This window comes from Falco peregrinus, chromosome 9, assembly GCF_023634155.1.
Source record: "Falco peregrinus isolate bFalPer1 chromosome 9, bFalPer1.pri, whole genome shotgun sequence".
Taxonomy (NCBI): domain Eukaryota; kingdom Metazoa; phylum Chordata; class Aves; order Falconiformes; family Falconidae; genus Falco; species Falco peregrinus.
In genome coordinates, this window is record NC_073729.1 from 1,147,676 (window position 1) to 1,201,968 (window position 54,293).

The 54,293-nt window shown below is 46.2% G+C and overlaps 2 protein-coding genes across 2 annotated transcripts; one reads left to right on the forward strand and one right to left on the reverse strand.

Annotated features, from left to right (window-relative positions):
* Positions 1–268: 268 nt before the first annotated feature.
* TMEM86A (transmembrane protein 86A) lies at positions 269–28,779 on the forward strand. The gene is made up of 3 exons (XM_055813619.1): positions 269–500; positions 17,400–17,664; positions 21,851–28,779. Exons 1-3 carry the CDS (start codon positions 480–482, stop codon positions 22,276–22,278), a joined length of 714 nt encoding a protein of 237 aa, XP_055669594.1. The 5' UTR covers positions 269–479; the 3' UTR covers positions 22,279–28,779.
* A 141-nt stretch (positions 28,780–28,920) lies between these two features.
* IGSF22 (immunoglobulin superfamily member 22) lies at positions 28,921–53,987 on the reverse strand. Its single transcript, XM_055814166.1, is given in 29 exon segments — positions 28,921–30,617; positions 33,502–33,636; positions 33,638–33,687; positions 33,690–33,948; positions 34,794–34,810; positions 35,456–35,646; positions 35,648–35,739; positions 36,584–36,868; positions 38,607–38,659; positions 38,662–38,850; positions 41,991–42,013; positions 42,015–42,225; positions 42,430–42,533; positions 43,181–43,379; positions 44,345–44,394; positions 44,396–44,499; positions 44,502–44,545; positions 44,548–44,593; positions 44,595–44,650; positions 44,966–45,142; positions 46,418–46,533; positions 47,149–47,167; positions 47,170–47,305; positions 49,064–49,108; positions 49,110–49,473; positions 49,673–49,943; positions 51,477–51,740; positions 53,389–53,536; positions 53,919–53,987. Coding segments are annotated over 29 exon segments (3,786 nt in total). The 3' UTR covers positions 28,921–30,548.
* Positions 53,988–54,293: the final 306 nt, after the last annotated feature.

Below are 54,293 nucleotides of genomic sequence, written 5' to 3' on the forward strand. Positions count from 1 at the left end.
CGCCGGAGGAAGCCCCCGCGCCACCCCCGGGCCCAGCAGTGCGCTGCAGCAGCGGCTCGCAAGGACCGGCGCGGCCCCGCGCTTCCCCCCGGACCCCGCAGACCGTAGCGCCGCTGCGGCCGCCCCCGCCGGGAGGCGGACAGTGCCGCCAGGGCCCGAGCGGGCCACGTCTCCGCCTGACTGACTGACTGACTGACTGACTGACTGACCGACCGACCGACCGGCCGGCCGGCAGGCCTGCCCGCCCGCCCGCCCGCCCCCCCGGGGCGGGGCCGTCCCCCTCACTCCCCGCAGTGCATTTGCCGCGGGGGCCCCCTCGCCGGTGACGTCACTGCTGCCTAAAAAAGCGCCCCGGCAGGCAGGCCGGCCGGTAGGGCAGCGGCACGGCGGCACGGCTCAGCAGCAGCCGCCAACAACAACAACAACAACAACAACAACAACAGCAGCTGCCGCCGCCGCCAACAACAGCCGCCGCCGTCATGGTGTCCCCTGTCACCGTGGTAAGTCTCGCCGCACGGCGGGCAGGGGGAGCGGGACCCGCGCCCCCTCCCACGGCCGCCGGCAGCGGCGCTCTCCCAGACGGTGCCTTCCCCCCCCGACGCGCCGCTGCCCCCTACCCGGTCCCCGGGGCCGGTGGCTGCTCAGCCGCCGCCTCTCGCCGCTGCCCGCGCGCGCCCGGGGCGCGAAGCAGCGACCGTGGACCGGGACCCTCCGCCCCGCGTGCCCGTGTGCGCCCCCGGCGCCGCAGCCCCTGCCCGTGCCCCTCGGCTGCGCGCAGCTGCGCCGGCCCCGCGCGCCCCCAGCCCCCGCCGGGGGCGGCTTCACCGCCCGGGCAGCGGCGTTGGCTGCGGCTTGCGTCGCCCGCCCGGCCGGGCAGACCTTGCCGCGCCGGGCGACCCCCGCCGGCCCCTCAGCGGCTGGCTCGGCGCTCCCGGCGCCGGGGGCCGCGTCCCCTGCCTGCCGCGGCGGCGGTCATGGGCCCCCGGGCAGTCGTGCGGTCCCCGCCGCCCGGCCGGGGTGTCGGGGAGCGTGCGGCACTGCCGGGCCGCTGGGGCTCCCGGCGGCGGTACCTGGCCCGGCCCTGCAGGGAGACGGGGCTGCGCTTCAGCGTCGACAGAAGCCAGAGCGCCCGCCGGGCAGAGCGGCGGCGGCGCTGCGCCTTAGGCGTGCTGCCGGGGTGCTGCCGGGGTGTACCCCGCCGGAGCCAGGGGCCTCTCCGGTGCCCCAGCAGGCACGCGCGTCGCGGGAGCGGCTCGCGGTGGTGCCCCGGGTGCTCCGCTGCAGCCCCTGGGGAGTGCTGGCACCCTGCTTCCCGGGGGTCCGTCCCCGTCCCCTTTTGAAATATTTTGGTTAATAGCCAGTGCGCTGCATCCCCTCCTGCACGTATAAACCTGGTGACTTCCCCGTTATTAACTCACAAATCCAGCATGAGTATGTGTTGGGAGGGGTGTACATAGTTCAGGACAGAAGGCTTTACCTACATGGGAAATTACACTTTAGGAAGGGAACTTGGGAAGGAAAATGACACACACACTTCCCTTCCCCCCGCCCCCCCCCCCCCCCCAAAAAAAAACAAAACACCCTGCCTTCTTCGCTTGCCCTTTTGACACATAACAAAGCACTGCTCTGGCTTCCTCCCTGATGTACTGACTCTTTGCTTCTCCAAAGGCAAGTTAACACAGGTGTGAAGCTGCAGAGAGCTGGAGGGATGAGGTGACCAAGAGCTGTGACCAGCGCTGCAGCTGTTTACCACAGCTGTAGAGGTGGGAGGAGAGGGCGTCTGGTCCTCCAAAGAGCTCATAAAAAAAAACCTGCAAGCCTTCAGCCTGTTAAGGAGGAGGTCTTTGCACATCGCCTTCAGTGGGTTTTCACATTGCTGTTCCTCCAGAGGAGTGCACTGTACTGCTCCGGCAGCAGCTGTGCTGCAGGCTGTGCAGGGCAGTGGGAAGGGTGTCATACAGCAGCGTGCCCTGCCCGGAAGGGGAACACCGTGTGGCCCTTGCACAGGTGCCAGCTGGGGCAGGGGGCAAGAAGCAGGCTGGTTGTATGGCCGGGGGGCTCCCTCTGGCAAGTCACTTGCTGAAGGGAACAGCAGTGGGCAATTGATCTGGCCCCAGCTAGGTGCTACCCATGGGGCCCAGCCCTTATCTCTTACCACACTGCCTTTTGCTGCATAGACAAGCCAGATGTTCAGAGCCAGCATGGCTATTGCTGCTGTGACACATGATGGGGGCACTCTCCATGGAGGCAGCATCTGAGGCATCATCAAATTAGCCAGAGGAATTTGTCTGCAGTATATGTCCTCTGTTGGTACACTGCCACATCCGCCTCAGTGGGGAAGACCCTGGAAGAGCACAGCTGAGAGCGACATGATTTTGCTTCCCATTTTCAAAGCAACGGCCTTTGTACACAACTGCAGCAGATAGTCCCAACTACTTATACAGGAAAGCAGGTTGTGTGCCTCCTCCTCTACTTCAAGACAGTTTTGTAAGAAAGAGTCAGAAACCCTGAGCTCCAGGTCTGCTGTACAACTGATAGCTGGAAGAAACCACGCAAGAAGGTGTGGACTGTGGAGAGGAAGCTAGGGAGAGACTGCAGCTATAGGACTGCTTGTTTGTGCTGGCTGCCAGTTGTGGATTGTGGCCTGGGGGGGCTGGCATGTCTGCCCCATGTGCAAGGAGAACCCGCAGCACTGTGCAGAGCTAGCCAACCTGTTGTCTCTGGTGCCGCACAATTCAGATGTGCTGAGGGGGCAGCATGCCCACAAATAAACAAGTCTGGGGCCAAAATACCTTTTAACGTATTACACCAGGTCCTCAGCTGGGATGAGGCTCTGGGGTCCTGCTGATGCCAGAGTCTAGACTTGCGTGGTGCTGGGCTGTGGCAGAGAAGATGAGGTTGTCTGCCGAACCTGTTCCAGCTGGTGGGCAATGCTCACTGTGGTTGGAAGTCACCTTGAAGGGAAGCTTTCACTGCTTACTCTGCTAGGCAAGCAGGAGCATCCTTCTTAAAAACTGTTATTCTTGATACTGCTCTGATCAAGAGCTGTTTTTTTCTGCACAAAGCAGTGTGGGCTGAGAGCCTGCGGTTGGACAGCCGTATTAATAAACGGTGCATTTACTTCAGGGTATGTGAGGTTTAATTCCCTTCTTGTTCAGCCATCACTGGTCCCATCTTAATACAAGTCCTTTCTGAGACAGCCTCGTTAGTGATTTTTGTTCTGTTTTGTCATCGTCCACCCTCCCCTTGTCATCCCCGTCCCATCCCCCTCCATTGGTTAAGCAGTTTTTAGTGTGAGCTTGTGGGAGACAGTCCTTGCCCTAAGAACCTTTCTGCACAGGAGGCAGCATGATTGCAAGGGCCACAAGCGTGCAGGACATGAGCCTGGAGATGCACAGTCATTCTGGCGTTTGCATAATGCTCCTTGCTCAAAAGGACCTTTTTTCCCCCCTAAAGATAGGGCTAAACTTAGTATAGGGCTTCACAGCACCTTGAGGAAAGCAGAGCATGGGAAATACAAATACGTTAATTAGCTGAGAATAGGTCTCTTTTGGGGGGCAGTTGTAGATGATATTGGTGTGTCTTTTTTTCAGCGAGATGAACTATGGGCTCTCATCCCTACAGCATCCCCTCCATACCTAACTTCTACTGGGTCTAGCGCAGTCCTGTGTGTGGGAGGGAGGTGAAACTCCCTGTTTGGGACAGATTTTTGCCCCGAAACCATCCCTTAATCCCCCTCCCTTCCCTTTTGTCCTCTGATGTATATGCATCTTTAAACAGAGACAGCAGTGTTGGGGAAGAATATGTTGTCTGGCTGCATTAAGGAAGTGGAGCCCTTGGCCCTGTCCCCCCTAGGTGGGAAGCAGCCAGCAACCCTTCAGAGAACAGCCCTTGTTGACCCCCTGGGTAGATGCAGGATGTCACTATGAGGAAGTATGAAGGTCACTTACAAAAACTGGGCAAAAACCTTGAAAGATATGATCTGGAAGCGTACTCACCAGTGACAAACATTGAATAGGGCTGGAGAATTGGGTGAGTATCATTTGAGTTTCTGAAGAGGGGCCAAGCCACACTGATTGAGGCAAGTATAGAAACCTGATGTAAATCACATTGCTTAGAGACTGTGCTATGGGCAACTGTAGCAGTAGTAGGTCTAAGCATAGTTTTAAAGGTTTATTATAAAACGTGTACCCCACAATTGTCACACTGCTGTTCAAAACCAGAAGGCCAGATCACACTTTGAAGTATTTCAGCCTTTTCTTCTTAAATACAGGATGTATTATTTCTGCATTAATCATTAGTGTTAGCAACCATCTAAATAAGAAGTAACTCTTACAGTATAGAGAGGTTAATTTTACTTGTCTTTGTTTATAAGTAACATTGTTGCTTTCATTGTAATTTTGCCCATTACTTAAATACATCACAAACTGGGATTTTACTACGCAGGAGGCTTGTGGACACGAGGCACATTTATATACCACGTAGATGATTATGGAAAAAATTGATTTGTATAAACCCCAAATAAATTTCAATAAATTATAGAAAAGATTTCTAAGCATCTGAACTTGATGAAATAAGGGAGGGAATCGTTATCTTAGGTAAGCTTAGCTGAATCTTAGTAATGTTTGTCAGTCACGCCTTTTGGGAGAAACCTAAAAGCTTTGGTCCTGCTGAGCAAAAGGCTGTGCTGATTTATGCCAGCTAGAGCCCAGGCATAGTGTTACATGCCACAATTTATTTTTTCAGACTGAACTTGCATATTCTTGCTATGACATCAACATTCTTTGCTGTAGCTGTTGCTGTGTGAGGATGGGCTTAGATATGGGTAGTTGAAATTGAACTGAAATTGGAGAGTAGAAAGTGTGGGCTTCTCTCACGCTCCTCCCAGTCCCAGTGTGGTTGCATTAAGCAGTTTGTGCCGACTCCTGCTGCAGGCAGTGCTGTAGATTAAAAGCTTCATTAACTCAAGTATATCACTCAAGTCACATGCGTCCGTTGTTTAAAGTGTGCTTTCTGCATTAAGATTATGGGTCCAGTTCAGAAGCCTGTACTTAACACAATTCCTCTGAATGGACAGACGCATTTCTTCTGTTCTCTTTTCCTGTTCAAGCATCTATTTCCAAAATAAACTGAGTGTGACAGAAAAGCCAAAGTTATCTTTCTCTGTGGGTAACTACATAATACTGAGGAAATAATAACTCCAGTGAAATTAGACTCTTAGAAAAAGATGGCATCTGGAACCCGTCTTCTGCTAGCATGTGGAAAAACTCTTGAACAGAAAAAAGATCAGTTATGTAACTCCATTCCTTCCCAGAGGCCTAAGTGGCTATTATATTAGCACTTATTTTTTCTGCTGCCCTTATGTCACCTGACGCCCATTAGATTCATCATTACAATGGAGATGTAGGTTTTGCTTACTGCAGCATGCCCAAATGAAGGTTATTACTTCTTCTAGCCCGCTTGTGCCCTTCCTATATCCATTCTTAAACTGCCATAATCCAAACAGCCTTTAAGCTAATGACAGGTTTCTGTATGACAAGTGTGTCAGTCTAGAGCAGCCCTCCTTGTACTGCTGAAGGTGAACAAGTATCCAGGTGACACGGAGCAGAAAATCGTGTCTAGGAGATGACATGCCACCAGAGCTGAAAGGTGACAGATGGACTAGGTGAGAGCTTTCCTGGATGACTTGAAGTGTGCTAGGGTGGGAAGGATTTCAGATACCTGCAGAGTGTCCAGGGGTTCGCACCACAGCCTCTGACCCAGAACTGCACAAAAACGTGTTTTTTCTCTAACTAAGTGTAGCTTGTGTCCCTTGTGTTAATTTGATGTTGCAGGCAGACTCTTGTGTTGCAAATCTGCTAGCTCATGAGGATGGTGGCTGTTTTGATTCACCTTGCTGTGAGCTTATGGAAATGTCTTTTTGTCTACCAGCAGGCTACACTTTCTCCCAAAAAACGAATTCCTGTAGATTACTGCTAAACATGCCAAGTACTTTCCAAGACTGAGGGGAGATGAGACTAGCCATGTTACTGAATTGGCCTTGGGACAACAAACATTGAAGTTTGCATGGTGAGGTTTCTTTTTTTGCTCCTCACCAGACACCAGCTTTGGAGACAGATGCTGCCAGTTGGCATCAGGCATTACATTTCCCATTATGTATCAATATAAGTGCATTTCTACTAGCTGCAAGTAGCCTCTGATTGAATCATTGCTTGAGACTGAGGGTAAGTTTAATGTTAAGCCAGCTTCACATTTTTCAGCACATACTAGACACACCAGGCAGATCCTCAGCCTTACGTGAGCCATTTTGTCTCCCATGGCTTCAGCAGAAGTAGGCTTGTGCTGGCTGAGACAATAGCTTGGCTACTATATCCCTCTTTGCTTGTGTCCTTCAGTTTTTGTTACGGCATAAATCGATAGCAGTGCTGACTTGTGCTCCATTGCAAGAGAAACTAAGGAAGTTTCATGGCTTTTGCCTGGAACCCTGGTATAAAAGTGTGATGACAAGTTTATCACTTTAATTGTGAAGTTTCCACTGGGCTAATCTCCCATGGATCTGTGGACTTGCACCCTCAATATAAAGGGCATAACACTGGTAAGCAGCTGCGTGCTCATTCGTGAGCATGGTCCGCATTTGTATACGCAGCCTGATTAGAGCAGGGGTTTTGCAAATAAAACCCTTGATATCTTAGCATGAATCCTGGGAGCATGTGGGGTAGTGTTTGCGCAGGGTAGTGTTTGCACTTGCCCGCTCCACCAGTGTTGAGATTGCGTGGGAAAGTCCAATTTATCGTCATGTGATTTGTGTCTCATACTGACCTGCCCAGGTCAGAACATCTTGGCACAAGAATAGATAATGGAAATAAAATCTGTTGACTCCACTGTCATACTTTGACCTTATATACACCTGTCTCATAAAGCATATTGGTCCCATAATGTGAGGAGAGCTGCTGCTTTTCAGTAAGGTACCAGAATGGCCCCTCTCTAAATACACATTTTTATTGGGGTACATTGCTATTTTTCCTCCTAATTCTCATAGTGCTTCACAAACTTAGCATTTCAAAGCTTTCAGCCTGCAGGACATGATATGCAGATAGAACTTCTCATTCAGCTTTCCTTTAGGCACAAGAGAAGCTGAGCTGTCCCTCCTGGGTTTCCCAGCACAGCCCTGCTAGTTTTTTCCAGATTTTGCTGATCGTATTGCAGTTCCTTGTGAGGATTCATATTGTGAAAGTCTGTTATGTAAAGCTGCCAGCTTTCCCAGCCACTGGCAGCCACCTCTCTCAGTTCTGCCTTCCTGCTGCTTTTGCAAAAACCTTACCTGCCAGGTGTGCACAATCTGTTGGGTGAGCCAGAAAGGTGAGCTGCAAAAGTGCCTTTTGGGTGCCGGAGGTGGTTTCACCCTCGGCATGTCTTTAGGAATGGCTGGTAGGGCTGGTACAGCCTGTCATGCCGCCTGCTTTTTCTGCTACCCGATGGCTCCTTAGCTGTTATCATAAAGGGCTGTGACAGCACCGGTGCCTGCAATGCTCTTCATTTAGTCCTGCATTATTCCCCATAGCTGGTCGGTAGGATGAGGTCTTGAAGTTGCTTCTGGACGGAAGGGCTTGCCTTGCCTCCCAAATAACCAGTCCCTATCAGCAAAACAGCATGTGGCAGGGCAGAGCTTTGCCAAGTGCCTGTTTTCCCTCAGCATCCATTCTCCCATAGATCCCCCTGCTGCAGCCAAACGACAGGGTGGCTGAGGCCCTCCAACGAGTACATAAATGTTGCAGTGGGTTGTGGGCTGCAGATAAGGCTGGAGATGGGAGAGTGAAGGCAAAAGGTTGATTTCAGCCCTGGGGACAGAACACTCTAAATGCAGATCCCTCACTGCTACTACCTAGATAATGCTTTGAGCAACGTAAAACCTAACACTTCTTCCTGGGTAACAGAAATCTGCATTCTCTTTCACAGAAGAGTGTGATTATAAATAATGACAAGTCTCCTGAGTGTGTGTGTTTATAGCCTGGAAACCGTTCCCAGGATGGGTTGTGGAGACGTTTCCATAAGCAGCAGAAATTTTTAATCTGGATTTTACTGTGAGAAGCCAGGTAACTGCCCCTTCCCATCCTGAGAGAAATTGCCTGGGACAGCTACTGACTGTGCATTTAGGGTGCTGGCTAGCTGGCTGGCTGGCTCCTGAAGTTCCCTGTGGCTTCACAGCACCTCCTGACACCCCAGGCAGCAGCAGGGGATGCAGCCTCCCCTGACTGCTCACTGAGCAAGGGTACGTGCCCTTGCAGTGGCAGCACTGCAGCTCCGAGGAGCAAAATGACAAGACAGACCTGTTGTGGCTCAGGTTTTTAAACATCTGCAAGGGTTTCTTTTGTGAGTGTTAAAGCAAAGGAAATGTTCAGAAAGGGTTGCTTTCCGCTATGCGGAAAGGAAGATCTGGAAGCCCAGGAGGGAAAAGTGATCTTTGCTCTGAGATAAGATGCTGGCAGGCAAATGCTGTGTTTTTGCTTTCATTTCTGAGAGCCAGTGGACTACTCTGAAAGCATTAGTCTGTGACAACAGCTCCTACAGCCTTGCAGGGACTGTATTTGAATTCTTGGTTTAACATTGTTGGTCACTGACAATGGTACATTGCTGACCGTACTCAGAAGGCGGCTATAGGATTGCTACGGATATAGTCAATCGTTACTACCGCAGATTAAGAAAAGGTTTTTCAAATAGCCTTGCTCGTGGTCCTATGCCAGTCCAGTAGACAGGACAGATGATGCTTGGTAATGGAAGAAAGTAAAACCAATCCCAACAAAACAAGCCCTAGCAAAAACCACATACATCCAAGCTGAGTCTTTAGTTCAGGGTGAAATGTGTTTGTAAGTTGATTTTTATGAGTTAACAGCTGCTAAAGAAAGGCTTCGCCATCTTGAAGGCTTCCCTGCAGTCCCAGAAAGCCAAAAGCAGACACCGCAGTGACTTTGCAAGGTATTGGCTGGTGTGGCAGTATCTCGCTGCCTGCCCTGACAGCAGTAGGTCCTGCACAGCAGAGGAAGGTCCCAGAGACACTGCTGCATAGCTCGTTGACCGCAGTTAGTCACGCTAACATGATTTCTTCAGTACAGGAGATACCTTCACGGATGCTCTAGCTTCCTTAACCGCTGGAGGGAACTTCATGGCCCAGCGTCTCAAGATAGCTTTGGGCAATGTCATGGTTTAAAAGGCAAGAAGCAGGAGTTGGGTCCTGGTCCACCATGTGGTGCAGGCAGTGCTCTGATGTGGTGGGGCTTATTTCCTTGGCTCCAGAACCACCTGCCTCTACTTTAGGCTGTTATGGGACTGTTCTCTCACATTTCTAAGGCCTCCTGCAAGGAGTCTTCTGAAGGTGAGACTCCAGTTTCCTATTTGTGACTTCCTCCCACACTATTTTACATCTCAGGTGTTTGCAGATGCTTTTTTTTTTTTTTTTAACTTGTGGGTATAGCAGCAGAAGCTGTGATGTCTGAGAGCTCCCAGGTTGCATTGGCTACTAAGCCAAACTGGCTTCATCAGTAGCTCTGTGAGTGTGGTCAGTGTGACTGCTCAGCACCTGTTGTTTTTTAATTTCTTCATTAAGCACCTGAAGACAAGACAGGAATGCTGTTGTATTTGTATTGCAGCTTTGCTAACGCAGTCTTGGTATTTCTACTTGAGTGGCTGTTTGGCTACTCCTGCCTCAATGCGGGCAGGGCAGAAGTGAAGGCTGCCTGCCCCTGTTGTCTGTTACCACTCATGTCCTGCCCTGACCATGGCACAAGGGTTCACAGTTGTAGCTATTTTGTTGTCCTCTGGAGAAGGCCACAAAGCATGTCCAATGCTTCTTTTACCTTCCTGAGCCATTTGTTTAAATGTCCTTCATACATTGTGCGTTCAGTGCAGTTTCCTCCTAAAACCTATCCTAGACAATCCCCCTCAGAAGTTTACTCCCACACAGAAGAAGACAGGGCGTTTGGCGGTAGATCACAGCATGGCTAAGGCAAAGCATGGGGTAGCACAGGCTTCTCTTAGGCAGCGTCCACGGCTAGGGACAGACAACAGTCTGTGGTGGAGAAGCCACACTTGGAGAGCAAACATCAGGGAAGGAGACCTTTGCAAACAGCCATGTCTGCAATCTCGCATCACTGGCGCTCCCATGACACGATGAGCCTCGCTCACGTGCTCCCCAGATGGCTTGGTACAAAACGTCCTGTTCTTGACAGTCGCCTGCTGCTGCTCAGCTGGGTGGCAGTGTCGTGCCCCTGCTGTGCCCAGGCGCTCTGCTGTGCTGTGGGGCCTTGAGCTGTGGTTTCCCCTGGGAGAGGCTGGTGCAGGCAAGCGCTGCCTGGCTGCCAGGCGGCACATGCCCTGCTGCCGCGTGGCTGCGAGGAAACTGCTGCTACAAATTTCTTCCCTCCTTTCTGCATCTGTGGGGAAGACACTCGTCTGGAAGATTTTAACCTTGGTGCTGATACATTTTCATCCCACCATGGTTAATCCAGAGATTAGGTTGAATGTTGATGTGACCGCAAATCAGCCAGGATTTTGGCTTGGAAATGAAATTTTTTGTTGTGGTTCTCATTTCTCTGTGCAGCTGTGTGTGTAGCAGCCCAGCCCTGCACAGGGGCCCTTGTTAGATGCCAGTTTGATTAATCCTCATCCACGGCCTGCTCCCGAATGCCTCCACCAAAGGGCAGCTTTTCTGATGCCAAGAACTTGTGCAGCAATATAGCTGAATTCACCACCCAAGGACTGTGAGGGCCTGTGCCAAATTTTTAATTGTATTTTTCTGGCAAATAGCCATACATTGGTCTTAAGAAAAAGAAGTCGAGGATTTCTAGCTGTCAACTCTGTGTCAGTCTATTGTGGAGCAAAGCTGGGAAGTGCAGCTGGAGCTTACTTTGCTTAACTGGAGGGAGGAAGAGAGTACCGAGGCTGTTGGGTAGGGGGAGGGATGAGAGAAGCCAAGGAACTAGCCCAGTTTTGCAGGAGGACTTGAAGAGACCCTCGGGGTGGAAGAGCTGCCGCGGACCCACTGTTCCTGCTGCATGCAGCCAAGCTGGGAGGATGGTCCTTTTGCAGGTGGGAAGGGTTCAGGCTGAGCCCTGTTCCTTCTGGCTCATGCTGAGTGACAGAGGCTCTCCTGTCAGACAAAACCACAATTTTTTGACCACTTGCGACTAGGCCTGGCTGGACAGCTGAGCACGAGCTGAATTTCACTGCATTACCCTTGTTGGGGAAATGGAGGCCCTGAGATGTGCTGGGGAGTGCCAGCAGCTGCTGTAAAACACTGAGAGGCCTGGTGAAACTCATTGCATGGCATAGGCACGATGGAGACAGGGTTATCAGCACGCACGTTCCCCCAGAAGCAAATCATGTACCATCTTCTGGGTGATTTATTACCAATTTTACAAGTCCATTTTAGATTAAGCTTCTACAGTCTTGCGTCCACTTGAAGGGAGGAGGGTTTATTTATTACCCTGAATTTCCTGCAGCATGTGGAGCCTGTTTAGGAGCCATCTGTCCTGGTATGCCTGGCCCGTGGCACCTCCAACACAAACATAAACTCTCTTACTAATTGCACAAATATGTTGCACCAACACAGTATTTCAGGCAGGTTGATTGGCTGGTTCAGTAACTCCTTCCCACCCTCCATAAACAAGCACTTTTTCTCAGAATTTTATTCACAAACAACTTGTGGCAACAAAGGGGAATTGGTTCTTCCCCAGGAGCTTGTTTACTCCTGCAGGAGAGCAGAGTTGGAGGTGAGGTGCTTTGCATTCACCTTGCCCTCACTGGAGTGTACCAGCTAGGGCTGTCCCACCCAGCCCTGATATTTCAGCAACCCTATGGAGCAAGAAATGCTGACTGCATGGCCCCTTTATGTCTCATCTGTCTCATCCATCTCCTCCTCTCTCACTTTTGCAAGCTGCCCAGGAGGGATGCAGAGCTGAGCAGCCAAAGTGGCCACTGGGGCCTTGGGTCTGTGGCCGAGCAAGCGTCCATGCCAGAGCTGGTCATTGTGATGGCCCATGTCCAGCCAGGATAGGGAAGGTGTCAGTGGTGAATCTGGGTACCAAACAGCTGAATCCTCCCTATCACACACACATCTGGTCCCTTGCCTAAAAATTCCCTCTGTTGTATCAGTTTCAGTGTGTATGCATTCAGAAGTCTTGGGGCTGCACTGTCTAGGCAAAGGTGGGAATGTGCAAGTAAGCTCAGGAGGATGGCGGCTCTTCAGTCAGCTCATGCGGGTTTGTGGCCAGAAATCGCCCAGCACTGCTATGTTCCTCCTTGGTTCAGCGAAAGCTGAAAGGTTGTTTAATTCAGGGGAAAATCTGCTGCCTCTGGCTAGGATCTGTGCACACGCAGGCTTCTGCTTATGTTCTTCTCATTTTGGTTAAGCACAAAGATGGCTTTTTCTGTAGGCTCAGCCTCATGGGGAATTGTGTTGATTCCCTGTTGCTCTGTAGGTAGGAGCCTGTTGCACATACATACACTTTGTCCCAGTTGTGGTCCATCCGCTGGCTGAAGCAGCTCGCTCTGTGACTCGTTGCACAGAGGATTGTCAGTGCCTTGCAAAGAGCCACATATTCTGGGGAATGAGAGACACGAGCTATGGGCTTGCAGTGGCAGCGTAATACATGGCAACAAAGCTATGTGAATATTTATCGGCACACAACTGGGGTTAAGAGCTATTGTCACAGTAGGGCAGAACGAAGGTAGGATCTGCAATTCAGGATGCCAAAAGCCAGGAGAAACAGTTGAGCTATGGATATATAAAAATGGTACCTGGCCAGGCAAGGCGGCAGGGAGGGATGGATGGAGGACAAAGGCCCAGCTTTTTTTGCCAGTGCGCACAGTTGTGCTCAAGTGCTGCTCAGTGGAATAGCTGGGGTGTTATTTTTTAAAATGCTTTTCCTGGAAAGCAGCATTTCACAGCCCAGTGGGCATGAGCCATATCCCTGCAGCAGGTTGGCATACAGCTGGTGTCTGGAAGAGGCTGTATACTCATTTTATGTGCAGGCTGATTCAGGGGACTTGCAGAGAGAAGAGCATTACTTTTGTCAGTCCTTATTACCTGGAGTTACTTCTTCAGGTCTGCCACTTTTCCTCTAACTGTATTTCTTCATTGGCTAGCTTAACCTCTCAAGATGTCTTACACCAATAACAAATCACAACATGCTTGGAATACTTGTGTGATAGTGTCATCTGTCACTGTTGAACAACAACAACAACAAGGAAAAGAGCAATATTTCGAACAGGAGCAGAATGAGAACACACAAAACTAGAAGGGGGTACTGTCAACCCGTGAATCCCTAGTAGGGAGGTAGATATCCAAGCTCTGAGCCTCCAGAGACCTGCCATGTGCCAGTGCCATGTTCTGTTTGAAGATCACAGAATCACAGACTGGTTGATGTTGGAAGGGACCTCTGGAGGTCATCTGGTCCAAAATGTCTTGGTGAGAGCCAGGGCACAACTCCTTCTGCCTAAGTCTTGGAGGGTTAAATTTGATTTCATTGGATACAGATAATTTAATAAATTATACTTTCACTGTAATTCCACAGAGATAGTGGCTTTACAGCAATTTAAACTAATTTTTAAAGACTCTAAGAAACTTAGTAGTCATAGCAATTAGGAAAATGCCCTAAGTTTTGCTCAGTTTAGAAATTCAAAACTTGGAAATACTGTCTTGTCATTGTATTCAAGATGTGTTCTGTACTGCATTTCAGCAGGGAGCATATTAGCAGTGGACGCAGAATTTGTAACTAAATGGCAAAACCCAGCTTAAAGCTGTGACAATTACATACATTAGCAGAAGCTATCTTGTCACTTGCATGAAGTGCTTGCTTTTCCAATGCCATGGCACAGCCCTATCTCACATTCCATCTCTGAGACACAGCTGCAAAGGAGATGGGTGGTTTGATGCAATTTATCCACGTGGCCAAGAAATGTTCCCTTCCCTGAGGTACAGGCAAGTCCAGTCATGGGTTGTGCTTGGCTTTCCTCAAGCCACAGCCTCCACTCAAGTTGGTACATAATTTCCCAATAACCAGCCTTGAGTTGTCCTCCAGGTGGCAAGTTGCCCTATCATCTCTTCCTGAGGCTTAGCCATGTGACCAAAGAGAGGGAAATCCCCCAGCCTCACCCTCTGGTTACCTCAGCTTTTCTTGGGAGATTTCTCCCAAGGATTTCCAGTGCCACACCATCCTGGCAGGATGTACTGCCCAGCCCTCAGCTGCACAGGTACCTCTGTCTCAGCGAGTGGTGTCCCTCCTGAGGCACCCATTTTGGTCAGAGCTACAACAGGGCTCCACTGAGCTGCAGCATTCAGTAATGGGCAAGGGCATGTCTGGAAATAACTCTTTTCTACAAGTATACTTGTAGGAAAAGTGTTGAGGAATAAAGTGTTAATGTTGAGAAGGCTGTAGCCCTTCCAGATATATGAGGTTATTTTTATAAGAGGACTCCGTTAACACTAAATTTTCCGGTTACGGGTGAGTTGCTGAGACTGGAATCTGACCCCTTATGCCTGAAAAATTCCTTATTATTAGGATGGAAATAATACAAACAATACAAACCATTATTTTAAAATTATGCTGGCTGGGCATGGAAAATTCACATTCAAATAGTAAAAAATAGCAATTTAAGTTCACTAGGCAAACATAATCTTTTGGTACAAGTGCATATCTTATATTCAGTAAGGCAAGATTCCTGGGGAAAATTACAAGTGTAATTAAAAACCTGTCTCATCATGCGTGCACACAGGGGAGGACAAGCTGTGATTGTAATGGTAACTGCTCCTAGCAGGTGTTTTTCTCTTAATATGAGGTATTAAAAATTTCCTGTGTTTATTAACCCAGATACTCTCCTGTATGCTTCTAACAGTGCCTCTGTGATATTTTGCAACCAAGGCAGAAGTTGAACTATATCCTTGTCTTCAGAGGTACAAAATTACCCACCTTAGCTGAGACCATTACAGGGACCTGGAGCACTGCTGATTTTGCAAATTCTTTTGCACTTTGTAGCTCTGGAGGTTGTTAGTTTTCTGTGCTGAAGATCTTGGGTTCATTACAGCATGGTGGAGATCCTCCACAACTGGTGGGGGAGAGGAGGAAACCCTGCTAGAAGTGCTGTCATCTATTGTCTGCAACTGTGAGAGGATGAATGTGATCAACTATGTTTTTAACGGGGGGGGGGGGGGGAGGCAGAGCTGGAACCAGGCACTGGCTTTGGATAGTCTGATGTGTCACTTTAGAAGGGCAAGGTGCTGGGTCTGAAGATGGGAAGATGGGGGAAACTTGGCTCCACTCTTCCCCCTGTGATACTTAATGGTTCCTGGACAGCCTCAGTGCTGTGAGACTACATGGGCTTTTATGACTTTTATTTCAAGTTCATTTGCTATTTGCTGCCAGAATTCTCCCAAGGAATGCAGACAAGAAGTGGTAAATGGTGATTAATTTAGGCAGCCTAAGTAGAGGAGCCACGACGGGCTCCCCATGCAATACAAGAAAGTTAATGGCTTGCTGATGTCCTTTTGTGAGTGAATTGTGTAGCCTGGTTGTTTAATGGAGTGTTTAAAAACTGTGTTGGCAATAGCCTATGAATAATGTATACAGGAATAATGAAATACCTTACTGCTAAGAAACGGCTGATATGCTGGGGAAATTTCTATCGGATGCGAGCACGATTTTGAAAGCAGTCTTCTTGGGATGCCCTTTATTTAGGTCTTCCTACTTTAGAGATTGCATTCCCTTTTAAGACACTGCATGTGAAGATGCTCTTCACTGCCTTTGCCTCTGTCTTCCAGCTTCACCAGACTCCCTTTGCTTGTGTTTGTAAAAGCTCCTGAACGTTGATGAGTTTAGGCTTTATTAACTGAGCACCGTAAGCATGGAGATACTTGCTGTGCAGTCTTCAGCCATTCTAGGTATCTGCAATGAAGCACACTGCATCAAAGAAAGGTAGCTGCTGGGTTTGTGTCATGGCAATGCCACACGATGCAGGGAGCATCCCATACATTGGGAAAAAAAGACTGATGTTTCTTTTGCAGGTTTTTGGAGCATGGGCTCCTTGTGTGAGACAAGCAACCTGAGAGTGTCAGACATGGATGTTTGGGTTCTGAGGAACTTTGAAGTGTCAACCCAGCTCTGACGCCTCTAAATTTTCTCCTGTGTTCTTCTCCAGTGTGTGAGGCCTCTGTGTGCTTTGGCCATGAGTAGTGGGAAGTCGTGGTACTAAGCAACTAAATCTTGCTTGACCCAAGGTAATGAGAAGATTGAGAGTGAACGCCTGTTTGCAGGGGAGCTTTGGAGGTTGTACTGCCTTAGATGCAGGAGGAAACAGGCCTCCTAAAAGACTCCTAAGGGCAGGCACATGAGGCAAACTCTTCCTTTGCTCCTTGTTTGGGCCCTCAGCTGCACTCCAGGAGAAAATAAAATCATAGCTTCGTTTCTCATTCAGGGTTTTCCTCACCTGCACTGAAATGCAGAAGTATGGCAGGGGGGCAGGTGTATGCAGTATTTCTTACCACTGACCAGAGTGGTCTCAGCCAAGCGTATGTTGAGAGCAGACCCAGCCTGTGGAGTCTGTAGCTCTGTGCCCTGCCTCTGCTGTGGCTTTGTTGTGAGTAGCCTGGTGCTCATGCTGCATATTTGTGTCTGGATATACACAGTAGAGCCCTGAGTCAAAATGTTTCCTGCAATCTGGGTGCTATATTATTAGTGTAATGCTAGGACAAAGCAACATGTGATTGATGTTGATATTACTCAGCTGAGGAAGTGACATCCTCACCTGGGAGGTTGATGTGGTAAGCTCTGAAGTCACATGGCGATGCCAACAGCAATGTCCAGGCATGAAGCTACAGGGCAGGAGAGATGAGAAGAGAGGTTGTATCCTCAGGGTGATCTGCAACTGCCTAAGCAAGAGAATTTGCCAAAATGGGATGGAAGATTTGCACTTTTATTGTCTTGTTTGCTGCTGGGATATTCCTGGGGAGTGTGACATTTTCTCAGCTTCTGGAAAGGAGTTGTATCAAAGAGGTTAGTTTAAACACAAGAGAGGTGGCAAGGACTGCCAGAGGTGTTTGACTGATGGCCTACATGTTTTCAGTAGAACAAATAAAGAGAAAAGGTATCTAAAACTTCCTCCATCTCCACCACCCAAAACCCGTCCTGCCAGCTGAGAAGTGTTTTCAGCAGAGGGGGTCACAAAGTTCTAGGCTGAGGATCATGGTCACATTCAACCAGTCTCTCTTGGGGTAGATATGCTGGTAGTCAACAGTACACATGAAAGAGCAGCCTGCAAAAGGAAGGAGATAGTTCTGTTATGAAGTTTATTCCACTGATGCTTCTGATGATCCTATTCATTTATCTTTTTCTAATGTTTGTTTCCTATAGGTGAAGAGTGAAGGCCCCAAACTGGTGCCCTTCTTTAAAGCCACTTGTGTCTATTTTGTTCTCTGGCTGCCAACTTCCAGCCCCTCCTGGTTCAGTGCCCTCATCAAATGTCTGCCCATCTTCTGCCTGTGGGTTTTCCTTCTCGCTCATGGAATTAACTTCTTAGTGTCACACCGGAGTGCCAGTCGCATCCTAGCAGGACTCATATTCTCAGCAGTGGGAGACGCCTTTCTCATCTGGCAGGAGCAGGGCTACTTCATTCATGGTGAGTGTCCTAAAGGGGTGCCAGTGTCCAGCTGTTACCCTCTTTATTTAGTGATGAGTCACTGGGCCACATGTTTTGTTCACTCATGTACAGCTTAAGCCTCAGGCAATGGGAAACACTCATACCTTGACTAAAATCTGTCATGGCTAGAGAAGTCACATCATGAATGAGTCGTTCTCTTGAGCTTCTCTTGAGCTTCTCGAGGTAATTGGGGCACGTTTGGTTTCCTGGCACGTGCTCCCAGCATCTCAGCTGGCTGGAACTGGGAAGGTGGCGTGGGCAGAATCCTTGGGGAAGAGAAGGAAATGCTCTTGGCAGCTCTCATGAAGCTACAGGGGGTATTCACCTCCTCTTTCTCTGCAGGGAGATTTGTCAGCCCTTTGGTACAAGGATCAGAAATAGGACACACAGTGCAAAGGTGCTCAGTGGCAAACAGGTGGAGAAGACCCTTATGTTTTGATAGACAAGCCCGTAGCCTGGGGGAGGTGTTTAAGTGGATACTAGAAATAAAAGCATCAGAGATCTTGTCCTGCTTGCGGGTTCATCAGTATGAATCATGCAGCCTGTTGTACAAGACCTGTCTGTTTTGCAAGGCATGTAAACGATGAGGAATCAAGGACAAACCTTACCACAATGGCCAGACAAAAAGATCCACATCTCTCAGAGCAAAACAAGCTTGTTTGATCTTGCTAGTTTGCAGACTGGAACTTAATGATTTAGATTAATCATTTAAAGCCACGATGAACCTGCCTGCAGCAACATTCTCCTTGGCCTTGGACTGTCACAAGAAATCAGCAGCAGTTGAGTCCTTCACTAAACTGACTGGTCAGGTTTCTCAAGTTAATTTATCTAGCACAGGGATCTCACCTAACACCCACCATTAACTGGCTGCTGTGACTGGCCCACTGGAAAATGTGATAAGAGGGACATTTTCTGACTTGTGCTGTTGTCAGCTCTGAAAGTCAAAGGGTTATTTTTTCCCTCTTTCAGGTCAGTATTTAGCTTTATTCTGGGATTCCCACAAGCTCTTTCTTTATGAGAGGGAAGTGTGTGCAATGCCAGACAGGAAAGGCCAAATGCTCTGAATCTGGTTTTAATACTGCTTCCCAAGGGCTTATCTCAATCTCATTAAAAGTTCATGTAAATGTTTTTACTGATTTTAGTGGGGTTTAGATTAGGCCCTGAGGACTGGATCTCTGGCTGAACCTCAGGCATGTTGCTGAGGAGCTCCAGCCTTCTCTTGGGGTGCCATCCCCTTGGGGCTGAGTGTTGGCATTCCCACTGATTGGCCTCTTCCTAACAAGGGTACCTGGCTCAGCACAGGTCACCTCAGCCCGACGGCTTGTGCTTCTGTTTTGCCTCCTGGAATTGCTCCTCGAGCTGTGGCTTGTAAAACATTCAAGGCCTGATTCTCACCACAACTGTTTTTCTACATGGAATCTTCCATTCCCACGTAGCTGGGATATGTTTGAATTCCCTCTCCAATCTAGCACTAGAGGAAGATCAACCAGTCACAGCAATTCAGTATCTGGTTAATGTGTTTTAATCTGCAAGTAAGTTGGATTGTCGACCCTAGTTTTACAACTGAGAAATGTTGCTTTGCGGGTTTAGACACATTTTTCTTATTACGGAGAAGAAAAGCTCTCTTGGAGCATTCTGAAAATCTCTGCTTTCATCCTGGCTGTCTCCTGCCACAGTCAGTGCTAATCTGAGCTACTATCTTCAGTAGTGAAGTGTTAACATTTGCATTTCAGCCGCTAGCAGATACAAGTGCACCACCCCACTTCATCCTTCACCTCTCCTGCAAAAGGTATTTTCTCCTATTTAAAACACAGCAGGCTGCGGTTGTTCACAACTGACAATATTCAACTTTTTGATATCATTGTTCATGGGAATCTGAAATTTCAGGAGACTAAGGAAATACTACATAGAAATGTACTTTCTGTTCAATTTCTACAGCTTTCGGGCTGAAGAAAAAAAAGTTGAGAACTGGGGTGATTTGAATAGCTTTTGAGATAATGAGTTTATAAAAGCACATTTATTCATTACTTTATAGGGAAGTGAGAGCCTGGGAGCTACTCCTGGCACACTTGACTTTTTTTCATTTTTGCTGTTTCAGTCCATTAATAACATGCTATTTTCTGACTAGTGTCTTACTGCACGTAGAAGATTCTTCACTGTGGTAGCATCCACCTCCTTTGCTAGCAGGCACCTAGAAACAATTTATGCATTTGTTGAAGAAGACAGGGACTAACAAAAAGGCTTTATTGCTAGCCTGAGGGAAGACTCCAGGGGTAGGGAGGGATAAGGAAACCTGGGGGAAGGAAGTGGACAGAGAGGAGAAGGGCAGTTCTGCCTGATGTGGTTGGGAGGACCAAGCCAAAGGTTGAGGAATGCACTCCCCCTCCCTGTGCAGCTGTCGCCGCTTTCCCCAGTTCCTGGCTTGATTTGTGGATGTTGAATGAGCAAATCTGGGAGCTGCCTCCCTTGTTTGTAACCAGCCCCATCGTGTATCGCCAAACTCCTCCTGCCTTTCTGGGCTTCTGCTTGGCTTCTGCATCCTGTCCTCCTTTCCTCCTCCTTGTTGCCAGCTGCCTGCATGAAGGACAAAACATTTTTCAGTTCCCCATCCCAGAAATCTCCATATAATGCCACTGAAGGAAAAACCACCCCTCGCTGCTAGGATGAAGTAACTTCTCCTTATGAGCCCAGGGCTCTAACCTCTCCTGCATTAAACCCTACAAACAGCTCGTCCTGTATTCCCACCTTGGTTTCCTCAGTGCTGTGCCCATGATGTGTAATAGCACTATGGAAACATCAACTTCTCATTGCCCTCCTTTGCACTTCTCTTCCTTCCCCTTTACACTGTCCATTTTCTCTAGCCTCAGCTTGCAGATCAGATCTCTGCCAGCCCTCTCCCTCCTGTGGGTTCCCCTCTCATGCCAACATGGCTGAGCTTTCAGTGGATGTCTGATCTGGTCCTCCCCAAAGGCAGGGAGGCACTTGCCCTTCTCTGAGCTGCCTCAACACAAGAATATTAGGATGAAGAAATGTCTGCCAGTGGCAGGTTTTAATGACTGCCCTTTACACCACAGCATCATGCTTTAAATGCTAGCCAGTGTCCTGCTGGAGGACTTGGCTTCCCAGATCCTTTTCTCCATTTCATGCTTTAGAGCTGCCTGAAAACTTTCAGTTATTCTAGTAACCCTGCCAGGATAAAGTGGGGTAGCCTGCAGCTGCACCACGTGTGGGTCGGGGAACCAGAGCAGCAGAGGAGCTGGACTCAGTTTGGGGCCCTACAACTGGCATGACAGCTAGTAGTGAGCAGCTGTACAATACACTGTAACATTTTTTGTTAAATGGATTAGTGGCAAGTGAGCAACATATGCATGGTACCTTCTGACACCCACATCTGGCATTTCTCAGGGGTGTTGCACTTCAAAGGGAAGCTGCCATTTTGTTTTCACTGATTCATTCTAGCTAAGGTTCATCTGAATTTTGCAAATAGCCATAAAATTGTTGGCAGAGTCCCTGAAAAGAAGTCAGTGCAGTCCCTGAAATATGCCAGCTGCTTCTTTTCAGCTTAGGTTTCTCCTAGCTATGAGCAGAGATGAGTAGAAGCCAGATTTAGTCCCCAAGTGCCTTTGGATTTTGTGGCTTAAATACAGTCAGGCTTTGTATCTGGGTTCAGAGGGATTGGTATCTTCTTTCACATTTTGTTCCTACACTGCTCTGGTTCCAGCCTTCCCGTTCCACATGTGACCTGTGAGGAAAACACTTTGGACAGTCAGAGGGGATGATCTTTGGTATGCCTCGCCCCTACCCTTCCATCCGAAGCAGGGGAGGAGGAACAGCCTGGAACACAAGCTTTGTTCACCTGGCCTCTCAGCAAGAAGGCTTGCATCACAACACAGCTGTACTTGGCTGCAGCTGTAGATGCGGGGGCTTCGTTCTTAGGGTGGGAGCTTGGTGCCGAGGCTGGTCTCCTCTGCACAGATTTTTATACCAAAATTGTCCCAAGTGGTCAGTATGGTTCCCACTGATTACCAGTGTTAAGGATTATAACGCTTCTAAGCCTGTGCTTGTTGTGGTATATTTAAGACCCAATATTGCCACATTTTCTTCCGCTGCCAACTGTCAGTTGCCGATAAAAGGTCACACTTGCTAAGTCAATGCCTCTTTCCAGGTCTGCTGATGTTTGCCATCACACACATCCTGTACTCTTCAGCCTTCGGCATGAAGCCTTTGGACCTCAAAGCTGGCTTGTTGATGGGCCTTGTCTCCAGCTCCTGTTATGCCTTCCTGTACTCCTACCTCTCGGGCCCATTCACATACCTGGTAGCTGTCTACATCGCCTTGATCGGCTTCATGGGCTGGCGAGCAGTTGCCGGCATGCAGCTGTGCAACGACCTCTGGACATGGACCAAGCTGTCAGCCTGCATCGGTGCGATGCTGTTCATGGTGTCAGATCTGACCATTGCACTTAACAAGTTCTGCTTTCCTGTGCCCTACTCACGCTTCATCATCATGGCTACTTACTATGCAGCCCAAATGCTTATTGCACTGTCAGCTGTAGAGAGCAGAGATGAAGAGGACTTCAGAAAGAGAAGTTAGATGGAGTGCCAATAATCTGTGAACAACGTGGGTTATATCTCAGGTGCTGTAGCTGCATTCACCCCTGAGAGAGATCTCCATTTCTCTGAGCACATTGGTGATGTTGGTTTTGCTTCTTTGAAGCATTACTTTTGGGGATTTTTTTTTTTCCCCAATGGCTTTCTCTGAATACAGCTTACTTCAGTGTGGAGTCCACATCAGAAAGCTTAGACTGTCCCTGCAGTAGCTACTCATTCAACTTTTCCTCCTTTGAAGTGCTGTACTACTGCATTTTAATTGTTAGTCTTGAAACTGATGCTGAATGTCTGAGAAGGGGAGGGCTGATGGAAAGGAGGTTTGGCCATGCACTGTGTTAGACTTGCTTTTAATAGTATACTGGCAGACAGGCACAGATCTCTACCAAAGTCAAAGGTAAAAATGAATTTAACCGATGCTTGTCTCTTTTTGTGCATTACAAACTCCATATGCAAACTGAAGGTATTGCCTCTGCTTAGAGGAAGCCTGGAGGTAGACAAAAAACAGTGTGCCCAGATGGGGGCTGAGCTTTGGAGTCAACGGCAGCATGTGGGGCAGCCCCCAGCAGAACCAGAATGAAAGCAAAACACCAAGCAGAGAGCACAGAGCTAGAAGTATGCTGACATGCAGTGCTGTGTGCTTTGATCAGAGCTGATCAGTGTTCCAGGGCAGGTCTGTAGGTGCAGGTCAGTGTTGCCATTGTGGCAGAGCTAGGAGTTTGGTGGGATTTCAGGGACATCTGGGAGCCAGGCCAGTGCATTCCCCTGGCCCTGTGTGAGCAGTTACATGGTGCCTGCAGCCACCAGTGACAGCTGAGATGTAGTGGGCAGATGAGGAACTTTGATTTTTACAGCAGGACCTTGAACATGTCTCTTATTAATGTACACTCTAATTGCCCTCAGTATGGCAGACAGGAATCTAACCTTTACGCCTTTTTTCCTTAGTATCCTAAGAAATAGTATTCTATATACTCATTAAGCTTTACAGTACTGCTGTTTACAGTCTCTCTCAAATCTTTGTGAGCATTTCCTGTGGTCAAGGCCCTGATTTTGGATGCAGATCGCTCTCTTTTGCCAGCTGGTGGTAAACAAGTGTACCGCTTGTTATTGGAAAGCCCCTTTTCAGCAGAGCTTCCTGAAATGCACTGTCCTGTGTGCTCATAGTGCCTGCCATTTCCTTCTCAAACTCACATGGATACTGTGAGAATGCACCATCAGGGCTGGGAAAGCCTGCTTCATTCTGATCCGTGTTCTTTTGTTGGTTTGTCGGCCCATCTGCTGAAGCAAGATTACTTCAGACTCTTAAAAAGATATAGGAAGAGGCTGACCTGATTTGTGATCATGTGTGGGTCTTTTTTCTCTTATTTAGGATATTTAACAGCAAGCTCTCTTTCTGTTTGGAACTGTCTTGAGTGTGCATTTTCCTTCTGTCCATCCCAGGGCTGCTCCCGTGGGCTGAGATGCTCCCCTGATGGCTTGTTTTAGGATACGAGTGCACCCAGGTGTGCAAGGAAAGCTTGCTGAGGGTTCCTGCACCTCTTCAACTGGGCAGCCAAACAGCCAGCCAGAGCAGACTGCACAATTCAAATCCAGACATGCTCCAACAGCACCTTGCACACGCTCAGGTGGGCAGGGGGAGCAGGAGGGGAAGCCCTCAAGACCAGCCTTACGGGCTGAAAATCACCGTGGTCTCCATATCTAGCATTCCCAGACCAGTCCAGGCAAAAGCCTGGCACCAAGTGCCTGGCACTGTTGGCACTCTGCAAGGAATGCAGCAGGGGCAGGGGCAGCTGAGGAAACCCTACCAACCCTGCTAGCCTGTCCCTTGGTGGTGAGGTGCTGAGTGGGTTTCCCACTCCTCCTGGCCTCGAGAGGTGGGACTGGGTGGGGAACAGGCACTGCCTCCCCACTTCCGCAGCAGTGTAAATGCAGCCAGTATTACAAAAATCTAGGTTCACCATCCTGACCCCCTGGAGTCATCTGCTGCTTTTCAGTCAAGAGATCAGAAAGGTCAGCTGCCTTTTTGAGAGGGAAAGCATTGTAAATAGCACAGCCCCATGTAATCTCTTCCCTTTAATGCTGTTGTGTAATATTGTCAGTATTCATTCACTGGCGCGCCGGGGCCTGGCTGGAGTAAACTGCTAAGGGAATTCAGAGCCCTATAACATCTTCACTCATCAGCGTTGCTTATCTCCTGGCTGCAGCTTGAGCCCTGCAGTGTAGCTCTCTGCGGATGTTACCTGCTGTTACTCAGCTTGACTGTTTGCAAATCTCTTCCTGCAACAGACTGACCCAGCTATGAGGAAATCTAAGCATCTGGGGTGAACCCCACTGTTTTCCCAGCATGTGAGCCAACAGTGTATCTCAGTCTGATGTACAGCTCCCTTTCATGGGTCAGTCCAACACACTCAGTCCTTAGCTGGCAGTTCTTCAGAGGAGCCCCCTGCACCCTGAGCTTCTGTTTGCTTTGCAGAAAATGCATGTGTGATAGAGTAAGCTTTATTTAAAAGTTAGAATTTTGATTCTCTCTTTCTTCCCCTCTAGAAACGAGTAGTCTTCAGTTTCCTGAAGATGGCTGAGGTGCTTTTCTGTGTGCTTTTTCATCTTGGCTTGCTTTGTTATCCTGCTCCAGTATCAGCTACTGGATACTTGCAGAAAAGGATCTCTGAGGTGTCATTGGGAGGCCTGCCCTCTGCTCACCACTGGCCATCGGAGGTGCAGTTTCTGGTGGCAGAGGTCTCTGGGTGGCTGTAGCTGGAACAGCAGAAACATGTGCTGCCCAAGTGGCCTGTCTCTTGCTGTCCCCTCAACCTGGAGCAGGCTGACTGGGATGCATCCTGGCCAGCCACGCTGGCTCCATCCCAGTGCTGCTTTAGCCTTCCCAGGAAGGTGGGGCAGAGCCCTCGGCACACCAATTCAGGAAGATGCCTGGCTGGCTCAGAGATTTGCCAGTGAAGCCTCTGAGGTCTTCAAAATCTCTCTCCTGATCTGCATTCCTCCTTTTGATCTGTATTACTTGAATGAGGCCATTTTCCTGGAGACACTTTCCTGCTGGGAAGAGACCAGCTGCTGTGGACACTGATTTGACACAATTTTGAGTTTCATAAACCCTGCAAAACACTAACCAGTTGCTGACAGTCTGTCAAATACCTTTTCTTGGGATTAAAACTGTTCCCTCAACCCCAGTGAGGGCAATTTTCACTTTGAAAAGGGAGCAAACAAGAAATGGGAATGACTTGACTGTCTGTGGCACTGCCTGTGTGGACCTTCCTGTTGTCTCTGTGCTGTAAAAGTGTGACATTTGATCCATTCTTCTCCTTTACAGGGGTACAGTTTTTGAGAAGCACCCGGTCCCTGGCCCAGGGACATCACAGAAGGAATGAAGTAACCCAGTGGGGTAGTGTGTCTGGCCCCAGCAGTATCAGCTCATTTGCTTGCTAAGTAGAGAGAGGGTTGCTTTGCACACTGCTGTATTCAAACACCTCTCTGCAATTCCTGTCTGTGGTCACTTCAGGTTACGCACATGGTCCACTTACTTTTGCTGTCTTTCCTTTCTGTAGTTATCACCCTCTTGGTGATCCTTTGGCTCCTTATATAGACACCTAGAAGATGCAGCACATCTACTTCAGCCTTGTATCTCTTTCTGTAGATAGATCCTCCTCACACAGAACTAACTCCCAATGAAGTCAATGAAGCAATGCTAATTGCAACTGGTTTTTAAATGCTAGTAATGCTTCTGGGCTGTGCCACTTGCACTGATGTCAGCAGGGTGAAGCTTGGGTAGAAATCATGGGTTGAGAAGAACAAAGCCAGAGGATTTTAACAGCTGTAGTTCTACTACTAAGAAAATTGTATTTGTGCTTTATACCTGGCTTCTTACTCCTCCGTACTGAGGTAACTGTAAGACTGACTGGTTTAAGAATTGTTCTTAACATGGCTTTTAAGCAGATTGCTGACAGTTTCATGTTGTAATCAGTGGAGGTAACTGATATATTTTTACACAAGTATATAAAATTCCCAGCACAAACTTTGCTCTTATTTTGAGTGGCTCTTCAAAGTTTTCTGTTCCCATAGTTTGACACTTAACACCTGCATATTCTCAGCCTGTTAGCATGGTAATTTTGGGAGCTGTTCTGGAATAAGCAGATCAAAGCAAACAGCAAGTGTAAAGCTCACTGGCAGGTGGCTCTTTCTTTTTCCTTGGTTTCTGGATACAAAAGGGAGCTCTTTTAAGCAGAGGCATCGTCATTGCATTCTTGGAAGAGGTTGGGAAGCTGCCGACTTCTTGGAACAGAAGTCCTCCTGGGTACTTCTCCTGCCTTTAATCCATGCTTGCTCCTTTTGTGGCCTTGGGGGTCAGTCACTTAAATTTTCTGGGGCCAGGTCCTCATCTGGTGTAAAAAGGCACAAGTCTATGAGGGCTAGTGCTGTGCCACCTTACAACAGTGGGGGACCAGCACCCACTCCATTTCTAAAATTGGGATATTAGCACTTACATACCTCACAAGGATGCTGTGAGGATTAATGCTCATATAGTACTTTGAAGATGTAAAGTGCTACAAAGTACCAAGTATTATCCTACCTTTAGTATTAAAAATGCTTTTAGGGATCTGCAGGACTTCTCTTAAGCATGGAATGTGTGACTGCCTTTTCAGTTTGCATCGGATGGAAAGCAAATGCAAAATATTTATTCATACTGGTTAACAGGATGGGCTCAGGGCTCAGCTGCGCTTGAACTTTGAGAAGGATTTAGCTGAACTCTTAATTTCAGCTCTGTAAATGGCTTTTAGTTCTTCTAAAAGCCTCAATCAAACTCCTGGATGTGAACCTTGCATCCAGATTTTGCAGTCTGGCCTTATCCCTTACTGTTAGCTAGAATAAATCTAATCCAGGCAAAACACAGTGCTCTCACAGTCTGCTATGGCTGTTGAAAAGACTGGAACAGAAAACTAAATCATTCTTTTCTACCTTCATTCTGCAGAAGGTCAGCTAGGTTTCATGGGACAGCTTGCAAAGGGATGTTTAATTTCTGTGATTGTTAAGTTTTACTGGCTTTAAAGTCAGCAGAGAGGGAAGACCTCACCTCAATGGAATCAATGGAAGTTGTCAGATCCTTCTTGAATTACTTCCTTTTCATGTGAATCAAAGAAATGGCAGGTTCTGTACTGAAGAAAGTGCTTGTACCAGCAGCCCTAGGGCCCAGAACAAAAGCTGATCTAGAAATACAGCTTTTAAACAGAAATAAACCATCACCATGTTCTCAACCAGTATAAAAATGCCACTATTCACTGATCTCAAATCTGGACCACAGCTACAAACTACTCTGTTCTGGTAGCACTAGCTGCTGTACAAACACAAATGAAGGTGAGGAATTATACACCAAGGAACATGAATTGTGTACATGTGAAATGGACCATAATTTTGAAGCAGCTGCAGTAAAATCTTAATACGAACTCAGAAGCAAACACAATGCAAATTTTTATGGTTTCTTTAAAATGTTTGATGGTTTTAGTTTTCTTAGTTTGGAGAAAATTTTCTTAATGTTATTTTATTTTTGCTGTTATTGTAAAGAATAAAAATATACAACTCTAGATAGATTACAAATGAAAAAAACGGTGGCCAGTTGGCAGAAATGCCAAAACTTGTGTGGCTTGTATTGTTTCTGTGGTGATGCTATGCTGCTGTAGGATAAGCTGATGGAGTGGTGTGATGGCTCAACAGTGAGGCTGAAGCACAAGACCAGTCTCATATAAGAAGGATGGGTTGAGCCACTGAGACTGCAGTGGGAGCACGACTGGGCCAATTTGGATCAGTCAAAAGACAGAAAGCGCATCAGGAAATAAAAGAAGCTTTTTCATGACAGACAAAAAGCAAGAAACCAAAGCCAGCCTGCTGGGTGACAGTGCTGAATCAGTACAAACACACGTATCTAGACCTCGCTTGTGCAGGCTTCTGCTGGGGCAGCCTTTGCTCCTAATCCACCTGGGGAGCTTTGCTTCAAGCCTGTGGTGCTGGCAGGGTCAGGCCAGCGGCACCTGATGCTTTGTTAAATAAAGCTCCAAAACCCAGAAAACAAACAACAAGAAGGAAGGAAAAAGCAAATGCCACTGGGTAAGTGGTAGTTCTGCCTGACTGAGACGGCAGACTGACTGGTCTGTCCTGAACACTAATTCCGTGTCTTGTACCCATGCCAGCCTCTCGTGCCAGCCCCTCTCCCACACATTCCAGGCAGAATGCACTGAAAGATAGGACTGAAGCAGCTGCTCCCCCCCAGGGAGTCAAGCATTTTGCCACCTCTGAAAGTCTCTAGCACTTGCTTCCTTTACTATCATTGTAAAGGTCACCACATGCAATATGGCCACTTGATCTAGGATCTTCTCTTAACACATTTTTATGCTGATTTTACTGGTTTAATTCTTTGGAATGTATTTTTTTTTTCTTCATTTCTTCTGTGGGTAACAGCAATTAAAAATATTAATTTACTGGGCATTTTTACTGTGCAGATAATGTCTTGTTGCTCATTTTGTTTCTGTGACAGTTTTAGCATGGAGTATACAGCCAACTGATCCTCTGTGGTGGGCAGTTTGGTGCTGCTGTAACGCCCATCAGTTGTGTGGCTCTGCCCTGGAGCTATGCAATGCCCCACTGAAGCTGACACCCCCAGTCGGCTACAGTGTTCCTGTCTGGGGAACCCTGAAACACAGCCACATGCACCCCACAGAGCACATCGGACACAAACCAGCCAGGCAGCACTGTGACGATGGCACCTGGCTCGTGTCACAATCCATCATGGGTGCCCTGGGATGCAGAGCCCTGAAGCACGCTCACCCCTTGCTGCTACAGCCAGTCCCACATACAATGGCCGTTTGTCCAGAGTTCCTGGGAGGAGGCAGCTTGCTGCAAAGGATTGCTCTGGGAAGGCCGTTTGCTGCCCAGAAATCCCAGACAAATGGCCACGTCTCTCTTCCCCCCACCCCAGCAAAACTTCCAGGAGGAAAAAGTAGGGTAGTGTGGACATTTTTCTCTGGTTCGGGATCCAATGCCAGTTTCTTCAGCTGTTTGATGCAGTGGAACAGATACTCGGTTTCATTAATCCTGAACCAGGCCATCTGTCACCAGTGAGAGGTTTGAAGGATTTATAGCATAGAAACAGTGTAACTGCTCCCCGTCCATTAAATGGATCTGCTCACAGGCTTAACAGAGACTTCTTCACACTCCCCTTCTGAAGTGGCGTGGTTTCTGATGTGGGAATGAATCAGTAGCAGGCAGAAGTATCACCACGTTCTTTTCAAAGCGGCCTAAAGGTGTTAATAGCAGGCAAAAGTGGGTGCTTCTTTCCTCTTTCTTTAATTTGGTCTTTTACAATTCCTTTCAAAAGCTTAGAGGCCTGCTGGGAGGAGCATCCCGTTTCCTCACACCTCCTTCCTAGCTCCAGATGGAACAAAGGTGGCAAAATATTCTCAGACTGGGTGTGTGTCTGTGGCTGGCCACTGCTATGCTTTTATTCCTCAACTGGCTCCTGAAAGAATTCACTCTAAATTAAAAGAACTAACACCACATGTGTGTGTGTCTGTCTATCTGTATGTATTTATCTATCTGTCAATCTGTTGATCCTTCAGTGGTTCAGATATTCTGCAATTCCTTATCTGGTCTTGGCCACCAGCAGTGAAGTTACTGGACCCTTCTGGATCTCGTTTGACCTACGGCCAGCTTTTTTACAAAGTGACTCCCTCATTTGCAAAGCTGCAGACTGTATTTACTGTCTTGGTATTGCAAGGATTTAATTACTTCAGATTTATGGCTTGCCCTATGTTTATATACAGTCTGACATAATGAAGCCTAGATCGTTATGGAGGTCCTGCCAGGCTATCTGGGGATATGGAGACAGAAAATGAATTTCCTCTTGGAACTCAGAAACAGGATTCTTATTGACCAGTGCAGAAGCAAATTGATACACGGAAGAGAGAACTGCAATCTCCAGCCCCTTTTATTACCACTGAGATACATTAACAGATGGTATTAGAAATATCACCTTCAACATGCACCCTGCTGCCTGAAACCACTTAGAGGAAGGAAACATCAGAAGCGTCCCTGCTGAGCAGAAGCCCCACTCTACCAGCTGGTTTCACCAGCCACTACAGAAGGCAAGGGCAGTTGTATTTTGAGTCTCTCTCTCTCACACACACACACAGACAAACAATACCGCCACAGCAATGCTGTTTTGCATGTTAGACCTGGCAGAGATAGTTCCACTAATTACATCTTGTGTTTTGACTTCTGGAAATTTTCTGTCGGTATGTCCAGGAGACCTTTATCATCCTTTTCTCAAGGGCAGTGGGGTGGGGTGGGTGGGTAAGTGCCACCATTACTGCAATCAACCATTTGAGTGCATGTCTCACAAAGCTCTGGCTAAAAAGCTTTATAAAGCTTTCCACTGTATAAAGGAAGCAGTTGTCACAGTTTTTGTAGGAAGTGAACAGTTCAAATTTATGGAGTTCTCATTTTCATTCTTACTTCCCCTTGTTCAGTTCATCACTCTTCCAGATAATTCACTTTGGGTCTAACAGGCTTTGTGTTCTCTGCAACCGGCCACCTCCCAGCCTAAGGAATATTATATCCACTCTTCTGAGCTATAGCAGCAAGAAAGATGCTGCTGTGTGTCCCAGAGGTGGAGCAATACTCTATTTGGTTTTGCAACTACTAAGAAAAAAGCTAAAACTGAAAAAAAATGGCTAAGCACAAGAATGCCCCCGCCCTTCCATAAAGAAGAGAGAGAAGACGATACATGTGTTGGGGCATGGCAAGGTTTTGGAAGCCAGTAGGCTACAGGGGTGGCTTCTGTGAGAAGATGCCAGAAGCTGCCCCCATGTCCGATGGAGCCAATGCCAGCCAGCTCCAAGATGGACCCACTGCTGGCCAAGGCCAAGCCCATCAGCAATGGTGGTAGCGCCTCTAAGAGAACATCTTTAAGAAGGTGGGGAAAAAAAAATATCTGTGCAACAACTGCAGCAGGAGAGAGGAGTGAGAATATGTGAGAGCAACAGCCCTGAAGAGACCCAGGTCCGGGCAGGAGGGCAGGAGGTGCTCCAGGCACCCGAGCAGAGATTCCCCAGCAGCCCATGCTGAAGACCACGGTGAGGCAGGCTGTCCCATCAGCACATGGAGGTTCACAGTGGCGCAGATCTCCACCTGCAGCCCATGGAGGACCCCACACCGGAGCAGGTGGGTACCCAAAGGAGGCTGTGACCCATGGGCAGCCCACGCTGGAGCAGATTTGCTGGAGCAGTCTGCTCCTGAAGGACTGCATCCCATGGGAGAGACCCACACTGGAGCAGGGCAGAGTGTGAGCACCCTCCCCCTGAGGAAGAAGGAGCCGCAGAGACAGTATGTAATCAACTGACAGCAGCCCCATCCCAGTCCCCCTGTGCTGCTGGCAGGGGAGGGAGAGAAAATCAGAAGTGAAGTTAAGCCTGGGAAGAAGGGAGAAGTGGGGGGAAGGTGTGTTTACGATTTGGTTTTATTTCTCGTTATCCCACTCTGATTTGATCGGTAATAAACTAATTTCCCCAAGTCAAGTCTCTTTTGCCCATGATGGTAATTGCTGAGTAATCTACCCACCCTTATCTACACCCAGGAGCTTTTTGTTGTATTTTTTCTCCCCTGTCCAGCTGAGGAGGGGAGTGACAGAGTGGCTTTGGTGGGCACATGGCGTCCAGCTGGGGTCAACCCAGTGCAACACATTAAGAGGAGTGGAGAGAGATATTCGAGAAACTGCAGTTTAGCTCCCACAGAATCAGCACAGAGATCAGCAGCTGAGACTCCCCCATCACTATTCAAATGAGCAGATTTGCTCATTCCTTAGATCAGTCCTTACTCCTTTCCCTTAGGGCAGCCTGTCACCAGGAAAGACCACTGACAGTCTGTAAAAAAAGTCCCTAAAGAAAGTCCAGGTATGAAGGAGCTCTCAGCCTAATTAAGAGTGCTCACACAAGGTACAATGTCCTCTCACCCCTGACTCCCAGCAGTAACTACCCCTCTTGCAGAATTAAAATCAGCAAAAATATAGTTCCTAAGATCTAAAATAAACCTGCAGTTAAGCTCACTTTGAAGTGAATTCCTTACCTCCTAAAATAATTTTTACAGTCTCTTAGAATCTGACTCCTGCTTTCCCACCTCACTCAGCTGCAGACAGCCCTAGCAGCAGAGACCATCCAAGAGACTGCCCAGGTCAAGGTAAGAAGGAGCCTTGGGAGGCCTCAGAAATAGGCTCCCATTAAGGAATCTGAATACAAATGAGCACGTCACCCACACAGTGCTTTTGCAAGCCTTGTCCCTTAGGCAGCTCTGCCTGTAAAAGCTTTGAAAGAGGTATGTTCCTACTGTAACAGTCCTTACTCCGACAAGCTCTGTGTGGGGAGGCAGAAGGCAAGTCTCACCCAGCAACTGCATCTCCAAGGGGACAGAACGCTGTTCCCATGCCCCTCAGGCCCACCTGCCCTCCCTGAGCTGAGGCAAGCAGTGCTGCCAGGGTGCCTCTTGCATCAGCCTGGCTGGCAGCGATGCCGGGCCAGGGAAAGCTCCCACTGATCTCGGGGACTAGGAAAATGCCCTCCAGCTCTGGCCTGAAACTGTGGCTTCAGGGAGGAGTGTATCAGGGACTGTGGGGAGTAGGAGACCCAATAGCACCAGGAATTCTTAAAAAATGGTAAAGAATTGCTTTCAGTCTTCCAGGTGGGCAGTGGCTGGCTTCAGTGAAAGAAGTGTTGCATGTATTCTACAGACAAACACAGATGAGTGCTTGAAAATCAGAGCAGGAAACTCAGTGTGCACATCCCTCCGCTGGCCCACACTGAGCTACTTCTGCATCAGCGGGGAGAACCAAGCCCTGGCAAGGGTGGCTCAGCAGTTGTCAGCAGGCTGTCCAGAAACAATGATTAGAGACAAAAATAACCTTGAAGACAAATCTCAGTGACTTCAGTGGAAGACGAAGTCAAAGAGTTATGCTGTTTTTTGAATATGAAGGTAAGTTCCTACAGTGTGGCCTTTGCAGCTCCAGCTGCAGTACCTACAGGCTGTGTAATCTCTTTCTCTGTGGACGAGAGCCAAACTGGCCCAGAGAAGTGTGATCCACAGTGCCAGTCCCAGCAAGTGCCCCTGCCCTGGAAAATAACAAGGTGTAAACTACACTCAGACTTGAAATCTGTGGTTACTCAACCTGGAAGGAATCACCCCCAACAAATTGCAGTGGCTGCAAATCTGATTTACCACAGATCATCAACCTGTAGGTCCAAGTTGTAGGGACCATAAGCAGACAGATGCTATTTGTTGAGTCGAACCACAACTTAAGACTTGGATGTGAGGCTAATATTGCCCCTGTACAGGGTCACTGTTGGGTGGGGTTGCTGATGAAAGTACAGCTCATGGCGTGGTTGTTGCCATGACCTGTGCTGTGGTTCTTCACAGGGGCGATGGAATGGGAAGAACAGTCCTTCCTCGGGGGCTCCATATTGAAGTCAAAACACTCTGCTGAGGGAAGAGTCACTGTGGGCTGCTTCGCACTGCACTGTCTGTTGCACACGCCAACATGCAAGCACAGAGCCAGCACCATCAAGACGATCTCCTGCACCAGTACAAATCCAAAGAGCTTGGGTATGACCTTTCATGACCTGGGCCTTCTTTCTGACCAGGGAAAACCCAGGGAGGGGGGAAAAATGAACAAAACACTGCATTACTCTCAGCATCTGACCAGCATACCTATCTCAACATTGTAAACAAACTGAAAAGTAAGAGAGGGAGGAATCAGAAATCTTATTCTTCTATTACTCTGCTATGCAACTGTAAGCAAGCAATTAATTTCTTTGTTTCTTGGTTTGTGAATGAGGTGTCAGGTTTTTGCTCCATGGGGATATATTGATGCCTTCTGTTATTAAAGCCATTAAACTGTAAAGTGCTTCTGGATATTTGGCTCCTAAGGTGCTTTAGAAATGCATTAAATTACACCCAATTATAAAACAAAGCAGGTGATCTTGTAAAGGAAGAGCTACTGCTCTGCTGGTGTTGCTCTGAGGCATTAACAGTCTACAGAATGCTCTGGGGGAATCAAGGGGAACTGCACGTGCAATTTAACTTCCAGTGTCCACTGCAAACCCAGCCCCTATTTAAATGCATTTATTTAAATCTTTATTATCTCCTTTTGCATTGGCATGGGGTCCCATTAGGTAAATCCCCTGGATCCTAAACGTAGCACTGTGAGGCAAAATTCTCATATGAGACCTCATTCTCAGGCAACAGTTTATCTCCTCCTTATCTTTCAGTTTTTCTAGCATCTCTCAGGTTTGTGCAAATAAACTTTGTGACTTGCCATTTATAATGAAGAACAGGAACTCGGTTCGCATCTGTGTATGTCCTGCTGTCCTGCCTGAAGACAGGTAGGCTGTTATCAAAGGAACGTTCAAGGGAATGCACTGCAAGGCACAACCAACCTACCTTTTATCCACTTACTACTCTGCTGTACTCGCCTACATACACAGAAGTTACTGAAGTTATTTCAGACTCTGTGAAATCCAAGCCTAGAGTACTTCCATACAAGAACATGACTACTGCCACATAAGTAGAAGTGTTCTCAGCTGCACAGGCAGCTGAAGTAACATACCTATGGTTCTATGACCTCTGAGTGTTTAATTTAATGTGCTTTTAGGGACTTCTTATAGCTTCTGGCCTAGAAAGACTGTCACATGGTCTCCTTCATGTGTTAGATTTGTTTGCTTTTCATTTAGGAAACAAATGCCAGTCAGACTGGAAATATCCTACAAGACAAATGACTTGTAACACCAATCTTCTGTTATGTCAAGACATGATAGTATCAACCTCACTGCACGCAGATGGCCTCTACTGTCTTGAATTTTAATTTAAACACACCTGTATGAACTGCTATGTAATGTGCTACACGTACACGCAGAAAAAGGAAGCCTGGTCCTGAAGAGACTGCTAACAAATAGATGGGATAGGACAGGATGTATTCTTATTTCTGTTCCCCAGGTGAGGACCTGAGGTGCAGAACAGGTTGGCGATAATACCCAAGGCCATAGAGGGAGCCTGAGCTTGGTTTACAGTCTTGTGGATGAGAGCACCCATCTTCCTCCAGTGCCATCATGAATTTTTACGCTTGCATCTGTCTTTGGAGATGCACCACTGCTCCTGTGAATCTAGAGGGTCAGTGTCCCCAGTGTCACTGCGCACAATGACTCAGAAGTGTTTCCTCCCTGGGAGCAGGCCTGTGACTTATTGCTGTAGACCTTCTCTGTGGCTGAACCATGTGGCGGTACTGACATCACATTTCAGGACACCACAATCAGTCTTCTACATCTGAGCTGTGATTTAGGGTCACAGTGTTTGGGAATTCTCCAACCAGCTGCAGGTAGGTGTGCGGTGAGGGGAAATCTATGAACTAACGAACACATTCAAGTATCATTTCCTCTGTCTGGGGACCCTCTCTCTGTCCTTTTATGGGGCAAATATTTTGCACTTCAGTCCCTCCCTTCCAAAGTCCCTGTGTGTCTAGGAAAGTACTATCCCTGATTTCTTCTACCCTGAGCAACCTGAGGACTGACTTGCCCTGTGTAATTCCTTTCTGAGGAAAAAATAAGGCTATTAAGTTTTAAAAAGGACCCTCTGAAGAGACGACAAGTACAAAAATACACTACAAGGCTCCGTAAGTCCCAACAGATCATTATAGTAATAGCAATCCCTCTAAGAAGCAAATCAGCCTGCCTCCACGTGGCTGCTTAGACCCACTTGCAATGGAAATGATGAGACCAGAGTGCTGAGGGGACAGACACTGTTACATTAGTCCTGTTAAGGGGATTTGCCTGATTAAATAATGGCACGAAAACCAAGGCAGCATCTGGGGATGTCTTGAGCAATAACTGCTTCACTCTTTATTCCTTATCCCTCAGCTCTGAACCATGCTGCTCCTCTGCTTGGCTCAGCTAACTGGGTCTGGCTTTGAGCTACTGTGAAGGTGGGACTTGGGGAAACACAGTGACAAGAGGTAGGAAAATCCCTTCTGACTGGGGAGTTTTCTTCCCCTTGAGTGAAACTAACATTTTGGATTGCTCCTGTGGCCTATTTTGGATAAGGTGTGTGTATGATTGGGATTATTTGTTTTTTTCAAGAAAAAAGCCTTCCCAACTCCAGCATGGATGCAGAAATTGCAAGAAATTTCTGTCAGCAAAGGAATACCTCCTGTCAATACCCAGATGTGACTGAGATGCTCTATACAGTTTGCTCTATGCAGTACCTGCAATGTGCATTTGAACATCATAAAGGGCTTCTTTATAACTCTCCTTGAGGATAATCTGGTACAGGTCAGAAACTGATCGCTTGGTAAGGACTGGGAATGGTTCTTGTCCTCCTCCCTCTTGTTGATAAGCCTTATTTTGCCACATCACTGGTGGTGGTGGGGAGGCCAAGACAAATGTGTAGCTATAATGCTCTGTTTCCTGACTCGGGTGGTAACAGAAACCATGTCTTTGAGCATAAAAGGGACATCTATGTGTACAGGAGCCACCTGTACATGATCAGCCTGATAGAAAAACGTTTCAAGGACAACAATCCTAGTGATTTCTTTAAGCTGTAAAGACAATGGAAGGCTTTGTCCCCAGCAAAATGCACAGAGTTGGCTTCGGAGATGCCACATAAGCCTTATTGTACAGTTCATTGGTTTGATTATCTTGAAAGCTGAGGGAAAACAGCTGATGTGATACAGATAAACTTATACTGAGAGCTACATTCTTACATTGGGGCTGATTCTGCAAGGTACTATAGAGCCTCAGCTCCTGTATTTTTTTAGCCTAGGCTTAAAAAAAAAGGAAAGCACAGAAATTAGCCTGTAGCCTGTACAGAAGCGAGCTCAACATCCATGTTAATAGAAATTGTACCTCAGAAAGCACAGCATTGGGACCTCAAGCATTGTCTTTACAACCCAATGACTCCCCATGGTCACTCAAGGTTTAATCAAGAATGATTTCACTTCAATTAGCACGAACTGTAGTTGTGTGCTCAAAAAATTCTGCTTCTTATGATGAATCAGAGAACTTCCCCAGTGTTTAATGGTTTGCTGAACACTGTTGCTCCAGCTGCAGAGGGCTGGATTGTGCAGCTGACAAGCTTCTGCGCACAGAAGTCCCTCTACCCTTACCACCACAGGGAGGCTTACAAAAAGACTAGCCACAAAGAGAGTAAAGACTTATTGCAGGACTTCATGAACCTAAAGCACTGGTGTTTCTCTGTTTGGTGATGTGGTAACAAAGCCATGCTGCACAGATGGGAGATGGGTTGTGTAGCACCAAAGCGGAGACACAGAAACAACCATTTTTTATACTGGTCACCTGGATATTGCCTTCTGAGACTTCTTCAGTCAAGCCTGAATGTCCTTCTGCTCTATAGGAATCAGCACTACATAACATGACTCAAGAATTATGCGTCTTTTCTTGCTGGTGTTACTGCTACTGAGGGTAGTCAGCATCATGCTTTGTTACCTGGGTGTGTATTCAGACATAAAAGTCTGAATTTCCTAATTAATAATTAAGCAATTGCAAGTCCTAAACAATAAAGATTTAAATACTTTGCTACCTCAAGTAGGAAGCTATCCAGGGATTTCATGGCAGGTCATGATCCCTTCGTTCTCAAGACACACTTAGTGTCTTTGAAGCATGATCTCTGATAATATTATTTCAACTTCAGCATGCTGGCACCCTGACGGGTCATCCCATTCAAACTGAGGGACTGAAAGAATTATAATCCTGTCTCAGTACCATTATATTTACAACAGGCATTTCAAATGTGATGGGGTTATTTGCTGTACTGCCTACCCTCCTAACCCATACTTAGACTACAGTATCCATGACAGTAATCTGAGAATCTTCCAACAGTGACCGCTGTAATCACACATGTGATGCAATGCGAGAGGTCAGATGGTAGAAGAAACAACTGCCGTTACACCTAACATACTAATTCAGGGGACAGCTCAGCAAGAAGGATGGCAAAATGACTTTGATTTGGCTTAAGAACTGCACAGCTTATGCTGCTCTCCATCTCCTTGCATCACCTCTGAAAACTCAGCAAAAAGCATCACAGCTGTGACGCTAAATGTGCTTTTGTGAAATACGAAATTGATAATCCTTTACAAAGTGTGGTATATGCTAAAACCAACAGAAAGTAACAGCTGATAGATGGGAATTCCATCTGGATGGATACTGCATGTTGTGCTTGAGGGTGACATTGCTAGAATTCCTTCCTGTTCCTTCTTTCCACTGCTTCTCCCATACTAACTTCATTCACAGCTCAGGTTCAGAAGTCATACTTGTCTCCTGCAAACCTCCCACAGTGTAAGTGGTACTAGAAAGAGGGATCTTGGTGCATTTTGTCCATTTCTTGGTGTCCTCAGCTCACACCTCTAGTACGTATCCTAACAGCATATCCCCCTGGTCTGGCTCCTGCCAGGCTAAGGAAATGCTGGAGTTGGAAAAATCCACCACCTTCAGCAGTCCTGGAGGCTCTGTGACAGCAGGAGAGCTCTGACACGCTACTGCACCCACAGGCCTATGCTTGTGTAAGTGAATCCAGAGCTCTTCCTATTTTAAGACACTGAACCAGCAAGGTTTTAGGGTGAAAGGAGCCTTAATAAAAACAGAGCAAGTTCTGTCCAACAAAACAAAGCAGTTTCTAACATAGCATATACATGTAGACCCTGTTCCAAGGCTGGCCATTTAAGAAAAATGCTCGCACCATTTGACATGGGACCATCTGAATTCAGCTGGGAAAGGGCACCCTCTGTGAGCACTGACCACCACTTGTTCTCCACAGGTGTTTGGGAGAGGTGTCTAGCATTAAAGGTTTGTTTCTGTCTCTTCCTAGCTGACTGGTGAGCTGTGCAATACGTGTCCTATAACCTGTCTGGTATGGCTTTGAGTGCCTTATGTCTCTCCTTGTTTAATAAATCCCTTTACAGTCCTGTGTAAAGTGGTCAGGTGCTATCTGGACTGCTTGGACTAGTGAATTTGCTTACTGGCTTGCAAAATCCTGTGAATATTCTTTAAGTTTATTTGCCAAAGGTTACAGTACCCCTAATTAATAGTCATTTTTTAAAATACAGATCTTGCTTTTTGCTCTTTAGTCCACCTTGCAGCAGTCTAGTTAGATCTCCATAATATGTAAGAAGAGCAAAAGATGGAATATTAGAAAATATCTGGTTTTAATCAAATTAATAGGGAGTAAAGTATCCAAATTCAAGTTCTGCTCTGAAAGCCTCAGCTAAAATGCAACGACCCTCCGCACTCCTGCCCCAAACCAAGAAACTCAACCAGTGCAGCATGCCCTGACAAACTTGATGCTAATGGCTTGTATACAGAACGCTCCTGTGAGCACACAGGGTCATAAGGGATATCGTGCACATGGACAGTACATACTCTCCTAGGCTTAATCTTAGATAGTGCAAGTGTTCAGACAGGAGAAGAATCGTAGCTTCAGGCTTCAAATTGGATTTGTGTTGTCTTCTGATGCAAAAGTAGTTTTCCCATCTGAGTAACTAACCTCAAGGCTCTCATCTACTACATAAACTCTCATTTACCAGCTTCCACATTCAGCCAGATCTTTTTCTAAATTATGTGCACCGACTAAGGCCCACTCAAGTATCTATCACAAGATTCTATCAATAGTTTAAGCTATTTGTTGATGGCTTCTGACAGCCTTTTGTTTTTACAATGCTTTAGTTATATGGTCATACAGAGTAAGAATTCTCCTCCCAGTTTTGTACCACCTGCAGCCTTGCTGAGGTTACTCTCTGTCCCCTCATCCAGGTCAGTGATGAGTAAGTTGAACAGGACCAGACCCAGCACTGACACCTGGGGAACACCACGAGCTGCAAGCCTCCAGCCAGACTCTGTGCCACTGATCTCAACCCTCTGAGCTCTGCCTTTAGCCGGTTCTCAACCCACTTCACTGTCCACACATCTAGTCCGCACTTCCTGAGTTTATGTACAAGGATGTTACGGGAGACAGTGTCAAAAGCCTTGCTGAGGTCAAGGTAGACAACATCCACTGCTCTCCCCTTGTCTACCCAGCCATTCCATCACAGAAGGCTATCAGGTTGGTTGGGCATGATTTTGCATTGGTGAATCCATGTTGACTGATCCTGATAACCTTCTTTTTCTCCACATGCTTTGAGATGACCTCCAGGATGAGCTGTTCCATCACCTTGCCAGGGATGGAGCTGAGGCTGATTGGTGTGTAGTTTCCTGGGTCCTCCTTCTTGCCCCGTTTGAAGACAGAGTAACATTGACTTTCTTCCCGTCCTCAGGCACCTCTCCTGTCCACCATGACCTTTCAAAGATGATGGAGAATAGCTTGGCAATAACATCTGCCAACTCCCTCAGCACTCATGGATCCTCCTCAACCAAGGGAAAGTCTTCCTTTCTCCAGACTTCCTCTCTTGCCTCCAGGGTAGGTCTGGGAAACCAGAGGGCTGGCCTTGGCAGTGAAGGCTGAAGCAAAGATGACGTTCAGTAACTCTGCCTTCACTGTGTCCTTTGTCACCAGGACATCCACCTCATTCAGCAGCGGGCCCACACTTTCCCTGGTCTTCCTTTTGCTACTGATGTACTTGAAGAAGCCCTTCTTGTTGTCCTTGACCTCCCTCACCAGACTTAATTCCAAACGGACCTTAGCTTTCCTCATCACCTCACTGCAGGCTCTGCAAACAACTCTATATTTCTCCCAAGTGGCCTGCCCCTTTTCTCACGTCCTATAATCACCTGTTTGAGGTTTGACAGAAGCTCCTTGCTCATCCATGCAGGTCTCCTGCCCCCTTTGCTTAATTTCTTACTCACGGGGATGCAGCTATCCTGAGCCTGGAGAAAGAGATTCTTGAGTATTAGCCACCTCTCTTGGATCCCCTTACCTTCTAGAGCCCTAATGCATGGGATTCCTCCAAGTATGTCCTTTAAGAGGCCAAAGTTAGCTCTCCTGAAATCCAGGGTTGCAATCCTACTTGTTGCCCTGCCTCCTCCACACAGAATCTCATGGTCATCTGCCCATTTCAGCATTTCTGAGGCTACTGTAGTCCTTTGGAGTGTGTCTGTGATTTTGATCAGTCCAGAATTAGTCACAGATTCTTTACTACTAAAAAAACAGTATTAAAATAATGTAAGCAACTTTAATGAATTCTGCAAGAGTTTTCTTTTAAAAGGGTTGACGGGGGACTGTTGACAGGAGCACAGTAACACAGGTAAGAAATTATTCTCTTTGTCATACATTAGGGCCTTTGGCAACCTATATGTAAACATTAAGTGCTAAAGGTATCTACACCTCTAGCACCTTTACAGTGTTGTTTTCTGCTGTTTGCATATACTCATTTCGCCCCAGGTAGGAATCTCTTACTATCTATCTTACTAATATCCTCATCTTAATAGCTACACATTTTAAGTGAATAACATCACACTTTCAGGCACTTATAATTACATTTATAGCCACCTGTATTAAGGCCTACCTTAATCTTTAGACAAGCTATAAACACCATGCAGTCCATCACATTGAGCCAGGCTGGAACTGCCACATTCCCTCAGACTTCAGTCATAAAAGCACAGATCTGGTAATTGCAAACACGTTTAAGAAAACTAGACACTAATGAAAGAAACATACTGATGGGATCCTTTGCAACGAGGAGTTGAGGGCATGCTGAAAAGTCCAAGGCCTGTGTGGTTCACAGCTATTACATGGAACTCACTGTGCATCCTCCCGAAAACCATCCATTTGAATCTGGTACCTAGAGACACAATGTTGCAATTACACAACTCATAATAGTGTTCCCAAGTGGTCAGAATGTTGGGTTTTTTTAATTGCTTTTTGACTGAGATTAACCAAGAAGAAATTTCAGCTCACAGACTGCTGGAAAATGATATAAATTTCAGGGGTTCAGGGAGCCCCTTAACTAGGTCTAACCTTTAATTCTCCAGTGGTCTGCTCCATTTTCGTATCTTTCTCCCTAAGGAGAAGATGGAATTTTGATGCATATAATAAGAGGAAAAATAAATATTTTTCTTTCCACTAAATTATGGTCTATAGCCTGGCATAATCATACATGCTGGGGAAAAAAATATCTTCATGTCTTGCTCCACTGATTTCAGTGGGATTTCCCATGATGTAATGAACTCAACAGAGTGGCCAAGCCTTGCACAATCTAGCCTTCAAGCAAGGTTAAATGTCCACTCAATTTTGAAAAAATACTCAGGAATTGAATAATCTGCCTTAAAAAGTGTTTCCGTTATTTACCATGAGTACTGTCAGTGCCTTAAGGAGGATACTGCTGGATAATGTGATTGATTGTAACTTAATTAATATGAAAGTCCACATTTTGAATCAGACAGAGGAAAGAATCCAAGATAGAACCAAAATATTAACAGAAAAGGAAAATCAAAAGTCTCGTTAGTCAGATGTTGCTGATAGGAACACTCCCATGTGTTCTATAAGCTGTGCTAAGCATGGATCATATGGTTCCTATCTGATAGATACAACAAAATCAATCACTTGTCTAATTCAGTTCTGGTCTAAGGCAAGGAAAAGCAGCCAGATTTAGGTAGGGAGAAATGTAAAATACAGATGCTTGAAATTAGGCACCCAAATCCACAGATGTGACTTTCAGAGGTGCTGAGTGTTCTGCCCTCTCATTGTTGCTCCTGAGTATCAAGCCATTTCTATCTGAGGGCTGAAAATCTCACTTTGAACAGTGTATGTTAAAATGTGTATTTTGCTAGGTGTCACGATTAATTTTTTTTTGATTAATCAATACTCCACTTTGCATTTAAACCTTATCTAACTTCCCTTTTACCTACATAAACAAGATAATAATCTTGGTCTGACCTTGGACTGGCTCCTTGGTGATTGGGATATAAAGATTGGTGCCTTTCTTTTTTTCTATGATGTAACCCTGCACTGGGGAACCTCTGTCCCAGGCTGGGAAGTTCCAGGTGATGGTGACAGCTTCTTTCCTGACATCTACAACCTGAGGCTGAGACACCCGTCTCAGATGTTCTACACTGAAAAAAATCAAATTAGCACAGTACAGTCAGAATTCATTGACTCCAAATTCTGTGTATGCGTTATGTGTGTGTGTATAAATATATATATGTATGTATAGCAAGAAGTCAAGGAGAGTAACTTCTATTTTTAAGTTTATTCATGGCCACAGCCTTTTTCTAAAGATTCTTTTTCTTTGCCTTCTACTTCCCTTTGTCGTTTCAAACACTGAAACATTTAGATTCTTGCACTCAATCAGAAAACTAGCTCTTTCTGCAATGCATTAGAGTGGCTCAGAAACACCTTCCGTAATCCATAGGTTTGGACAAAAAGGCAAAGTTCTAGAAGTAATGTATTTAATTTTTCATCAAGTTGGTAACAACTTTCTTTCTGAAATGTTTCAATAAGCCAGGCTTGCTGTTTGCACTGTATCTTCTGTGATATACTCTGGTTTTGGGGAAAGAGGACTGCAAATCCCCCTTTCACTGGGGATCCCAGTCCACAAAGGAAATCCAGGAACAAGAGGTACCCCAACTACAACTGCCAGAGAATAGTGCAGCAATGTTTTCTAACCAAGTTAGTTTTTGGCTGACTTATTTTCTTTTTTGGCCACAAACCAAAATGTTTTTAAGCATTCCCTTTTAAATTATCTTCTCTGCTCCCTCACAATATTTTCCAGAGAAAGACACTTTTCATTTCTGCTGTACCCCACTAAGCTGACCCTGGAATACCATGTTAGTCCTCTCTTGCGGCCAGTCTGTGTCAAGGGGTTTCTGGGTCCACAAACATTTGCAGTCAAAGGACCTGGGTATTTGTTTGATTTTGCTTATCAGCCTAAGCACAAAAGCAGCCTCTAAGTTCTGTCCTTAGAACTTGTCCCCTGAAGCACAGGGGACAGTATTCTATTGGGGACTGGCAAGGAGGAAGAGGACAAAAATAATGGGAAGTGGGACTGTGAAACCACATTAAAAACAGCTGACTAATAGGTTCTCCAGCAAACACTTCCTCTGTTTCCAGGGGCTTGATGAGGCTCCCTGCTGATGGCATGCATTCTGAATTCTTTCCCTTCCTCCACTTTTGCCACAGCAAATGTGGTGTAGTTGCTCTCCGCCCCTACTTGGATCCACAATTTTTTTCTCCAGCCATCCTCCTCTCTATGCCTGACAGAGTCACCTGTTTTCTCCATTACCTTTGGGTGCTTTCCATCTCACTTTACATTTTCCCCACGTGTTGCAGGAACTCTACTTTCCCCTGTGGGGATTTTGGTTTGTCTCCAGTGTGAGCCGCTGACCAGAGTGACACAGAGGGCTATTATTCAGAGGGTCATATCGTCTCATGGTGTAAATCAGTGTAGATGACAGCAAAACTAAACTGACCTGAACCACCTGATTTGGTAACTCAAGAGTCTGCCCCACTGCAAGATTTTTAAAGAGAAAGTCTGAATTATAGCACCTGTAAGCAAACATATCTACCAGTGATTGTCCCGTTACGATTAATGTAGGACCTACCAATGAAGCTGAGGTAAGGATTCTTAGAAGCTGGAGCCACAGTGATTTTTCAGATTCAGCATAACGGCTCCACTCAGGTTTTGATTATAACACAGTCACTGGCCTTCTCCATCACTGCTTCTGCCACCGCAATGCCATCTTTGAACCATGTGACTTTGGGCATTGGCTTTGCCTTGAAAGGCACCTTGATGCTTGCTGTATGCGTAGTTTTCACAGTAATGCTGCGTGCAGCAAAAAGCTCAGGGACAGGCTTTTGAGTAACAGGAGAATCTGGAAAGAACGGAAGATGTTTGAAAGCTGCAGCTGCAAATATAGCGCGACATCTTTCCCCTACCTGCAAGTTCCCAGAAAAGGTGGTCCAAAGCTGGGCCCTTCATAAATTCATGTTTTTACTGTAAGAATTCTGTATTTTGTGAAAGCCTCTGGGGACACTAACAATCTTCAGCATGTCTTGATTCAGTTAATTTAGTTCTGTTTCTTATACAGGGAGCTGGCTGTCCTCCTTTAGCTGTTCAGCTCAGCAGCAGAAGTGGGACCTCTAGGAAACAGCAAACCCCAAAGCTCCTCACTTCCCTAGGGCCTGGAGATTTGATTCCAGGCAGTTTCTGTTTTGCAAGGCACAAGAAGCAGCCGTTTGTGCTGTTCTTCCCTAAGGCTACACCGGGATATGTATCTGTGATCATGATAAAGATAGTAGATTCAAAGTTAGGTACTGCTTCTAAAGAAAATGCTCCCTCATTTGTTACAAAGTAATATGGGAACATGATAAGGATGTCCTGCACACAATAATAATAATAGAAAAACCCCAAACCAGGTTCCAAAATGTATTTGGTGGTTTTCCTTTTATTTTTGTCACACAATGTGTACATTTAGAAATTAGAGTCATCTGCTGAAAGTGGTAAAAAGGCATTCAAAAATATGTTTGAATGAAGGAAAATCAACCCTCCCTATACCAAAGCTTTGCTGTGGATGAGTTCTTACTGCAACACAGGTATGATAAATACTCAGTGTTGCAGACACAGCATTCTTACTGCTGCGTTTGTCCCGCTGTCCTGGGCAGCAGCATCTATCCACCTTGCCTTGATTCAGGGACAGAAAGACACTCGTTTCCACACTGCAGAGGAGTCTGAAAACCCACCAGGCGCCATCTGGCCGCCAAGAGCTGAGCAATATGTTTATTTATGTATTTCTACATATAATTTCAGAAAAGGTGTTTTTCTTGTTGCTCATGACAACGTCTGAAGTAAAAGCTCAGGCTAAAATTCTTGATCGCCAAATTATAAACACATAAACCTACGCTTAGTCTCTTAAAATCAACCAATACAACTGTTCAGTTTTTTCCCCTCAGGAAACAAAGCAGCAGAAAGAAGAGGTTTTGCTCATGCACACAGCTAAGGCTGTACAGGCCCAGGGAAGGAGACTGGTGAAGCACTGATACTCTCAGTGTTTGTGCGTGCCTGGTAAAAAGCACTAAGGAGGTGGGGTGGCTGTCTCCAATGACAACTGGTTGCTTCACTCTCTGCCCCCTTGGCTCTCAACATCTACCTCCCTTCACACTCCTCTCCCGTTCTGTCAGTGGGTTTGTGGCTCCCTGCTTCACTATCCAGATTCCTTTCATATCCGTAATCTGACAAGAGGATTGAGGCAGGGGACAACCCACACTGCAAACAACACCATCTCCAACGCTGCCCCTGAATCCTCTACCAGAGTGTCCAGCTCTAAGATGACTAGGCAATCAGGATTTCTAGCTCCTGCTCTGGTAAAATGCTCTGTCATCCATCGACAAAATGAATTTAGCATTTCATGGATAGAGCAATCTGTGTATCTGCCTAGATGAGCCACATGGCATGTACTGAAGGGTGTGCACTGCATGCAAAGGACCCATTTACTGATTACTCCAAAAATCAGAGACTGAGAGAGGGAGAAGGGTGGTAGGTGGTGAGAAGCCAAACTTGTGGGAAAGAAAGCAAGTCTACAGGCTGAGAAAATCTGTTAGCAAATGTGAAAGCATCTTCACAGGAGACTGGGAAGGAAAATTTTTAAAAAGCCAAGATCCAAAGCCAAAACTTAGTAAGACTAAGGGTGTAGGAGACTGGAAAAGATTAGATCTGTTCTTGGCTGATCTGTCCATATGTTTGCCCCTAGTCAGAAGCTGTTTATTAAAGCCATGCCAAGTCCCACAGTACCTATCTGGAGAAAACTTCCCACTAGGGTTTTGCAGTCTTTCATTATACTGATAATACCATGGGCATTTTACCTATTTATCATCCTTGAGCCATATTCCTTCCACTTTGCATCATTCAGGACAACACAGAGCTCAGCAGAATGCCCAGTTAGAGCATGGAAGTCACACACATACATGGTTGCAAATGTCTCTGGAAGAAAAACCAGTGGAAGCACATGAACAGAAAAACTGTGCAGAATAATCATCAACTGAGCATTTCAAACACCAAGTAGGTATTTAACAGTGTGGAGACCTCCTAACAAAATGGACAGGCCCTCTGGATGAAACCAGTTTAGTAAACTGGATACCCTTGGAAGAAAGTGGGCCAGAGAAAGGCCAAGTTGTTTTTACCCTTCTTTATGCATGTTCACTGGAGGGAATGCAGCTACTGGAACCCTAAAGTTGAGGCAGAAAACAGCCTCTTGGCACTGCTCCACACCCTTAGCTGGTCCAGAGGCGCTGTCAAACCAGCTGAACACTTTCCTCTACTGCCTACGTAATGTTTGTATCTGAACCTGAACCTCACATGGGGAAAGATGCATCTATAACTAAGGCACCAGGCTGCAACTCCAGTGTGCACAGGAGTCAGAAGCAGCTCAGCCATGGCTTTCCAGGTTACTGGTGCCACACAAGTGGCTTCTGTCCCAGAGGAGTGGTCAGAAAAGGCCCCTGCTGCACACTGTCCCTTCAAGGCCACCCTGGTCATGGCCCACAGAGAGCACTCACATACCAGGCCTAGTACCCAGCCCCAGGGCTTCCTTGCCCACCGCTAGCCACACTCAACCCTAGCCATGGAATCCTTGTGGAATCCTTGCAGGGCTGCACACCTAGAAAGCCCAGGGCTGGGGATGCCACTGGGAAACAGTCCCCTTCTGGCTGGCTTTGGGAAAACAAAATGAGAAATACATGGTCACAACGCAACTAATGGAGAGACACCACCCCCCCACCCCACCCCCCAAGTCCATACATCTGGACAGGGTTTGTGGGGGACATCATCTGACACAGAAAATGCAGGACTGTTAGGAAAAGACCAGCTTCACAGAGACATCTGTTGGGGTGGCACTAGGACAGATCAATCTTCCATGCGAGAAAATCTGCCTGACCTCACAGCTGAACTTCTTTTGTCCCCTGAAGTTTCCTTCATACCATCCTACCAAATGCATATGCAGTTGTTCTTGAACCTGTGAAGGATGCACTAACATAATTTTATCCTCCTTCCATGCAGTTCATTTTAAAATGGTGTTAAAATGCTGCACTTTTCATGGAAGGCACACGGGCATAGTTCAAAGCTGGTCTACATCTAACAGAAGTCATCTCAAATACTAACAGCCACTAAAATCTATACCCTAAATTTGAAATTCTTCTCCAGCCTATGCCGAGAGCATAAAGCTAAGCTTTCCAACTTTTCTTCCTGCTCTTAAGAACCTTGTATCTTTCTGTAAAGATCATAGACTGAAGTTTACAGCATCAATAATGCTACTGCAAAATTAACGTACAAAACATATGTGATATTACATATTTACCAGCCACATGTCGTGCTACCGGTCCTCAGCAGACTGCAGCCAAATGTCCCATGGGTCACTTTAAAGAACCAGTATAAGAATTCACTAAAGCAACCCTGATTAAAATAAAAAACATGGTACACTTTACTAGGCTGATTTATGTGACACGTGCAAGGATTTCAATGACAGATTTACTGCTTTATGCTTCTACCACTTTATACAGCATAGGAAAGTTCTTTATTATTACCTTCATGCTACCAAGAGGGGGCATGGACTAACAGCTTATTACATGTTAAGCAACAAACAGTGCAGAGGAGTGTTACTACACATCCGTTTCCTAGTCGCTACAGCAAAGCAGCATTGCTCTCCTGCAGAGTTCACTGAAGAACAGTGTAAATACTACTATTCTTTCTACTCTTCCTCTCTTGAGCCATTCACACTTACCTTCCACAGTTACACTGGCACTGCCACACTGCCATACTGCTCATTAGGGTCACCATCTTGTGTAGCTTATAATGGCTGCGCAATCTCCTGAGTCACTCAGCTCAGCAGCATTAATGATGATGAGCTCAGCTCTCTTCCCTTCATGCTTCATGGTGTGCTTAGGACATGTCTCAATCATTCATCCATTCTTCACCCCCTTCAGCATGACACCTTCAGAAGTCAGCACGCACTCCAGGCAGGCTTTTCCCTTCTTTTTGACTTGGGTGTTCCTGAGATTGCTGACAAATTGAATTAGAATGCCTGGGAAAGGGGAAGAGGTTGGCAAGAAAAAATGGTGCGTACCAGCAAGCACCTTACAAATCGAAACAGTTGGCTTTGTCTTTGCAGGATACAACATGGGCTCCTGTGCAGGAGAGATTCCAGGCTTGGGACTTTACTTTCAGTGTGAAAAAGAGGTCTTGTTGCTCCTCTGCTTGCCTGCCCACAGGGTAGCTTTATGAGACTGTGGCTTCCATTTTTCTCAGCCCAGGCTCTGGGGTCTTGTGTTCTAGCTGTATGGATTCTGCAGCTCAAACCCTACTATCTTGCATTTGATCCACCCACTGCTCAAAAATGCTTCCTTTTCGTTACTTATGATCAACAAAGAGCAGAGTATTCTGCGCTGGATCTCCAGTCTGAACAAGTTCTTTAAAGTCACTGGACTGAACGCCCTTAGTTTTCACAGTGTGGGCCAACCCATTGCCAGATGGGATAATTTCATAGTCATCATCCCACTTCAACTCTTTCCCACTGAACTTCCAACTGAAGTTTTGCACTTTCTTTTGCAGGTGCATTCCAAATGCTGCTGTCTGTCTTTCAGTCACTTTCAGTAGTTTCAGTCTGTCAGAAGTTACAGGCCCACCTGTTAAAGCACCAAAAAGACAAACATTCACTCTGTTATTTTTAGTTCCTGATCTCCAGTTTCCTACACTAAATAGCAAGATGTCAGTGAAGTAATTTTAATTTCTTTCTTGAGTGGTAGCTGAAAGATCAATTCTTTCCTTCAGCTTCAGTGGAAATTAAGCTAACTATAGTTCATAATGTTCAGTAGAAGTTGCACGTAATCCTACAAAGCCAATGACCAACAGACACAATGCTTTTCTGTTCAGTTCTTCTGTCTTAGCTCTGCTATTTTTTTTCCCTCTCCTTTACTGTAAGTCATCATAAAGTAGATGGTTTCAGACAAGTGCTCATGACATCCACAAGCATGCCTGGAACCATTTGGCAAGCAGAAGGAGGACTAATATCTTCCTGCATTATCTGTGAAGAGTGCTGCAGTGCCTGGCACAAGATCACTATTTGGCTTACGCAAGGTAACCTACCACACTCCTAAACAGCCTGTGCCCAAGCCCTGCTAAAGGGCTTTATCGAAAAGGTATTATACTTAAAAAACAGTACTTATGGGAAAGCTTATCTTTAAGGGATGGTCCTACTGCAATAAAAGGCAGTTGGGCAGCATCACTTTTACTTAGCATTGATTTAAAGCAAGTTTGCTATATATAATGTGGTTGGTTTTCTTTCAAACAGCAGGCATGCATTTGGCTGGCTGTAAGAAGCATACACGGATGAAAAAAGATTGTTCTCATTATGCCCAGGCCCATTAATTCACTCCCAAGTTCTGTACCATGTTTGAACAAAGTTAACTTCCACTAGAAGGGCAGTGCCAGGGCTTGTTTTGTAATTCCCATCTTTTCTATTAAAACTGGTCTAAATTCAGTAGTTACTTATGCCCCTGCCACACTGATGTCAGTGGAGAATTTGGTTTATTACGTGTAATAACTAGGCTTCAAACTGAAATCTATCTCATGAAAGGTGTTTTCACATGTGTGCTCTGGTAATTGTGGGTTGATTTATGACTTGTACAATGTTAGATACCTGTTTGAGCCTAAAAAGACCAGTGAATCATTAATGTTGCAAAGACATGTAAGGAAAGAAAGGGGGTCACAGTTTGGCCCACCAATTTTGACCCTCAAGTGTCTGCAGATCTTGACACTGTATACAGAGCCTCATGTATCTGAGAACAAAGATTACTGATAACTCAATGTAATGGGGAGTTTCTCATCAGCCACAAGAGGACTGTAGCTGCCTAGGTCTTTCACGTTGGTGATACACAGCGTGGATTTCATATCTAGAGGCTTCGTATCATTTTTTCTCAGGGAGTATGGGAACATAAAGGCTCTTCCCCATAATAAGCACAACACTTGCACCTTTGGAAACACATTCTTTTTTTGTGCAGCGGACACAGAATGCAAGACACAAAATTCTCAGTTTAAAGTCAGCAGGGGATAGGATTCTTCACCCTGCTTCACCCTCCATTTCATTTAACTTCAAAATTCTTCCAAGCTTAGTTGTTAGTAGCTGACCTAGTCACTAGTCAAGCCAGACCTCTAGAGTTTACCTTTAGTTATGATCAAGGATACTGTATAGATGGCATCAGTGTGGGTATTGGACACTACACACTTGTAGTTAACCTGTATCATCACAGTAAAAGCATTCAGATTGTAATGGAAAAAAAAAACCACAGAGAAAGCAAAAAGCAAAAGCTCCACATAGGCTGGGGCAGTGGTGAGTGGATATGGCAAATGTATTAGTGAATTCCTTTTTTTATTTGTGTTTAAATCACTGTATTTAATCACTAACAAAAATGACCTGTGGAAAACTCAGAATCCCTGAAGGCAAAAATTTTGAGGCCAAATCCAATGCTCCCTCCTCCCTAAAGATCCCTCACTGCCTTCCCAAAGCCCCAGAAACTGACAGAAGTCTTCCCACTAACAGCGATGTTATTTGGGATCAGGTGCATTCTTGGCCTAAGGCAGCAAAATGAAGCCACATTTCTTCTCAGAGACATCCTTTTATTCTGGTGCTCTGCACTGGAAGTGAGTATCACTCCTGAACTGCATAAACAATACATAGACCAGAGAAGGGTGAATGGAAGCAGCTGGACTTAAGACTCGCAGAGTTTGACCTGCCCTGACTGGTAAACTTGTAAACAAAGGACTGCCTGAGAGAAGAAGTGAATTAGAGCGGACTAAGAATTAAGGACTGAGGAGAGAAAGGGACACAGCAATGCAAGCAAGGAGAACAACAACAGGACAGAACTTCTGCAGTCACTGGACATCACAAATTAAACAGGGCTGAACTGGGACACGTCCTGAAAAATATTATGAATTATTAAGATTTAGTGTTGGTTTTGCCTGAGTGACACACCAAAAGCATTAGGGTCTTGCCATGTTAAACATAAAACTAGGCAGCAAAAAAAATAGTTCCTGATCTGATGCTTTTTCTGTTGATCCAAAACACTACCATATGATCACACAGTAGCATTTGAAAGTAGCACTGCTGCAGTAGGCTCACTGCAAATGAGGACAGTTTTATTGCTGCTGAGGAATACTATAGTGCTTAAGTTTTTTCTTTTTTAGTTTTCATTGTGTGAAAAAAATAAATATGTGGTAATGGCAAGAAAAAAAGATGTGTTAACTTAGCACATACTTCTTAAAAATACTTCCAAAACGTTCTGGATCCCTCTTCCACTGGTAACCACTCTCTCTTTTCTGTGTTAATTAGGCTTTGGTTTACTTTTAACTTTAGCTCAGAATATTGCTTTGTCTCCTAATATTCAAGGAAAACATTGGAAATAACGAATGAACGAGTGAAATGGAACTGGGGCCTGTTACCTACTTTCTCTGCTTAGGTTTACTTTAAATGCATGGTTTCTTTTCTCGTCTGCTTCATGGAGGAGACTACATTAACCTTGCTTTACTTACTGTAATTCTTACAACTTTATATCCATCACAGATACCACTCTGGGAATGACATTTATTCATTAGCAGTGCTCTGTGCACTGACAGGAATGATCTGTGATTTTTTGTGATATACCATAAAGACTCATATGATCTTTCACTTTAGACAGTCACAGATCTGTCATATGGGAGAGATTATACATGATGGAAAGGCTTATTTACTTATGCATTAAAGGTCACATTCTTCCAGTCCTAGCCAAATTATTCAATCATGAGTTTTGCATAAACAAGAACTGCTGCATTTAAATCAATAAGGACAAGTTGCCAGCAGCTAAAATCAACAGCAGCTTTCCGCTGGTTTTGACTGATAGATGATAAATCTCTAAAAACAGTGAGTGTGGGTATAGGTAACTGCAGATTGCATGTGTTTTAGTTTACCACTCTTCCAGTTGTAGAAGATGATGGACCAAATATTCTTGCATGAGGTGGGTGAATATATTATTGAGCACCTGAAAATGCAGTCAGTTGTTGGCACATACTAGGTATACTTTCACCAGAAATTGTTACTCACCCTTGATGCTGTCAGTAGACAAGGTTTCTCCACAAATTCAGGAATGCTTTCTCCAGCAAGGATCTTGAAGAAGCAGGTTACCATGCTAAAAGACTCCAATTAGGGAGAAGACTTCCTAGAAACAACTTCTTTGATTGGGGAAAAAATACATTAATCAAGCAGAACAGAGATGTACTGTTGGAAGGATTTGTTGACTGAGAGTGGGAAAGGGTGGCTACAACAAGAAGCACTGAAACAAAAGTTACACAGAGAACTGCCCCAGTCAGTTAAAACTCTTGGGAGAGAAAGGCCAGTGCAGTGTAATAGCACCAGCGGTCCATAGGAGACTGCTGATCGATTCCTTGCTGCTTTCCAATCTTTCTGCAGGATTCTTGGCAATCAATTTGCTCTTTCTGTACCTGTCTGTCTTGTCATCTACACAACGAGCTGCCTTGCTGCACAGGGGTGCTGTAAGGTGCTTTGACATTAGCTGTCATTCAAAAAGGGCATAAAAAGTGGACATAACAAAAGGCCCATTAGGACTTACCTCTTTTGCACACAAGCTGTACTGAGCTCCTGAGTGCTGCTCCTGCCCTATGTCTAGACAGATGCCCATTGTTTAAGAAAAATCCTCCTCCTTTAAACTGTTTGTTTCAGGAGACTCCAAACAGCTGCACTTTTCTATCAGAATGAAGCCATTTAGTTGTTTTTGTAAGAACTAGTCCTTCAGTTCAGTCAAAACTGTACTTTTACTCCAGCCAGACCGATTAGTAAGGAACTGGCCCTGAACAGTCATTGCTAAAGCTCCATGCAAATACCTCACTGGTACTGAGATATTTTTCTGTGGCTGATAGCAAAAGGTCTCCATTTCACAGCAGGAGAATTGAGAAAAACTCTACCACCAGCTTGGATTATTCCAGCT

Coding starts and splice junctions, on each gene's coding strand:
- TMEM86A (XM_055813619.1), top strand. CDS start 480: ATGGTGTCCCCTGTCACCGTG. Junction 501..17,399: donor TGGTGTCCCCTGTCACCGTG/GTAAGTCTCGCC, acceptor TGTTTCCTATAG/GTGAAGAGTGAAGGCCCCAA. Junction 17,665..21,850: donor GCAGGGCTACTTCATTCATG/GTGAGTGTCCTA, acceptor GCCTCTTTCCAG/GTCTGCTGATGTTTGCCATC.